Source organism: Mus musculus, chromosome 15 (genome assembly GCF_000001635.26).
Source record: "Mus musculus strain C57BL/6J chromosome 15, GRCm38.p6 C57BL/6J".
Taxonomy (NCBI): Eukaryota; Metazoa; Chordata; class Mammalia; order Rodentia; family Muridae; genus Mus; species Mus musculus.
Window position 1 is genome coordinate 56,646,239 of NC_000081.6, and position 72,089 is coordinate 56,718,327.

At 40.0% G+C, this 72,089-nt stretch overlaps 1 protein-coding gene and 1 long non-coding RNA gene across 2 annotated transcripts; one reads left to right on the top strand and one right to left on the bottom strand.

The window, feature by feature from the left end:
* Positions 1-19,388: 19,388 nt before the first annotated feature.
* Positions 19,389-48,308, bottom strand: Has2 (hyaluronan synthase 2). Its single transcript, NM_008216.3, has 4 exons — positions 47,756-48,308; positions 35,340-35,966; positions 23,651-23,752; positions 19,389-22,350 (listed from the first exon to the last, which is right to left on the bottom strand). Exons 2-4 carry the CDS (start codon positions 35,964-35,966, stop codon positions 21,421-21,423), a joined length of 1,659 nt encoding a protein of 552 aa, NP_032242.3. The 5' UTR covers positions 47,756-48,308; the 3' UTR covers positions 19,389-21,420.
* Has2os (hyaluronan synthase 2, opposite strand) lies at positions 43,706-48,222 on the top strand. Its single transcript, NR_002874.2, has 4 exons — positions 43,706-43,814; positions 47,376-47,530; positions 47,717-47,839; positions 48,125-48,222. It is a non-coding gene; the product is annotated as a hyaluronan synthase 2, opposite strand (long non-coding RNA).
* Positions 48,309-72,089: the final 23,781 nt, after the last annotated feature.

Here is a 72,089-nt window from a genome sequence, read left to right on the forward strand (position 1 = left end):
AATTCACAACAGAGGAATCTTGAATGGCTGAGAAGCATGTAAAGTCCTTAGTGATCAGAGAAATGCAAATCAAAACGACTCTGAGATTCCACCTTATACCAATCAGAATGGCTAAGATCAAAACCTCAGGTGACAACACATGCTGGCTAGGATGTGGAGAAAGATGGACACTATTCCATCGCTGCTGGGATTGCAAACTGGTACAACCACTCTGGAAATCTATATGGAGGTTCCTCAGAAAATTGGAAATAGATCTACCTGAAGACCTAGCAATATCATTCTTGGGAATATGCCCAAAAGATACTCCACCATGTCACAGGGGCATGTGTTTCACTATGTTCATAGTGGCCCCATTTGTGATAGCTAGAAGCTGGAAACAACCCAGATGTCCCATGACAGAAGAATGGATACAGAAAATGTGTATCATTTACACAATGGAATACTACACAGCTATTAAGAATGAGGACATCCTTAGTTTTGCAAGCAAATGGGTGGAACTAGAAAAAGACATGCATGACATGGTATGTACTCACTAATAAGTGGATATTAGCCAAAGAAAAAGAGAGAGAGAGAGAGAGAGAGAGAGAGAGAGAGAGAGAGATGCAGAATACCCAAGATACAGCCCACAGTCAAAAAGATCAACAAGGTGACAGGCCCAAGTGAGGATTCCTCAGTCCCACTTGGGAGGGAAAAGAAAGCAATCACAAGTGCAGAGGGAAGGGGGATCTAGGAGGGAAAGTGTACAGGGGTTGGGGCAGGGGTGGCTGCTGAGAGGGGAACCTCCTCTGTTATTGGGTGAGAGGAAAAGACTGAAGCCCTGAGGGTCAGAAGAAAGAATACACAACCTCAGGAGGTAGTGAATAGTTCAGCTCAGGGCATTTGGAAAATTCCACCGAACCAGAGATCATAAAGACCCCTCCCTTCCTGAAAGAGAGAGGAGGTTAATGGAACATGTAGGCACCCCTCCCTCCCTGGATTATATTCCTCAGGAAAACCTCAAGGCTGACCATCCATTGACCACCTGCAGACAAGGGAAGTCCTTGCCACCTCATCCCCTAAGTACTAATCAATTTAAAAGTCACACTGTTCTGCCAATAACATTGTGCCTAGTGGCTGTTGCTCTATTTTACCCCTAAAAACTGTATAAAAGCAGGCCGAATGGGCTGCCTGAGGTCACCACCTCTCCATTGGGTACAGTATGACCCCAGCACGCTGGAATAATAAACTCCTCTTGCTTTTGTCCTCCAAGTTGTTCACTTGGGAGAGGGTTCCTGGTAGCTAAGGCTCATCAGTCTTACATAAGAGGTTAGTGGAACCCTCTAGAATGTACCAGAGACCCGGGAGGACTCAAAGGGAGGGACCTTAGATGAAGTGCCCTACCTTGGGGTATTTCTCCAGCAGAAAGATAGGGCATCAAGTGAGGGATTCGGTTGCCATCCCACAGTCATAACTTTGACCCATGATTGTTTCTATCTGAAAGAACTACAGGGATGGAAATGGAGAGGAGTCTGAGGGAAAAGAAGGTCCAGTGGCAGGGTCAAAGTGGGATCCAGCTCAAGGGGAGGTCCCAAGGCCTCTTACTATTGCTGAGGGTATGGAATGCTCACAAAAAGGGACCCAGCATGCTGCACTCTGGAAGACCCAACAAGCAGCTGAGAGACTCAGATGCAGATATTTGCACCCAACCAATGGACAGAAGCTGCTGAGGCCTGTGGTTGAATTAAAGAAAAGCTGGAAGAAGCTGAGGAAGAGGGTGACTCTATAGAAGGACCAGCAGTCTCAATTAACCTGGATCACTGAGATCTCTCAAACACTGGACCACCAACCAGGGAGCATATACCAGTTGATATGAATCCCCCAACACATATACAGCTGAGGTCTGCTGGGTCTAGGTTTAGTTCGAGAAGATGCACCTAACATTCAAAAGACTGGAAGTCCCAGGGAGTTTGGAGGTTTGGTTGGGTGGGGGTTGAGGGGTGAGGACATCCTCTTGGAGACAAGAGGTTGGGGAGGAGGTATGGGATATGGAACATTTGGAGGGTGGACAGGGAGAGGGAATAAAATCTGGAGTTAAAATAAAATAAATAAATAAATGGCAAAAATAAATGTTTATAGATTTATTGTTTGTATTTAGACATAGAATCCATTTTCTTCTGTTTTAAATTATATTTATTAAATTATCTATTTCTCTCTGTGTGGGGTTCGGGGATGTGTGTATTCATGTTATATGTACTTAAAAAGGCCAGAAGAAGGTGTTGGATCCACTTAAGCTGAAGTTATAAGAAATTGTGACTCTCCTATTGTGGGTAATAGAAATTCAACCTGGGTCTTCTATAGGAGAAGTGAGCACTCTTAATGCCAGACCAATGACTCAAACTATTCCAATGACTCAATCTATTTGCTGGAATGAATATATATATATATATATATATATATATATATATATATATATTTGTTGTGAGTATATCTTGAGGAAAAGGAAAACAGCTATGTTTTCCCCAACATATCTGAATTTATCAATAGATAGGTTATATTTTACCATTTCCTTTAATCTTTTGTGAATTAGAAAAGTGACTATATATCTCTAAACAGTTTATTCACAAACGACAAGATACTCAATAACTAATGAATCACACTCAATAAAATGAATGAAATTCGGCCTTGATGTTCCAATTCTTTACAAGTTCCTTTTCAGTTTGTCTCAAACTAGAATCAGTCATGTCCCACTCGCTGGTCTTCAGAGACCTTTAAAGCAGACTCAGGCCTCCATTCTCTTTCATTTGCTTTTCATTACATGAAGGGGTAAAGAGAGGTAGTCAGTTACCCTGGACATCTCGTCTTTCACAGTGTGATATAAACACAGTGTTCAGAAAAATTAGGAGGGATCACTTGGGGCACCACTGAGAAGCAGAAGCAAACATTCAAAAGGTTCTATTCAATCTCTTGGAACTATGTCTAAGCAGCTCAACGTGTTTTTCATACAAGTCATATACTTTGGAGAAGTTAAAAGACAGTAAAGCACTCTCTTTTCTCAAGGAAGCAAAATTATGTTTGAAAAAGTTACAAAATATGGCCAGAGATTCCTAAGAGGTCACCTGCAGAAGGGAAACAAGGATTGAAACACAGTTTGATATAGATGGTGGTAAACAGGTATGGGGGCACCCAGGTGAAGATACTGTCTTCGGGTAGTATGCTCATTCATTCATTAATTTATTCATTGACGTGAATGAGCACCATGGGCACTAAATGAATAACTAAAATTAACAAGATAAGTAAAGTAATAGATAACATATAAGTTGGAGAAGATTTTTTTTAATCTATCACAAATTGAGTCAAGATAAATTATCACAGTGACCTCAGGAGATGATATTACAAATGAGGCAAATGTAGATGAATTACAACAACTGAAATGTCTTTGTCTTATGGTTCTAGAAGCCTGAAGTCTAAAGCCAAGGTATTGGTGGAACCATGTGCTCTCTGGTAGATTTGTGGAAGATAAGTTCTTAATTGCAAAATCCAACTTCACACAACCACCTATGCTCCTTGTTTGTTTGTTTGTTTGTTTGTTTGTTTTTCTCAAGGAGATCAGCTGAGACTGATTAAGGTCCAATCTACTTTGGAATGGCTTCCTCTTAAGTTCATCTTTTTCCCATTTTCAAATGAGGTAAATACTATGAAGCACAGGAAGCCAGGTGTGGTGGCGCACGCCTTTAATCCCATCACTGGGAGGCAGAGGCAGGTGGATTTCTGAGTTTGAGGCCAGCCTGGTCTACAAAGTGAGTCCCAGGACAGCCAGGGCTATACACAGAAACCCTGTCTCAAAGAAAGAAAACACACACACACACACAAAACTATGAAGCACAGGGTTAGAACTTTAACACTTACATTTATGCTTCAGAGTGAAATGAGTCAACGTACAACAGACGCAACTGTAAAATTCCGTATGTATGTCTTGCCTACATCTTACTTAGAAGCATGGAGTTTCCTGTAGAACAATGCTCTGAACTGACATTGAAGTATACCATCCCAGGAAATAACGTGTATGCCAAGACTCTGACACAAGATATGATAAAAACAACATATGATCCAAGAAATTTTGTAGTAAGTGTGTTCCGTATTTTTATTACTGAAATATAAAGGTACATTTCATATTACTGTGTAGGACCACATATTCTATAAGAGTAAGTTGCAGCTTTGAAGGGCCAGATTTGGAACAGCATCTACAGTTGGATTTAATAACAAATTTATGTGTCTAGTTAATGAGGGCATGTTTCCCCACTCAAAAGTATCTTGGCAACTGATCTATTTTTACCTAGAGAGGAAAAGAGGAGCTAAGGGGTATTTAAAAGGACAGAGTCCCAACTGTTAGGAATTATGAGTCTGTGTCCTTGTTTAATGGCTTCCTGGACAGCTGCCTCTCCCACTAGAGCAGCTAGCTCTGAAGTGCCACAGCACACTCACAGCCTCTCCAGATGCCTGCTCTGCATTGCCTTGGCCAGTGTGTATGTTGCATGTGTGGTAGGGATTGCCAGGCAGCCAAGCCTATCATCTCTGATCTTGTCAATAAATGTCTGTTAAAGGAGAGAATGCTGTGGGGACACAATGTGGATACCGACATCAGGGACTTTATACAATGTATTTCAGTTATTTTGCATAAACAGTCCCTGAATAAGACTGCAGTAGCACATCAGTGTGTACTGGAGTCTAATCTTGGCTCAGAACAAAAGGATCTTCACTTGTGGTTCACTAGCCATTCCTTTATCCTCTGTACAGATCAAATTCTTCTTTATTTTTTTAAATTTATTCCTCTCTTATATAATACATTCTTCCCTCTTTGTCTCCCAGTACCCCCAACACACACACACACACACACACACACACACACACACACACACACACACACACATATGCACACACATACAACTTCTGCATACCATTCACTCTTCTTCCTTTCTCTTCAGAAAAGAGCAGGCCTCCCAGGGGTATCAACCAAACATGGCATATCAAATTGTGACAAGGCTGGACTAAACATCCCAGAAGGAGGAAAAGAGTCCCCAAAGCAGGAAAAAGGGTCAGAACAGCCCCCATTCCCACTGTTAGGAGTTCCATAAGAAGACCAAGCTACACAACTGTAACATATAAACAGAAGTCAGATCCATGTAGGCTCCTTGGTTGTCAGCTCAGTATTGGTGAACTATTATGAGCCCCGGGTTAGTCGACTCTGTGAGTTTTCTTGTGGTGTCACTGGCTTTTCTAACTCCTTTCTCCCCCTCTCTGCAGGATTCCCCACCTCTGCTGATGTTTGGCTGTGGGTCTCAGCTACTGTTTCCAACATTTGCTGGAAGAAACCTCAATTATGCTAGCCACCTGTCTATGAGAACAGCAGAAAGTCACTAGGAATCATTTCACTGGCTTGTTTGATTTTGCGTTTGTCAATCATGTTTGGTTCTATCCTCTGGAATATCCAGCCTCTGGTTAACTGGCTCTCCACACAGTGTCAGGGGTGGGCTTCTTCTTGTGGCATGGGTCTCAAGCTAGACTAGTCATTGGTTGGCCACTCCCACAATTTTTTGCACCATCTCTACCCCAGCACATCTTGTATGCAGCATGAGTTGTAGGCTGAAAACTTTGTGGGTGTGTTGGTATCCCAATGCCTCCACTGGAAGAATTGCTTTGTTATAGGAGATGACCCATTTAGGCTTCATATCACCTATTACTAGGAGTGTTCACTAGGATCGTGCTCATAGATGCCTGGGAGTTTCCATTGTCCTAGGTTTTTAGCCAGCTCTCTCTTGTGTCCCACAATTCCAGTTGTCTCTCCAAGTACTCTCTCCCTCCCTCCTCCCCTTACCCGATCCCTCCTGATCCTATCTCACCAGTCCCCAGTTAATTCCTGATGTCTATTCTATCTCCCCTTCTCAGGAAGACTCATTCATCCCCCTCTGAGCCCTCCTTGTTACTTGGCCTCTCTTCATCTGTAGATTGTATCATGACTATAATTTACAGTTAGTATCCACTTATGAGTGAGTACCATGTTTTTCTTTCTGGATCTGGGTTACCTCACTCTGCATGATTATTTTCTAGTTCCATCCATTCACCTGCAAATTTCATGAAGTCATCTTTCTGAGACCTGAGTAATGAATACTCCATTGTGTAAATGTACCACATTTTCTTTATCCATTCTTCAGATGAGGGACATCTAGGCTGTGTATAGTTTCTGGCTACTATAAATAAAGCTGCTATGAAATAGATATAATAAATAAAGCTGCTAGGATAGAGAGCATCCTTTGGGTGTATGCCCAGGTATGGTACAATTGGTTCTTGAGTTAGGTCAATTCCAAGTTTTCTAAGAAATCATAATATTGATTTCCAAGTTGGCTGTACGTTTCCACTCCCATCGGCATTGGAGGAGTATTCCTCTTACTCTATTCACATCTTGGCCAGCATACAGTTCAGATACATAGCTGATAAAATTCTAAAAGAATTAGGAAAGGATTGAAGAGCCTGAAGGAGATGAGAACACCACAGGAAGACCAACAGAGCTCACCAACCTGGACCCCAGGTTGCTCTCAGAGACTGAACCATCAACCAGTTAACATTCCTGGGCTGGAAGGAGTCTCCCAGCATATATGTAGCAATATACAGCTCATTCTCCATGACTGCCTTGTCTGGCCTCAGTGAGAGAGGATGGGCTTAATCTGGCAGACTTGATGTACTAAGGTGAGTAATACCCAGCCCCCCCCCCCAGCCCCTGTTATCAGAGGAGAAGGGGAGGGCATACAGGGGAAGGGACTCTGTAAGTGGGGGTTTTGGAGGGGGAACACTATTTGGCATATAAACAAATGAATGAATTAATTAATTTTTAAAGTTTCTAAAATACCAGCATGTAAATTACATAGTTCCTGTCTTGAAGTTTAGGTCAAATTTGAGAAATGAAGATAGAGAAACTGTTTGTTGTTGTTGTTGTTGCTGTTGCTGTTTGACAAGACTTTACATATTCCTCGTTGGCCATAAACTCACTGTACAATGAGGATAACCTTGAATTTCCCTCTGCTCCCACCTTCCAAGCGCTTCAAATAAAGGCATGTGCCACCTATCTGGATTATGTGGTACTGTGGATGGATAGCAAAGCATTTTGGCATGTTAGATAAGCATTCTTCCAAATGAGGTTTATACCTCCGGCCCCTTGCCTTGACGGTTCTTTCTCCTGCAGAACAGTGTCTCACGTTGGTGTACATTTTGCTCTGCTTTATCGGGTTCTTTATCTACCACTCTTCCAACCCTTATTCCACCCCAGTCCCTCCAACACCCCAATACTAGGTAGGAGAGAAAAAAGGTTAGAGGGGGAAAGGGAGTGCAGACCTCTTTAGAATACTTCCTGCTGATTAGGGGCATCAGGTTCTTTGGGGCAAACTCAATCTCTGTGTTCAGAATATCTCCAACCAGCAATCAGGCAAAGGCGGGGGGGGGGGGGGGGCAGCAGCAGCCCCAGGCTCTCTCAGGACTCTCGAATTTATACCCTCTTAAGAACTCGCCGAACGCCCAACATAAACTATCTGCAGCTGGCAAAACTCAGGGCCCTGCTAGAGGATGAGACAATCAAAGTTAGTGTCTGTGGACCATCTGAAGCAGCCCCATATCCCACACCTGGGATTAAGACAAAAGTATATTCACATTAACATAACTTGAAGTGGCCAAAACTCTCACTACAATTTCAGTGTGTGTGTGTGTGTGTGTGTGTGTGTGTGTGTGTGTGTGTGTGTGTGTGTGTGTGTGTGAGAGAGAGAGAGAGAGAGAGAGAGAGACAGAGAGAGAGACAGAGAGAGAGACAGAGAGACAGAGACAGAGACAGAGAGACAGAGAGAGAGAGAGACAGAGACAGAGAGAGAGAGAGACAGAGAGAGAGAGAGGTGGTGGCTTTGTCTTTTGACATTATAATATAGTCATATCATTCCCTCCTCTTCCCTTTCTCCCCTAATGCTCTCCCATGCACCATCCCTTTGTTGCTTCTTCACTCTATCAACCGCTTCCCATCCTGAGCTGCCTGCAACTGAGGGCTTGTGTTCAGGGGGATAAACTGTTTAGAGATTCCTTTCTGGAGATGGTGAAGTTGACTTGAGAACAATGGACAACATTTTCTCCCACGCCTTTATTCATACCATCATCAGATCCTCATGCCTGTCATATTGGTATCACTCTGAGCCACAATGACAGGCAAAAGTCTATCACGTACTGTGATCTAGTCATCGGCTTCATTTTGTACTCAGGTAAGCATTGCCATAAAGCTCTGAGGTGGTAGGTAGTATTCTTTTCCAACCAGTGCAAGTCCCAGTGCAAGGCCAATGTGACAGGATGGGCAGACTCAGACCTTAAACACAGAGCTGAACTCTCTAGGTGGAAATCCCTGCTCAATACACTCCTTATTTCACCAAAGTATTGTCATATAATACAATGTGTCCTATTGTTATAATAAGACGAGGGGTGATGGTTATAATAAGATTACCTATCTCGTAGGAATATTGTGAAGATTAGATTTGAAAGCATACAAGGCTTTGAGTCCATTTCAGAGAATAGAAATTCAACAAGTATTTGTTCTTTTATCCCCACTGGTTAGACGAGGAGACAGATTCTGGGGAGTTGAATGACTACACCGAAGTTGCACAACTTTTAAATAGACAAGCTGAAACTTAAGCCAGGCAAACTGATTCTCCCAGCTTGTGCTCAAAACCTCCATACTGACCATCTAAATAGGACTTAATTGTGAAACCCGTAAGCCACGGAAGAGTTGGCCTCAAGCCATCTAAATCCACAGGCCAGAGTGTGACAGAGATGACAGGGCCCCACAGAACATCCCAATAGACTGGTGTGAAAGTGAGATGCAATTCTGCTGGGAGATTGCCCTCACACTCTCCAAACCTGGTGGAGGCATTCTGATTTAAACCCCTTCCAGTCATGGATATTGAGTTGCAGCTAAGGTCAAGAGCTGGGAGATGGGAATCCCTCATTCGCTGTTTGAAGCCTGGGCTAACTGGAGTTTTTAAAGGAAGCAGTAATTGCATTTTGCCTTTTTTTTATTTTCCCCTCTTGGGTTTGGTAGACTGAGCTGGAGGACAGGCTGTGCTGAGACTGGATAGAGAAGAGAAGTTGGACACTCAGGTTGGTACAAGTTGCTGAACTGAGAGTGGAACACAATCTCTGCATCCTGAGACTGAGAGTGGTCAGGCTGCCCTGCTGAAGTATTTAGATATCTTAGGTGTTGAAATGAAAAACCAAGGCAAGCACAAGCCCCACAATGCACCCCAGGTACTCACCTAATGGTTATCTCATGGATTGATTTAGCCACAGCTGTGCCTGAGTTTTGAAAATCGAGTGTTGATGATAAATAAAAGCTGTGACTCTATTTTATAAGAGCACACACTTTTCCCCCCTTCCTTGTTATTTTTTATGATGTGCATAGACCTGAGCCAAGCTTTTCTGGGCTCCAGGACTTTCTTGTTTTGCTCTCTCTCTCTCTTTAAAAAAAAAAACAAAACAAAACTCCCTTAAAACTGGCATGGTGAATATTGCATGACAGAAGTGATTCAGAAGCAATCTGTAAAGCTGCTACATGGGGGGCCTAGCCAGGCTTAAATAAAAAACAGAATCACAAACCCTGGGGGAGCCTTAAGTTTGAGAACAAGCTCTGCAATGGGGAAGATTGCCAGGAACACCCCTCATTGTTAGAAGAAGTTCAGGATGCTTAATTAGGCATTCCAGGTTGCTGTGTTCTCTGCTATGCTCCTAGGAAGCAGAGCTTACTGGCAAGTGGCTTCTTGATTTGATTTTTTTATTGTGATTTTATTTTGAGTCCAAAAGCAGACTTTGATAGGTGCCTTTATGGAAGCCCCTTTACCTAAAGTGGAGTTCATTGTTCTTCCCTTCGGTCACATATGTGTCCTTCACCATCACCATCGCCCTTTTAATAACTCCTAGGCTTGAGCAAGTTCATTCGGATCCTCAGGGTTGAAAAAAAATTATTTATTTTTTTTAACAGTTTCTGGAATTCTTGCCCCAACATAGAGCTCATGTCTCAGATACACACTTCTTGCCACAGGGCCACAAAACAGCCTTGAATGGCAAAGAGCTTTGCTTCTCTTCAAGTAGGAGCAAAGGATTTTATAGCTTACTGCATTCACTCATCTAAAAGGATCTTATCACTCCTCCTGATTACCAAATCGTGATCAATATCTTGGGGATGCTTAGCTTCTAAAGTATCTGGACAACTCCTTAGGGAAGAGCAAGGGTCAGTCCTTTCTTTCTCTTGCTCCTGGTTCCCTCTCTATTTGGTCACCCCACTTTTCCTTTTCCCTCACTTCCTTTGCTGTCTCTCCTGCTCTGCAATGACAATTATACATACCATGAACACTTGTCATTGACATGCATAACATTGCCTGAACACGATCAAACCAGGTACAGATTTATTGCTTATCAGCTCCCAAACCATCTATTTTCCCACCCTTCCCGTAGGCATTTTTACTCTGCTTGCTGGATGAGTACGGTGTGCTGGTAGAGGGTTTCTTTTTTTTTTTTTTTTTGGTTTTTCGAGACAGGGTTTCTCTGTATAGCCTTGGCTGTCCTGGAACTCACTTTGTAGACCATGATGGCCTTGAACTCAGAAATCCACCAGCCTCTGCCTCCTGAGTGCTGGGATTTAAAGGCATGTGCCACTACACCCGGGTAGAGGGTTTCTTTGGCTTCTTAGGAAGAACTGCTTCTTGATCATGCTTCTTTCTTTCTTTCTTTCTTTCTTTCTTTCTTTCTTTATTCCCAGCAACAATCCACACCATATTTTCCAAAGCTAAATATCTTCAGTGAGCACTTTCTGCAGTGCCCAACCCTAGTAACTCTAATCAACACTGCTCTGCTACAAAGCATGTGGTTCCCCAGGATCAGGTCCCAGCATCCTGAACTTGACCTCCAGCAATACTCATGGTTGAATTGAGCAGCTCCCCTGCAATGCACGTCAGATGACTTCATACTCAAGAGAGCTCCTTTGGGAGACTGTTTCCCTGGAAGTGGCTTTGAGAAGCACTTTGGACAAAGAGGACTATTTGGGGATGACTTAGAATGGTGATTGTTTTCCATCACTGTGGCAAACTCTAGAGGATAATAAAGATTAGTTTACATTTTCTAAGGCTTTCATCCATAGCTCCTTCATCATTTCTTTGCATCTATACCATGATAGTACATTATTATTGTAGTGTGCAATAGAGTAAACTGCCCCCCTTATAGAGACCAGGAAGCAAAACCAAGAAAAAAGGCTAGAGATCCAAGTTCGTAAATTCCCATGCTTGTCACAAGCCCTGAAGTTTTCACGACTCTCCAGTAGCAGCAGGATCTTCAACACCTCTAACCTCTTTCTCTTAGCAGCTTCATCTAATATCCCACAGCATATTGCTTATTCTGCCTTTGTAGTCTGAATGGAAATGAGACTTCTGGAGTTAAGATGTAGTTATAAACAGACAACATAAAGGATTCATATGATGGGATTAAAAATGGATTGAGAAGGTAAACAAACTGATGATACATGGAATAAAATAGAGAACTAAACACACACACACACATACACACAAACACACACACACACACACACCAAGTATAGCAGGGGATACTTAAGCAGGATTGAAGGATTGTGTCAAACTTGCCTTGCTGTTCCTAGTATTGTTAAGACAGTTTTACAACATGTAACTAGTAAGAGAATGGATTTAAAGAGTTCAACAGCATGGGCTCTGTTAGAATGATTATCCCACCATGTAAATCTCCAATTAACTTACATGAAAAAATGAATGTAAAAAGTTTTGATTCCAGAAAAGAAATATTTTGTGGATAGCAGGTGGGGCTTATTCTAATCATGATACCATTAACTCTGGATATATTATCATTATTATCTAATATTAATATATTATGATTCAACTTGTCCATAGTAAAATGGTTTATTTTGCTTGGGGAAAATTATCTTATTTGCTTTTTGTCTGAGAAAGAGAGAGAGAGATAAAGAGAGAGAGAGATAAAGAGAGAGAGAGAGAGAGACTGATTGATTGATTGATTGCTCTTGTTTTAAAAAGGTTTTTTTTTTTTTTGGCCTGAGTATGAAAATGTATGTTCAAGTTTAATGTGTTGCAATTACAAGCTATCCTCACTTGTACTTACCTAATGTGGTAATATTACTAACTTTTCCTTAAGAAACATGAATTCAAGTCCAAGTCATGGCCCTATTTGCTATCATCATCACCATCAGTATTAGTATTACTATTCATTTATTACTACTATTGTTGTTCAGATTTAGTGTTTTAATGATCCTCAGTACAGTCTCCTGAAATTCAACAAAATTTAGCGACAAAAAGAGACAATAAATAGCAGGCAGTATCTCAGTCCCCTCTGGCATCTAAACTACTGATTGTAGCGTTTATTGAAAACACAAAATTCTATCTACAGGTCACAAAGTCCTCTACTCTGGTTTTGAAGAAAAATGGAGGGCACCACACAAATTTCTACCAAACTTTATTGCACATATACTCTGCCCCAGATTTCCCATGAAAGTATAACTAAGCATTGTAGTGAAGCACCCCTGAGGACTTTCAGTTTATCAAAGACTTGCATATAAGTGGTCAGATGTTATGGAAAGTTAGGAAATACCAGGCATGTTGCCTTTGGGAGGCACCAAAGCTTGGTATCGTGATAGAATCTCCTGAGAAAAAAAAAAGTAGAGAAAATAAGGGCTGTGAAGCAATTCAGGAAGCAATGAAATGGGCCTTGGAGTTATGAATTTTCCAGTGTTTGGGGGAAGTCTACTCTTGCCAGGGACAGCATGAGAAATCTTGTAAAAGGGTAATTTGCTAATGAAGGAGAGGGAATTCTGCCTGAGAATAGAAGGAAAAATCTGAAGAAAAAGTATTTCCTGTGGGTGGGTTGGAGATCAGGGCAGGGGGGTGTGTATAGGGGACTTTGGGGATAGCATTTGTAATATAAATGAAGAAAATAGCTAATAAAAAAATCTTTTGCAACCGTTCTTATCAAAATGGCCACTAGGTTGTAGGAAAGACCGGTTCCTGAGCCCTGAGCAAGGTATGTTGACTAACTTTCCCAATAGAAAACCTAAAATTTAAATGAGCACGGTGAAGATGCCTTGCCTGTTTCTTTGCCTTAGGATACAGTTACTCATTTGTCCTGCTGCCAAATGTTGACTACTGTTTTGAATGACAGTTGACTTTCTCCCCAGGAATTCCCCTGGTCTGTAGGGAAATACCTACTGCTGAGTCTTTCCCTCTGCCCTTATAATAGTCCTATCAGAACTTTCATGTAATAACTAGTTGATACAGCCTGTGGGATGACAAGCTCTTAGTCCTTTGTCTGAACTGGGGTCAATCAGGAGGGCTTTTTCATCTCTAGAAACCTTGGAAAATAGACTATAGCCTCCATTCCGAATTAGTCTTCCAGTAGCTTTTCTCCTCTACCTATATTTGCCCCCCTTTAATTTATAGGTGTTTTCATGGGTACACTTTGCTTTATACTATCTGGAAAAACAAAAGTAAATTATATCTCAAGGTATTTGTGGGGAACATATGTAAAATATATGCTATATGATAAATATTCAGAATTGACTTGAGGAGTTTGTTTGTGGACTTTAGGAATAACCAACAATGGTAGAGCCCTTAGTCCTGGATTGTGTAGTATAAGCCTCCTGAGTTCTTGCTCATATCAGTATTGTTGGGATAGTAAAGGAGAGGAAATAATGCCCAAGTAGAAAAGACATTACAACGAGACAAGCTTACAGTAGATGTGACAGCACAGTGACAGTTACAAAACAAAAACAAACCACAGAGCAAGCAAACAGCCTAACAAAAGAGAGAGCATAATATCAAAGGACTTTAGGGCATGCCTGTCAAAAATAGGCATTCTAAGGGTGTGTCCTGCAAATAAAGGTGGACTACAGGGCACGATGGGCAAAAGGAATGGTAAAGAGCACCCCTACACCCATCTGTGTAGGACAGAGTTGGGGCAGAAACTTTCAGAACGTGGAGTGCTCTAAAGTATTCCATAGAATATGTGGATGGTTTCAGTAGCCACAATGACACTCCTTCACCAGACTTGTGTTATATGAGAGGACAACTCACTGATTAGGGTCTGTGATTGACACTCTGTTCATCTTCTCTTATCTTCTACATTCTGAACTTCATGGGCATCATGTGAAAGAGGGAAACCGTACTTTGTAGCTATGCTTTCTCATAAGGGGTATGTAGCTCACATGTACTACATCAAACTGTCTTCTTCAGTGTGCCGTACTTAAATTATTCTCTTCATATCAGGTAATTCTTCTTTGTTTCCTCTTGCATGAACGCCAATGAAATTCAATAATGTATTGAGTTCTAGAAACAGAATGAAAGTGATGCTTATGGGCCATGGTACTGTGCCAGGCATTCAAAGAGGCAAACTTAATTGCAGACAAAAATGATAACAAGACATCTGCTCCACAAAATAATCTTTTTTCATAAAATAATCATATTTAGAAATCATGATAAATAGCTAATAAAAAACACCCCCTCTGTTCAGACCAACTCAGTGTTGGAACAAACTTCTAGCCTTCTTGTTCTCATTTATTAGGGACTATTTTCAAACCTTAGAGTGGTTTCTAACTGAAGCTTTCCATTAGCCAAGTGAGCAGTTTTAAACACCTCCAAATAGCTTTTTTGTTCTTTGCAAATCAAAATATCATGGCACTAATTGGTCCTTCAAGTATTTGAAGAGACCTAAAGGCACTAAAGCTAGTAGATAGTCGGATAAGATGTTTGAAGCCTTATAAATAAAGATAATTAACCAAAAATCTCATGACTGAATCAGTGTCTAGTAACTAATGTACACTCTAAAGTTAAGTCTCCCTTCAGTCTACCAACTTATTTGAAGTAGAAACACATGAACTACTTTATTTTATCAGTGGCTTTAGAGTGAAAGACTTGGTCTGTTATCTGTTCCCATTCACAAGGGTAGAAGGGAAGAAAGAAGAATTATTGCAGAGAGGGCCCATGTTTATCTGACTCCGGAAACTTAGCAGTTACATCAACTCTAGAGAAATAATTCAACTTTTATACATGAATTCTTACCCAGTAGTAATTCTTCGGGCTACTCCTTATCTTGTCTATGAAGGAAATGACTCAAGCATGAGGAGGGGAGATGGGAAGTAGCTACAGCATCATTGGATTTGCCCCATTGCCAGATAAAGTCATCCCCGTGGAGACACTTGCTTAAACAAGCCTCATCCAGACTGGGCTTCTGTCCATATGGTAAGATATCATCTCTATATGCCCAGAAGGAATTCTGAACAATTTGGAAAGTGGCCACGTGCTGGGATCACAGCAACTTCAGCAGCCTCAGTCAGTCATCTTTCGGGAAGGTCACTGGAAGTTCTCAGTTTCCTTTGTGCTTCTTGATTTCTGCGTATCTTTTGCCAAAACTCTACTTAGGGAAAGTTACAGATCACAACCCAATACCTAGATCCCTGGTTATATGGAGCAAGACTTCTTTCAACTGGGGCCAGATGTTTGAAAAGTAGTAACTTCAGTATATACAAAAGTAGTTTTTCCCTCCCTAAGACTATAAGACCCATATTTAGGCAGGATATTGTCTAGATAACAAAGACCGATTGGGAGCTTAGATCCACATTCCCCTGGGATTGATAAAACCATTCTAAAGGGACAAAGCTCTAGTTTCAGAGTCTGTTCAAAATCAAACCACATATTTTTAAAGAATTTGTTTGGGTTTGCTATGGAATGGTTTTTAGTTCATGACAATAAATAGCATGAAGAAGAAACAACCTTCTCTTCGGTCATTAAAAGAATAAATTAGTTTAAACTTAGTTTCTTATTTGGTCTGTTTTGGGCTTCAGTGTTGGTCACTCACGTCTAAAGTTAACTATCTTCAAAATTACTTCTGACTATATATAGACAGTATCACATTGTGTGGACAGAAGGGCAGGCTGGATAGCATCTGGTCAAGAAAGGGCCTCCACCTTTACAAGAAGTCAAAAACTGGTCAATATGAAGAGAACAATTGTTTGTGAGGCTCCCAGCCCCCATGGATATAGCTTCAATAGGAGACAAGGCAAAAGTAAGCATGAAAAGATTTATAATAGCTAGAGTTCTGTGATATCTGCTATGGGATTGTGTCTCCTAAAAGTTTCTACCATGAAGTCTCAATAATATGAATACCTAAACAAGACGTGATCATGGACAAAACCAACATACATGCTAACATGAAAAGGGGGAAAACTCATGGATCCTCAGTCCTAGATAAAAAAACTACAAGTCACTAAGGAAGGCTGAGAACGGGAGAAGTAGTAGAGGGAGTAGAGTCCCTCTATTTAAGTATAGAATACCAAATGATCAGCTGTGAAATCAAGCACATGCAATTCTGAAGAGACTCTGTAAGTTGTGCTCTTGTGTGTGTGTGTGTGTGTGTGTGTGTGTGTGTGTGTGTGTGTGTGTAATAACAACAAAAACAAGGAGATCAGGAACTTGAAAGAAAATGAGGCAACAGGAAGAGTTAGCATAGAAAATGGAGGGGAGGAGGGGAGGGGTAAGAGGAAGAAAAGAGAATAGAGGAAAATGATGTAACCATATTATTTAAAAAATAATTTTAAAATTTTCAAAGGGTTTATGGGAATGTTATTATCTGGCAAAGGGGAAATCCAATGATGCTATAGGTATTTTCCTACTAGATTTATGCAAAGTTGATGATATTTGGCATTATACCATATTATGTGAATTCAGCCATATTTGTTAGCACTTTCTGTGTGCCTAGTGATTTCCTTGGCTCTGAGATATAGAGTATGCCTCTGCTTTCTGATTTGTATGACCCTTGTACTAAGGGGGTCACCAATCAAGTAAATAGATACATATTCTACTCTCTGATCATGATAAATACGTTTTAATAATGTAATTGAATGTGATAGTACTTAATGGAGGAGATTAGAGGATCCCATTCCACAGCACAGCCATGAAAGGACTCTTGAGGAGGTGATCTGTATGACAAGAAGAAATCAGCCATGGTATCTTATTGGAGAAGAGTGCTTTGGGCAGAGTAAATAGTAACTGTTTATAGTCCTGAGAAAGAACAAGTTTGTTTTGGCCAAGGAACAGAAAAATATAGTCAAAGTGTGTAGTAAATACAGAAGAGGTATGTTTAACAAGCAGTCATGAAAAGAGAGAGTGGCAAATGTATTGGGCCTCATGGTCCATGGTATCCTGAGCAGAATAGTGCATAAATGCATCTAAGCAGGTGGGTGACAAGTCCTCCAATTTACTGTTTCATAAAAAATTTAAAGACCAGCAAGAGAGAATAAGAGGCAGAAGACTCTGACAATGAGCACACTGTGCTGAGCTTGGCCCAGGACAGTCACAATAAGGGTAAGAAGAGGAGTGCAGGAAGATGGAAGGCCACACATTTCTCTATCATGGGGAAAATTTGAGGGTCACCCAATGTTCATAAATAATAAGAGCAAAACAATTCTGCAGAGCTTCTCTGAATTTGAAATGGTTTTCTTTTCAGTTTTCATTTTTAAAGATCTATTAACACCCCTACACAGGTGGCTGCAGGGGCATCATTATACTCTTCTAACTGAAACAACTGGAGTGTTGAATAAGAAGTGGATCCGTGGAGTGGAATGAGAACTCCAATCCACTGGGCATCAACATCACATCCTTCTTCCCAACATTCCAGTGTTTTTGGCTATCCTGATACACTTATTTTGTCAGATACAAGCTTGTGAGCACTGAGTTTTATTCTGGAATTCAGCACACTGAATTGTTACACACTTAATAAGAGACTATTAGACTTTTATTGAAGACCTAAAAAAGAATTCAAAACCTCCCAGGAAGAAATGTCCAGGACATGGTGTGATACAGATTTTTATGTCAATTTGGTGACACCTGGACTTTCCATGGTAATATATTTCTGAATGCCTTTACAAGTGTATTTCGAGAAAAGTTTAACTGAAAATGAAGACTGACCTGGAATGTGGGTGGTGCCATCCTTAGGACCAGGTTCTGAATGGAATAGAAAGGGTAAATTAAGCTAATCACAAGAATTCTTATCTTTCTGCTTCATAACTGTCAATACAATGCCAGTTACTTCATACACCTGCAATATGGATTGTTCCTTCAAACTGATGCAAGCCATTCATTTCTACTTTCTCAAGTTATATATTCATATATATGCCATATACAACATATACGCATATATGCACACACACATACACATATATATCTCACATAGGGTCATTTACATATCATCTGTTTGTGTTTTCTTTTGTTCTAAGATGGCTGAGGTGAGAATTTTCATGCCATATCACCAGACCATTGACACCAGAAACGTGGACAGTCTTTCGACTTCACAAGATTGCAAACTCTTACTATAGCATGAAGAGACTTTAGCAGTGAACTCCTGGGACTAGAATCAATAATATCTCTCCTGCCTCCTGAGGCTGTAATACCTGGTGAAGCTAGTTTTATGATAATTACCAAAGAAATGAAGGATTCCTAGAATCTCTTAAAAACTGAAAAATTTAAAAAAAAAAAACCTTTAAAAATGGATGAATTTAAATGAAACCTGGGAAAACAGAACAATTAACCATCAAAAGTCCTCAAGTCAGGAAATGCTATTAGATGCCTCAACCTACTTTTTAAAAAATGATATTTATTATCATTTTTCTTTGTGTAAAGACAATACATGCTTATCATCCTAAAAGAATACAAAAAGTATATACAGAATATAAATTAGCCATATTGCTATCACTAGATAGAACCACATTTAAACACTGGTCTTTACAAAGTCAGATGCTAATGTACAAATGGTCATGTATATTTCAAGTGTAAGTTCCGCAACATTCTCCTACAGTCTCTGACTACATCGTGTTTAGTGGCTGGCAGTGTTCCATTTAGCTGTTGTATAATGTTAACAAACCATTTAACTGTTGCCCATGTTAGTCAGTTTTAGTTACTTTAGAATTTTGTTATTTTTATGAATACTGCAATAATAAACAAACCTGCTTATTGCTTTTCTTCACTGTGATTTTATTGATATAGTAAAAAAATTTCTCTAATTTGGGCAACTTTGGAGGGTGCATAAAGAAAGAACTCAGAGACAAAGATTAATTTAGTTGATACGGTTTCCCTATCGCTATGACGGTTCCCAGATTTCCCAATAACACCAATTTGGGAGATTTCTGCGCAGCATAAGAATCATTAGCTGACATTATTTTACACCAGGCATGATACTTTTTACACACCCATTTTAAACTACATACCATTACAGTGAGGAAAACAAAACCCTTCCCTTAGAAAAGAGAGACCATCATCTTATCAAAAATATTTTATTTACAAAAACAATCAATTATACTATACATCCTATAATGGAAATACATTGAATAATTGCTAAAATAAATACAAGGCAATTAATTCAACTTTTTATAAGAATGAGAAAAAATTTGACATTTGAACGTTATCAAAGCTTAACTTAGAACATAAATAGTTAAAAAGGCAAACTCAAGTTTTAGTTTCATTTATTGTCAGGGTGTGTTTGTTTCCCACTAGCTCTCCATACGGCGAGAGTCGGAGTTTTTCAGAACTTGAACGAACCTCTTTGTACTCACAAGGTAGAGTGTGCAGCTTTCCCTTAGACAGTATCTCGCTACAGTTGTGTGTGGTGTGGTAGTCTGCGCAGTGAGGAAGCAGAACCTTGGTGCTCTTTTTGCTTCGCCACAAGGCTTCTGTGCAGCTATTCCTGTGTTCTGAGTGTCTGTCTCACAGCCCTACACAGCACCAGCCAAGATAAATCATGTGAAAAGTCAAATTAACAACTGAGGCCCTGTTACAACTGAATTAGACACGTTTGGAGGAACTGGTGCGTCACTTTTTTTAATTTACCAGTTCTTAGTAATAGTAATTACAGGTTGACATCATTTCTACTTGTGGAGATTTTTAGGAAGGCCAAGTATGGAAGAGATGGAGAGATTACCTGTATAATTGAGAAAAAAAATACCCTTCCTGAGAAGTAAAGAAGCCACTAGGAACATAAATGTGCCAGGTCTGAATTGTGTTGTGTATCAGTTACAGTTCGCCCATGTAAACATCACTAACAGGCAGGGTGACTTGGCGAACCCAGACACTAACTGGAGGAAACACACTCATTGTGCATGTGAGAAGGTCTGCCACATTTAGGCCACAGAGTAAAACTTTTAATGAATTGCATTCTATTTGTCCCAATCACACAGATAAAGTCTCACCAGCTTTCCATTTTGTCTAGGCCTAGGCAAAGACTGCCACCATCTCTCCAGATGATCTGGCTTGGATGTTCACATTTATCCAGTACAAGGAGCCCAGCATTTTGTTTTGCTTTTTCCAAAGACTAGGATTCCCTTTTGAAAAAAATATATATTTTCAAAAATTGCACTTTTCTACCCTTTCGGCCTCAACTTTAATGATTGGCTCTTGTACACATGTGAGTATGTATTTTTACCTAAAAGTTGACAGGTATCTCGACCCTTTCTAAAAGAAATAAAATGTTAGAGTATTCAAACTTTACATTTCTTTTCACAGAAATAACTATTCAATTATAAAATGTAGAGAAAGAGAGAAACATTTTATTCTTTCATGAACATCAGTCAACCACGTTTCACATTTTGGGCAGGTTAATTTTTTTTTATAGTATGGATTTTTTTAGAACCTATTTTATTATATATATATATATATATATATAAAAGAACAAAAGTGTATTTTGCCAGAGAAGTAAAATATAGACTATGGTGTGAAATTTTGTTTTTAAAAATCCGGATACAAAATTTAAAACACAGTACAATTATTATATCAAAATACAGCATAGCCAGTGGCTTTCCAACTTTCCTTTGGCATTTCATTTGGTAAAGATGAACAATTTTCCTTAAAAACAAAAAATAGAAAGAAAATCATCAGCTATCAAAAGAGTCCATAAGTTAGGATGTGTAGGTTGAAAGAACGTTCCCTTGAGTTTTCAGAATCCTTTTCTTCCATGATCACCCACACAAAGCATGGCAAGTGAGGTATTTAGAACAAACACTGTCAGGCAGATGCACAGTAAGGGAAAAGTGCATAAGCCAAGACATCATCCCACCGTCCTAAAACTGTCAGATTTAATCGGACTTTCTTCTCACTGATGTATCAATTTGCTTTGGCAGAATAAAAAAGAAACCAACCCCCATTGAATGTCTTTGTTCAAGTCCCAGCAGCAGTGATATGTCTCCTGTGGTGGCAGGGTGCGGTGCCACAATACTGTATAGCCCCTTGAGGAGCTAAGGTGTGTGTGTGTGTGTATGTGTGTGTGTGTGTGTGTCTCCAGGTGTGACTACAAACATCATCATACATCAAGCACCATGTCATACTGTTGTCCCTTCTTCCGCCTGCCACACTTATTGATGAGAACCACATAGAGAGTCAAAAGCATGACCCAGTAGCATGCATAGATCAAAGTTCCCACGATGAGAACAGTCTGTTTGGATTCGGAAAATGGCTTTTTAGATTCCTTATAAATGGTGAAAATTACACCACCTAGAAGGATTGTAAACCACACGGACACTGGAATAAGTCCTATGAAATTAACAACAATGGTCTTCCTTCCAGATGTGCCCCACCCAGCTTTGTTTATGGTTGCAATTGCAAACATCTTGGCAGGAAGTAGACTTGACATGTATAACACTGAATACAGAGACATGAATACCATGACGATATTTCCTCTAAGGCAGCTGGCAAAAGATGACTTGATGAGACCCACTAGCTGGACAGTTAACAGGAAGAGGAGGATGTTCCAGATTTTACCCCTGTAGAAGAGCTGGATGACTGTGGCAATGAGAAAGAAAGGAAAGAATCCAGTGATAACAGCTTCATAGGTCATCCACAAGTGATGCTTGTGAAACCACATGGCATTGTACAGCCACTCTCGGAAGTAGGACTTGCTCCAACGGGTCTGCTGGTTCAGCCATCTCAGATATTCTATGGGAGTTTCAGTAAGGCACTTGGACCGAGCCGTGTATTTAGTTGCATAGCCCAGACTCAACACCCTGTTGGTAAGGTGCCTGTCGTCACCAAAACTGCATTGGTTACCCATGAATTCCTGATTGTACCAGTCTTCCACAAATTCATGCAGCAAGGAGTTTCTGTACATTCCCAGAGGACCGCTTATGCACTGGACACAGCCAAAATAAGACTGGCAGGCCCTTTCTATATTAAAAGCCATCCAGTATCTCACGCTGCTGAGGAAGGAGATCCAGGAATCATACTTGTTTAAAATCTGCAAGTAGAAAAAGTAGATAAATAAAAGTTAGCCTTAGCCTAATAATACCAAGAGGTCCCGAAGTACCCTGAGACTACTTTCCAGCATGAAATCTGCTCTTTTCTGACCCCATCTTGTCTTCCCTCCTTTCTGTCATTCCTTTATCTTGTCTTCTAGGGTTTTGTATTAGGAAATAAGCTTGGTTGGTTGGGTCTCTTTTTTAATAATTTTTTTACTTCTTTATTTTCATCTTCTTGTGATATTATCTGGGCTCGTCCATGCTGTTGGGCTGTAATGTCTAGTTATGATTTTAAGCGTCAATAATCAATCCTAAATTTTCCCACATGCGCTTTCAGAAATTACTGCCTAAGATTTGAAAGATGAAAGAACCTAGAGAATTCTCTAAATTCTCTCAGTTTTCTTCATTCTCTATCTAAATCTTGTAAGTTCCTATTTAGTTGCCAATCTAATTCTTTGTTTATCTCATTATTGTCTTCATCAACAGCATGTACACATGGTTCACACAACAGCACAGAGGATCATTTCTTTGTGCTTCTCATCTATTATTAAAATCAAATGAAATCAGATCCCATACGTTGGAGGTATTAACCTTTGCACATTTTCACATAATCACCTTTCTGTCTGACAAGCTTCAGCATCCTGTCATTAGTAAGTGTTTCTCCATTACTAAAAAATCATGGGTCACGTATTAATTTTGTCCTTGTCTTTTCTTCCTGTTGTAAATTCAAATTGCTATTTCTTTCTCTCTTTTGTGGTTCATTTTATATAAATTTTTAAATTTTATGTGTATGAGTGCTTCTGTTGCCTGTATGGCTGTACATGACATCCATGCAGTGTGCACAGGGAGCAGAAAATGGCAACAGAGTTCTTGGCATTGGAGTTATGCATGGTTGTGAGCCATTGTATGAATGCTGGACTCCAGAATTCTCTCCAAAAATAGCAAATGCATCTACACTTCAACCATCTCTCGGGGCCTTCTTACTGTGGTTTTAACCAACCCCCTGGTGGCTAACCTGTGGCCTATCAGTGCCTGGTAGAAATCATTACTCCTCTATACATTTATGTTATATGAAACTTTTCAGACACTATAAATACATGTTATATGCCAGGGCTAAGCATATATATTTCAAATTGTTTCAAGTTAGATAAGAAAAACAGGATTACAATGTATCTGATTCAAATTCTCAAATGTGACTAGCACCAAGACCACAGAACATTAGACCAATATACACCGAATGAATCAATACAAGAGTGTTCTGAAAACCATATCATACAAAAATAATGAAGCCATATGTACCTGGACATCTCCTCCAACACCTCCAACCATAGGGTCTTCCTCTAAGACCTTCACCATCTCCACAGATGAGGCAGGGTCAAGCATAGTATCTGAGTCACACACCTGCAAGAAAGAAAGCATCTCTTAAAGAGAATCATACTGTGCCTCTGCCACAACTGAGATTATACCCTATACCCTTCACCTTAGCCTCACAAGACTCTCAGAAAATGCCACAGATATGACAGAAGATACTGTATACCATTGCCCACGGAGAGTGCTTTTCCATTAAACTCAATTCACTACTCAGCAGGCTAGTTCAAATGATGGTTGAGTGTGGATCATCAGCCTGTTGCAATTTGCCAGGAATGTTTCACATTTTGGCAACAGAAGCCGCCTGCCCTGGGTAATATCTCAGTTGTCCTTTCACACACTCTGGAATTGGCGTTCTGCTTCTTCATTATGCTGTGTGTGAAAGACTCTAGCAGGGTACCTTAGCTTCTCAGTCTCCAGAATTCTGACTCAAATAAATGTCATTGTAAATTATCCAGTCCTGAGTATTGTGTTACAGCAACAGAAACTGCCCCCAGTAAGAGCATCGCAACATGTATTAATGGGACATAATACTCTTTTCCTATTAAATTCACTGAAGCCCAAACAAATGTAATTTGACCAGAGTTGATCTGTGATAAGCTGTTGAACATCCCGCTACAGTTTGAATGTGAAATGACCTCCATGACTTACTGTGAGAACTTCATCTCTAGCTAGTAGAGAGAGTAGTTTGGAACTTTGTGGAATCTTTAGGAGGTAGCTCCTCACTAAAATCTCGAGAGGTGGGTTTTGTAAATTTCACCTTGGTCTCTGTCCTCTCTGCTTACTGTCCTTAAAGAGGTGAGCCAGTAGCTGCAGCAAGCTTCCTTGATCATAGAGCTGTCCTCAGTCATGCCTTTGCAGTCATTGATGGCCTTATATTCCTTCAAATACTCACGGGAAATAAATCTTCCCTCCCTTAAGGTGCCCCTTATCAAGTATTTGATTGCATCAATGAGATTCTGGCCATCCTCATAGCCTTATCCTCCTAGTCAACATATATCCTATCTATAGTCATATTCAACATGATGATATTTTGGTTCAAGATGGGCTATGTGTTTGCTAGTGGCCCCAGAAGATTATACCATCTAGTGGCTCTGTAGCTTTTTAAATGTATGTATGCATGATTCATGATGTTTGCTTCAAGTACAAGAGTATATTTTCAAAGAATATTACCAAACCAACATAACCACATTAATAATCAAAAGGAGCAATTTTGACAAGTCTCCAAACTTCTTTTAAAAATATTAACTTGAAAAAGTAAATATATTTTAGAAGCATATTCTCTCAGGAGATAAAGACATTTATTACATGTAGTATTCATCACTCACTGTATTAACTAAGGGATTGGAACATTTTAAAAACATAAATCTTTCAACTTTACTAATGGCTATTTGTCTGAAAAGATATCTTGCTAAAGAAGATTGCCGGAAGCAGTTACTTAAATGTGCTACTGGCATTTGTGGGTTTCAATAATGTATGGACATACAAATTTAAATTTTATCATTTTAGATTTAAATAAATAGTTATAGTGAATTTGTGCTTAAATTATTAAATCATTGTGGATTTTACTTTTTTTATTTGCTAAGTAGAAATACTCCTTATAAATAAAAGATTATATTGTTCTTATTGTGGCTGTTTGTCTCGTTGATTTTTAAAATTTACGTATAGGATCAGTGGAGTCATTTATTTATTTTGAGGAGGACTAAATAGGCAGAAGGTAATCTTAAGTTTCTCATTATAGAACACAGGCATTCACTAACACTTAGTTTGAGGTTGAAGCATTCTAAGCATGAGTAAGCTATATAAAGTCACCAAATCCTGCCCTTGCCTTGCCTCCCTTATGACTTGTTTACCACAGCTTGCATAAACCTGCATGCTGGGCAGGAGGCCTGGGCTAAGGAGAGAGAGAGGTGAAGGCACATAGTTCAGACACACCTTTAACCAGCATACAAAGTTAAGGCCACATACACCTCTATTGACTTAAGTCAGGAATGGTAAAACCAGAAAGCTAAAATAAGCTTAAAGCAACAGGAAAGGAGCAATCCAGAATTAATGTTCAAATAGCCCCGCCTGCTTCTGAGTGTAAGCAAGCAAGAGGAACTGCCACTTTGAAATGGCTAAACTTGACCCTCCCACTTTGCAAAAGAAACCCAGAAGTTCTCTGAGAAAGGCTGTACAGTGAGCTTAGATCTATTGGGAAAATAAGTTCTCAGAAATCTCCCGGGAAGGGGTTTGTTATCATAGGATTTAAGAGCTTTAAAGAATTTCAGTTTCTGGATGCTGTTTAAAGACTCGGTGCCAACTACAAACTCTGTCTTTGCCAGTTGGAAAAAGCATGTGCGCTCAGGGCACAAGAACATTTACTTAATAAGATGTGAAATATACAACTTTACTCTTTAAAATTCATTTAGTAGGATATTGTTTCTCGTTTTCTCCTCACCAGTTAATAAGGAGAAATGAATGTTGACTGCCTAGCTTAGTGTTAGAACCCAGGACAAACATATATCAGTTGGTGAGTAGCTGAACTCTCACATCAAGAAAAGCTATAGGATGTGATTTGCACACAGGAAATGGGGCACAGATCAAAAGTCTTGTCCACACAGGGTATAGTTGTGAATTGCTGAAGTATATAATGATTAGTTATAAGATTTCTCAGTAGCAGATAATTGAAATGGGTAATAATAATAACCTCTAAATAAACGAAATAAATATAAATAAATAAAGCCAGTTCAATCTACTATTGGGAAGAATCAGCCACCTTGGTTCAACCTCAGAAAGACCAGCACTCTGTTTACTACTTCCAGAGGTTTAGCCTACAGTTAACAGTACCTTCTCTATTGGACTAGGTATTAATTAGGGATTGGCAAACTAAGGGGTTTAGGTAAAGACCAGCCTGCCACCTATTTGGTTATAATTGTCTAGGGTTTAAGAATGGCTTAATGTGTTTGAATCTGAAATGAAATAAAAGACAGATATTTTATGATGCATGAACATTATGTGAAATTCAAATTTCACTGCCCACGGTATCTGGTCATGTGTGTTCTTGCACCTGTTATCTTCAGCCATGTTCACACTGCAACAAACCCAAATGGTGACAAACAGAATATTTACTCTCCAATGCTCTACAAGCAAAGTTTGCCAACTTTGGGATCAAAGGAATTGGTTTCAGAAAAAGGCCCTGCTTTCACAAAGAAGTAGCAACAGTACTGAGATTAAGCGTTTTAAATCCCAGTTTTTTTTTTTAAGATTTATTTATTTATTATATGTAAGTACACTGTAGCTGTCTTCAGACACACCAGAAGAGGGAGTCAGATCTTGTTACGGATGGTTGTGAGCCACCATGTGGTTGCTGGGATTTGAACTCTGGACCTTCGGAAGAGCAGTCGGGTGCTCTTACCCACTGAGCCATCTCACCAGCCCTTAAATCCCAGTTTTAATCATGCAGGCTTTTCAAAGTTTCCCTTCATCCCTTAAGGTACAAAAGTGGGACTTCACACAGCAGAGAATGTCAGCCAGTGTATAGATTTTCTATAGTGAAGACTGCTTTCTTTAAGAATAAGTGTTTACAGAATCAAGAAACCTAAATTCATTTTTAATTAATTAATTAATATCCTAACTGCTACTCCCTCATGGTCCTTCTCATTGAGACCTTCCCCCATATGCCCTTCCCTTCCTCTCTGAGTGGGCGTTCCCATGAGTATCCTCCAACATTGATGCATCAAGTCCCTGCCAGATTAGGTGCATCCTCTCTACTGAGGCCAGACAGGGCAGCCCTATCTAGGAACAGATACCACACTCAGGCTTTAGGAAAAACCATTACTCCAGTTTTGGGGGACTCACATCGGATACACTAGATTTCATAGAAGAGAAACTGGGAAATACCTTTGAATGTCTTGGTTCAGGAGACAATTTCCTGAACAGAAGAACATCGATGACTCAGGCTCTAAGATCAATAATTAATAAATGGGACCTCATGAAACTGAAAAGCTCCTGTAAGGCAAACAACACTCTCAAGAGGACAAAACAGCAGCCTAGGTATTGGGAAAAGATCTTCCCTAATCCTACCATCTGATAGAGGCCTAATATCAAAACATACAAAGGACTCAAAAATTTAGACTCCAATGACCAAATAATTCACTTTAAAATGGGGTCCAGAGCTAAACAGAGAATTCTCAACAGAGGAATCTCAAATGGCTAAGAAGCACTTAAAGAAATCCAAATTCTTGCATCTCTTATCTTACTAGTGCATGCCTTTGAACTTACAGTCATCAAGGCATCCCAGCAAAACCCTGCATATATAAGTACTGCATGTGTTACAAGGCACTGTATGCCATTAGTATAAAGTAGGAACCCTTAAGTTACTTATTTGTTAAGGAAACCCAAACCTGAAAGATTTTTGCTACATCAACAGTGCTCAATAGAGAACTGCACTAAAAGAGCCGCCAACTGGATTACTTGATTATGTGCAGAGCATCTCTTAAGATGTAAACAGATTACAGCTCACCCAGAACCATCTACACCAGCCCAGAAACTCACAACAATCTAGCTAGAGCTCCTCTCAAGATTACTTTTCCACCAAATGCCTCTCATAGTTTAAGACCCAGGCCCAAAGGCAGTCTGTATGTTTCACTGGCTCTTTTGAAAACAGTCTTTCCTTTCAGCTTCACTAGTGAATCCCTCCATATTTCATATCCGTCTCAAAAACCAGTGTAAAGTCAACATGGCAAGAGGAAATCAGTACTGCTACGGTTGAATTCCACCAGGAAACAAATTGAAAAGAAATCAAGACCTCTTATGGCAGCACTGGAGTGATCATTTTCCTGCTTAGCTCTTTATTAATCATGACCCTCCTTCTTAATTTTGGCCCTTCATCTTAACCTCGAAACAGTGAAACTATTTCTAGAGTGTGTGGGCTTTGGTTTTGGTTACAGCTAATACTTTCTAACTTAATTATAAAAGTAAACGGAAGTTCTGCTCCCCTATCTCAATCCATGTCTCTAAATGAAAGGGGAAGGGTTAGAACTGAAAGAATGAACAAATAAACAGAAACAACAACAAAACCCCTCACCAGTAGTTACCAATGAGGAAACAGAAGGTGGTGACACTCTCCCTAAACTCCACTAATGATACTCCAGAGTGAACTTACCATGGAAAGGGAAGAAAGAAAAGGGGGTGAATTTAGTGGTAGAGCACTGAAAGCACAAAGCCCCAGGTTAAGTCTCTAGACAGAAAGCAAAAAGAGGATAGATAAGTAGATTGATAGATAGATAAATAGATAGATAGATAGATGATAGATAGATAGATAGATAGATAGATAGATAGATAGATAGATAGATAGATGGATGGATGGATGGATAGATAGATATAGATAGAAGATTGATAGACAGACAGACAGGCAGATAGACAAGAGAGAGAGAGAGAGAGAGAGAGAGAGAGAGAGAGAGAGAGAGAGAGAAAAGAAAAGAAAAGCACTACACAACATGCAAGAGTTAAAAATAAAAAACAAAACAGTTTCCAGTCCACAATCAGCCAGTCACATAAACTTGGACTAGATTCTTAACTTGAGCCCCTAAGCTCACGTCTCTAAGCTTCTGTTCCTCAAGACAAACATAGATTATTATTATTCTCATCAGAAGTTTGTCATGATGGTTTCTTGATAATATTTATAAATCATTTAGTAATTAGTAAGTTCATATCAAATACTTAACAAATAGAAATAATACACATGATTATTATTATCCTCATCAGAAGTTTGTCATGATGGTTTCTTGATAATATTTATAAATCATTTAGTAATTAGTAAGTTCATATCAAATACTTAACAAATAGAAATAATACACATGATTATTATTATCCTCATCAGAAGTTTGTCATGATGGTTTCTTGATAATATTTATAAATCATTTAGTAATTAGTAAGTTCATATCAAATACTTAACAAATAGAAATAATACACATGAAGAAGTATAACAAACAAAAACCAAAGACATAAATTCATGTCTCTAGTTCAAAGAAAGAGTTCTTGTTAAAGTTAGCATAGCTTAACTATGACCCACCACTGAAACAGAGGGAACCCAGAGCCTCATTAATACATGAACAATTTAGATCACACGAGAGACCTGCAATCATCAGTGGAAAAAATTTTAGATTGAGTTGTTATTTAGTGGGAAGAAGTACAAAAGGTAAGCATGCCTTGCTTTTTGTTTGATTTTTTTTATCATAATTAACTCATGACTTGGTTGGGGTACAAATTAATCCTTCTAGTTTTAGATCATCTCTTTTTCCCCAAAGTTGAGTCTGTGAATACAATACTGAGCTTAGGGGCCCTATACTGAGCTTTCCCCCATTCTCTTCATGCTTTCATTTGTTTCAAGACAAGAGCTCAGTCCAGGCTCACCTCAAATTCAGGATCCTTCTGTTTAGCCTTCCCAGTGCTGTGATTACACATGTGTGCCACCAGGCCCAGCTCTTGGTGCCTTCCTTTTGATTTTTATTGGTGTATTGAGGTGTGAGCGTGTGTGTGTGTGTGTGTGTGTGTGTGTGTGTGTGTGTTGTATGTACTTGTTAATGCAGTTGTATACATGGGTGGGGGGCAGGGGGTACATGTGTTTGTTCTTGGGCATGGAGGCCTGAGGTCAATAACTATGTCTTTCTTCATAGACCTCCACCTTTATTTTCTGAGACAGGATCTTTCACAGACCCTAAGCTCATGGATTAGGTAGACTAGGTGTCTAATGAGCTTCAGGGATTCATTTATCTTGCCCCCAACTTGCATGGATCCTGAAGTGCATCCATTTCCATTACATGCACTCGCTGTGTGCAGGCTTTTTGCTTGATGAGGAGCAATGGGGGCAGGGCAAAGAGTAAATTAAAAATAATCTGAAAAAAAAACCAAACAAACAAAAATGTGCATTTCTATGGGTACTATGAGATGCTTTAACAGGCATGTATCTGATAATACTTAAACCTAATTAATCATCTTTTGCCTCAAGAAAGAAAGTGAAAATGGGAACTGAGATACATGAGGAGACCAGTCTAATAGGAATTGTGCATTGTTTACTTCATTCATTCAAGCAGAAAGTCAGTATTTTGCTAGAAAGTATCAAAAGATGTGAGGAAATGGAATCATACTAAGTTTAGGCATAATCTAAAAAGGATTTTGAGTCCAAAAAAAAAAAACCCCAATAAACAAACAAACAAATAAAATGGATTCAGCAGGGACCAGGTTCACAGAAACTAACAATAGAGCGGTATCTCTTCCCTATGTTCTCAACCCTTTATCTTCAAATATAGTATTTTCAACAATGGCATGGGGGGATACTTCCGTTTCTTAGGCTGGCTACACAGAATTGAAACTAGGCAAAGGTCATACACAACAGTATTATTTATGATGCCTATGCTCTATAATTTTACATGAAGACAGAAGTAGTTATTAAAGATATTTCTAGCATACATCTACGGTTAAGCTCTTCTGAGCCTTTGATTATATTTCCAAACACTGTTGTTTACATTTATTAGTGGTTTTTTTGAGAAGTTTATAGATGAGCATGCCTAATCAATATATAATCTCTTTGTACTTGTGCTTCTATTCAAATGTCTCTTAATTTAATGAATATTTTGAATATTAGCTCTGAATCATGGCCAGTAACACATGCCTGTAAAAAACTAATCTCCATGAGGCATATAATAGCTTTCTTGTATTTTAAATTATAAGAACAGGAGGTCAATTTGAAAACTAAACTACAGGGGTCCCTGGCTTCCGTCCATTGGTTGGGAGTAAGTATCTGTCTCAGTCAGCTGCTTGTTGGGCCTCTCTGAAGGCAGCTATGCTAGGCTCCTACCTGTAAGTATACCACAGCATCAGCAATAGTGTGAGGCCTTGGGGCCTCCCCTTGAGCTGGATCCCAATTTGGACCTGTTACTGAACCTCCTTTCCCTCAGACCCTTCTCCTTTTTGTCCCTGCAGTTCTTTTAGACAGGAGCGGGTTCAGAGCTTTTGGCTGTGGGATGGCAACCTCATCCCTCCACTTGATGCCTTGTCCTTCCACTGGAGGTGGACTGTACAAGTTCCCCTGCCTTTGCGTCCTGAGAGGCTCTCACCTCCCAGGTCTCCAGTACATTCTAGAGGGTTCCCTCACTTCTTACCTCCCAAGGTTGCCTGTTTCCATTCTTTCTGCTGGCCTGAGCCACCAACCAGGCAGCACATACCAACGGATATGAGGCCACCTACACATATACAGCCGAGGATAGCCTGATCTTGCCTCAGTGAGAGAAGATGCACCTAACCCTCCACAGATTTGAGGCCCCAGGAAGTGGGGTCTGGTGGGGTAAGGCTGGGGGGTGGGGACATTCTCTTGGAGACAGGGGAGGGGGAGGGAGAGGAGGTATAGGATGGGGAGTGGTTGGGTGGGGGCAGACTAGGGTTGAAGACTGGACTGTAAAAAAGGATTAAACAATAACAAAAAAAAAGAAAAAAGAAAAGCAAACTATCAACAAAAAGCACACAAAAATGTAGATATTGTAGCATAAATGACTGTAAAGATAATTATTAAAACAGCAAAGCAAACAAATACCTTGTTTGACCTCAGTTAAAACATGTATATTGGCTCACTCATACAAAATGCACACATCCAAAAAAAAAGTCAAAAATCTTCCCTTTCTTCTTTCTCCTTTTTCTACCATTAAAGTTTATGTTCCTTTCACTGAGTTTCCTCACTTTATTTTTATTTTCTATTTTTCTATCCTCTTTCTCCCCCCTGAGAGCAACGATCATCACCACAGGGACGCAGCTACTACACAGACTTTCCCTGTCTGAGAACTTCCTCAGTATTCTGGAACAATGCTAGATGTTTGAAAATCTACGAGTTGGGAACAGTAGTCAGCCGAGAAGACAGACAAGGTAGAGTTCACAATTACTAAAGATCTATTCCTGAGCAGACCAGAAGAAGCCAGGGGACCTGTGAGGATTAGCTTGACAGGACAGCCCTGATGTCCAAAGTCAGTCAGGTTAAGTGCTATTTGAGATAGGATACACAGCAGAGGGTGAGGATGGCTTTAAGAACATTCAGAAACAGTATTGTCTGGGTTTCTCGTTTGTAGGAGGTGAGATCATCTGTTAGGAGTTAGCCAGGGAGGGGTTTAGACAGGGAACTGGGAGCATGGTGAAGATATGAAATAATAGGTCATGAGAACAATAAGCCAGAAATCCAAACTCAAGTGCACAGAGTTCTGAACAGCACCGAAGACCAGCTGTAACTAGCAACCAAACGTCCTGGCCACACCTCTCCGTGGTGAGTCAGTATCCTTGCAAGTACACAGATGGTCACAGCCTTCCTTAGCTCTCTGTCCCCGGTGTCTTTTCCCATGGGGCCTGATTCTTCCTCTCTTTAGGACACTTATCCCCAAGTCCATTCACCAGCAGTGCCTAGTTACCACTGTCTTCACACCTCTCTGCTTTTTGTGGCAATTGGCCCTCTACTTTACATTTTCCAAACGTTGGATCAGCCCAAAGAGAAAATGAGAGTGTTCTCTGGCTAGCTTGAACCTTGAGTGTGCCATTTTGTAGTCAAGCATGTTAATCTTACCGGAGATTTGATGAGGGATAGGAAGGAATGTCTAGCTTCAGGATACAAAATGATTTCTAATCTTGTTTGAGTGCTTGCAACTGGATGCTAGTCTCAGAAGGTCTCAGAACCTAGATACCAGTAGCTACTGGAGTCAGTCTTCTAGAAGGTTTAGCCTGGAGGAAGACTGCAGCAAAGAGCCAACTGTATCCTTTCATATTTTGTATTACTTTTTCCTAGCCAGGCACACTGCAAAGTAGTCAAGGAAACAAACTTCAAAACAAGAATGATGGGGAAAGGGAGGTTTCGAGGAATAGGTTAAGAAAAAGGAAGAACAGAGCGAGTGCACACAATGCTGTCTTCATTGAAATTGATGAATGTAACTAGAATTAAACCGATGTGTTCTCACTTAAGGCACAAAAGTTTATTCCTTGTGTTCTAAGTTATCTGCCATATCTTCCTTGGAAAATGTCCTAACATCTTCCTATCTAGCTTCCAAAGCTAGAACGTGCATAAAAACATCAAACGTGCAGAAATAACTGAAACTTAATACTGAAAGATCTACTACTGAGAAATTAGGAGACAAAAAGAGAAGACTTATGCAGGCTCCACGGATGTGGAGCAAACAGATGTGGAGCAAACAGAATGTGGAACAAAAATGTGGAGCAACAGACATGGAGCAAACAGAATGTGGAACAAAAACAGGATATGGAGCAAAGAGAAACCAGTGAAATACCTTCCACTCTTAAAACACTAACTGAAATTAGCCCCACGATAAGAGATGGTAAGCCCTATATATTTTAGTATAAATTGGAATGTACTATAATAATCGTTAGTTATGCATGAAATAACATTGTAACTTTGGCTAAGCCCTAGGGATGTGTTGTTTTGATGTAATTATTATAAAGCACTTTTAAGGTTGGTTTATTCTATCTGGTAAACTGAGGCTCAAGGCAATTGACTTTCTCAGTCAACAGCTAATTATCACCATAAATAGATAGATCCTCAGGCAATGACTCTAAAATCATTACTCAATCCCTGCTCATTCTCATTATTGATCCTGGGAGCATGATATGTGTCAATAAAGACCCCTGAACAATAGCATCCCGCTTCTGAAACTAGAGTTTCACTTCTACTAGGATGGACAAAGGGCCACAGTGGCTTGCTTATGCCAGACAGATTTCTCTTTTCTAGATCTCTTCATGGTCAAAATCTAACTTAAGAAGCAAATTAAGAAATTTGCAAGCAAATTAAGAAGAGAAAATTGCCCCATACTTGGGGAGAACTGAGGGAAGAGAAGCCTTACAGAAAGCTATCAGGGAGTTAAGAAGAGACAGAGCCTGCCTAATTTTCCAGCAAGCACACATCATCTCAAACTCTTTCAAAGGTCAAGTTGCAGTGAGGTAATGCTGTTTGGGGAGTGAAATAAACATTACTTTGGGTTTGCTCCCTCTATGATGGTTTCACCCCTCCTTTTCATTTTCCTCTTTCCCTCTCTCGCTCTTTTTACAATCACAGCCATTTTCAGTGATCTGCTTTTACCTCTACCCACCAATCACTATCTAGTCTTCCCTTCAGTCTGCAGCCTCTCTGAAGAACTTTCCACTCAGGCAAGACACTGTTTTCTTACAGAGCTGCTGCTACTGCTGCTGTTTTGTGTGTGTGTGTGTGTGTGTGTGTGTGTGTGTGTGTGTGTGTGTGTGTAAACAGTGTGGACAAGGATGTTGGGTTTTACTTGGCAGTACCTAGAGGGTTAGAAGAACTAAGGAAAAGGGAGAGAACGAAAGGAGGGTGTCCTGTCCAAATAATCCAGATTTCTAACCAATTGCATACACAAGGAAGCACTTTCATAGATGCTCTTAACAGTTTTACAAGGTTGGGGTTTTTTTTCTCCCTGTCTTTCAAAATGTGCTTTTAACAGTCATGCTGTTTTCCAATGGGCTGAAAGGAGCACTGTGTTCAGAAGGGACAAGGATGGGCTATAGCATAGGACTGGAGAGATACAAAAGCTGCTTTATTTCTACGTATGTTTGCCCTGGCAGGCATTTTCAGACCTACCTGTACATAATCCACGCTTCGCCCCAGTGCTCTGAAGGCTGTGTACATGACTTCTCTCTTTCCACCCCATTTTTGCATGATGCAAATACTTTTGTTAGACAAGACCAATTGGGTGACATGTTGTGAACTTTCTTTATGGGACTCTTCTGTCTCACCAGGTCCCTTTTCATGAAAGTTGTTCTTCCAGATGTACGTGGCCGATTTGTCCCTGCCCATAACTTCGCTGAATATGTCCATCATGTAAAGGTCGTCGTCTGAGTTCCCATCGATGACCATCACGACTTTAATCCCAGGGTAGGTCAGCCTTTTCACAGATTGCAAACATTTCCGTAAGTAGTCAGGGTCCTCTTGGTACGCAGCGATGCAGAGTGCTACCGTTTTGTTCAATTTAATCGGGGTTTCAAGGGACTTCTTCATTTTCCGGTGTTCCAAAAAGGCAAAGAGGCTTTGGATGATGAGATGCGAGGCTAAAAAGGCACCGTACAGTCCAAATGAGAAGTAGTAATTATCTGTTTGGATAAACTGGTAGCCAACAATATAAGCAGCTGTGATTCCGAGGAGGAGAGACACTCCAAAAAGTGTAGTTCCAATTATTCTCAGGACACATAGAAACCTCTCACAATGCATCTGAAATGTAATCAGAGATACTTGTGGTTAACCACTCTGGTTTCTTGCGTATCATATGCAGATATCATGGGTGGCAGGAAAAACTGTAGAAAGAGTAATCTGGGGGGTTACCCCCTTTAGTTTTATTCATTTTATATTCACTGTTTGATAATTTCACACACATAGTCAATGTGCTTGATCAATTCTAGCACCTACTTTCTCCTTTCCAACTTGTCTTATGCTGCCACCATGTCCTCCTCCCAACTTCATGTACCATTTGTTTGTTTGTTTGTTTGTTTGTTTGTTTTCTACTCCATGTCATCCACTTATTGCTGCCAATGTGTTCATGGCACCTACCAGGGGATATACCACTGATGAAGACAATTCCCCAGCAGCCATCCATGGCACTAGCTCCCCAGCTAGGAATAGGACTTGCTGTGCCCCTCCCCCACACAGCATTCAGGAATTGTAGCACTTAGTTTCTCACTTAACTCATTATGTTGACACCAAGGGCAGGTCTCTAAAATCAGGATGCCCTGATAACACAACTCACAGGACTATTTCAAGCCTCCAGTGATTGCCTAGTGCTTGTATGTGTCTCAAAGCATTGAACACATACCTTGACACATTGTTTTTAGAGTCCTATGTCTAAGGCAGCTCTCTCTGTACATAGCCACAGTTAGGCATCATGCTGACATTGTCTAAATGCAAAGTAATCTTTTTGCCTGCTCAATACTTTCTTCAGTCCCTAATTACTGATGAGTAACAAATCCACAGGAGACTCTGCTGAATTTCCCAACTATGACTTCATTTCATCTCTAATGCATGTCCCTAGGCTTACATCTTCTCTACGCATCTGGATGAGGTTAGAGATTAGCAAGACTGAGTTCTGGGGCTGGCTTATCAGTTAGTCCTTTGACCTTGCATGGATCATCTCACGTCTAAGGTTTTTGTTTGTGTGTGTGCTTGTTTTATATAGACCTGCTCAGTGGCAATATTCACATTTTACAAATTCCCCTTTGACCTTAAGATCTTTACCCCTAGATGTCCTAAAGATATTTCAAAGCGCCTATGTTCAGATGTGTTACTTCCACCCACAATTGTTTATTTGTTGCAGTCGTGAGGATCAGGAAAATAACAGCATCCTAGAACAAAATACATATTATTAGAATAATGGAATCACTGGATAAGAAATAACACCCCCCTGAATTCCAACAGCTGAAGTCCAACCTGAACGAAAAGATCTAGCAGGTAAAACCTTAAGCCTGTTTTAGCTCCCAATTCGCCCCTAAATTCTGCATGTATTATAAATAAAGTTGGTTTGTGTGTGTGTGTGTCTGTGTGCGCGCGCGCGTGCAAGTACATATGCACCTGATTGTGCATGCATGTGAAAACCGGATTACAACCTCCAAGGTCATGCCTCCAGTGCACACCTTCCATTTATTTATTTATTTATTTACTTATTTATTTATAGACAAGGTTTAACACTAATTTGGACTTTGCCAAGTCATCTGGACAGTTAACCCCAAGAATCTGTGCATATCTCTCTAAAAAAGGTGTTAAGTAATTTAAGAACTACAGAGGCTTTTTTCTTTCTTTCTTTTTGTATTTTCCATAGCATATCTGACTCTGAGTATTGGAATTTTGCTTCACAAACATTTTTTTTATTTTATTTTAACCCCCTCTTGTAGAAATGAACTATCATATGACACATAATTGTTTTTTTTAAATGGTTCTTTTTTTTTATTACGTATTTTCCTCAATTACATTTCCAATGCTATCCCAAAAGTCCCCCACTCCCTCCCCCCCCCACTCCCCTCCCCCCCCACTCCCGTTTTTTGGCCCTGGCGTGCCCCTGTACTGGGGCATATACAGTTTGCATGTCCAATAGGCTTCTCTTTCCAGTGATGGCCGACTAGGCCATCTTTTGATATATATGTAGCTAGAGTCAAGAGCTCCGGGGTACTGCTTAGTTCATAATGTTGTTCCACCGATAGGGTTGCAGATCCCTTTAGCTCCTTGGATACTTTCTCTAGCTCCTCCATTGGGGGCCCTGTGATCCATCCAATAGTTGACTGTGAGCATCCAATTCTGTGTTTGCTAGGCCCCTGCCTATTCTCACAAGGACAGCTATATCACAGTCCTTGCAATAAAGGCTTGCTAGTGTATGCCATGGATGACACATAATTGTTATAGTGTTCCTTTCTTCAGGTTTTCATTTCCACTTTGGGAATTGGTCAGCTTTACATATAATTAATACATAATAATAATGAAAGTGGATGATTTTATTTTAAATGAAAAATTTGACAAAAAATTATCTCTATAAGAATCTCTTCTCTTATATGTTACCTATAGTTTCCTAATTCTTATCAAACTGTAAATATGAATATTCCATAGGAATATTGTATCATCTTGGCCATTAATAACTGTGTGGCCATTTTCTGCATTCTACTGCATCTAATTATCTTTAAGTGGGTGTGTGCTACACCATTCAGAGATTTCTCTGGGTTGTTGCATGGTTAATGTTAACCCTCTTTGTCTACAGACAAAGTGTAGCTACGACATTAGGGGCTGTGGAAATTTAAGACGTGCCTCTTCTAGTAGAAGAGAAAAAGATTTAAAAGAGAAGACAGTATCCCTCCAATCTTCATCTTCCTCTGGTTTGAATATATTTCAGGAAAGTTCTGGGCAAATCTTTCACCCCAAGATGAAAAGAGAGGTTGGTTGTTCATTAAATGTGGAACATAATCATTCACTAATCAAGGTAGCTGCATGGAAACATGTAATCAATAACTGACTCACTTAATTTTTAATTGGCATATATATCCATATATACATATGGATATAATATACATATACATGTGCATATATACATACATACACACACAACACACATACACACACAACACACACACACACACACACACATATATATATATATATGTGGATCTCCTTAACCTTAGTACGACCAAGGAAATGCAGAGTAGGCCAGAGATCACTGCTGGTTATCTTTCTACCTTGTAGAAATCATTTTCTTCTTACATGGATATGATTATGCTCACCAGACTCTTCGAAACAACGCAGTGCTGAGGAGTGGAGTGAAGCAGTGGTGGATAGTGTTTCTAAAACCCAGAGAGTCACAACCCACTTTAAAGGGTCCACTGGCTGAGAAGCTGAGAAAGCACCCAGCACACACTACAGATGTGAGTGACACTGAGCAGATACGCAGGACAGCACAGTGTGAGGTGTGGGTGTCTGATAAGAGCAACCCCAGCACAAAGGCAGCGTTAAGTCTGCTGGAAAAAGGCAAATGGAGGAGTCTTCTGTGAGAGGTGAGCAGGGACGCCATCCCTTGTTAATTAACACAGCTGACAGGATGCTGACCACTCACTCCCAGAGGGCACATTAACCAATGCCTAAAGGTGCTGTAAGCACCAGACTTGGAGCTCGTCATTTCCAAGACATGAGTCATTCTCACAAGAGTGAAAAATTTCAAGGGGACCAGAGCGTTTGCCAGGGAGAGGCTTAAGTGTGTGCTTAGCTTGTGCTCAAAGTCACCATCACTAGCAAAAGAACAGCCTGCCAGTCTTCCATTATTCACATTTTCCCTGCCTTTTATCAGCACACATGGATGTAGAGAGTGTTCACATAGCATCTGCTGGCCTCAGCTGAGGTGGGAACACCCTCTTACATCATAGGCGTCTACAGAATGTCCCTTTGAAGCCTGGGAAAGTTGCTAACAAACTGCAGAAATGTGGTTAGAACTGAACCTTTCTATTCCTGCTACAGCTTGGTACTGCCTGGCGGGGCACGCAGAGCGTCTCCAGAGCAGGCCAAAGGGCAAAAAGCACTTTGTGAAGCCTGTTTTGCCAAGCAGATGCATTGATCTCAGGGAGCGACACACAGGACGTGTGTGTAGTGTGTGTGTATGTGTGTGTGTAGTGTGTATGTGTGTGTGTGTAGTGTGTACCTCTTTCTGTGTGTGTACTCTGTGTGTGTCTGTGTGTGTATCTGTCTGTGTGTGCAGTTTGTGTGTGTAGTGTGCGTGTATGTGTATGTGTGTGTAGTGTGTGTGTGTGTATCTGTCTTTCTGTGTGTGTACTCTGTGTGTGTGTGTGTGTGTGTGTGTAGTGTGCGTGTATGTGTATGTGTGTGTAGTGTGTGTGTGTGTGTATATCTGTCTTTCTGTGTGTGTACTCTGTGTGTGTGTGTAGTGTGTGTGTGTATCTGTCTGTGTGTGCAGTTTGTGTGTGTAGTGTGCGTGTATGTGTATGTGTGTGTAGTGTGTTTGTGTGTGTATATCTGTCTTTCTGTGTGTGTATATCTGTCTTTCTGTGTGTGTACTCTGTGTGTGTGTAGTGTGTGTGTGTATCTGTCTGTGTGTGCAGTTTGTGTGTGTAGTGTGCATGTATGTAGTGTGTGGATAGCTGTGTGTGTGTGTGTGTGTGTGTGTGTGTATCTGTCTGTGTGTGCAGTTTGTGTGTGTAGTGTGCATGTATGTAGTGTGTGGATAGCTGTGTGTGTGTGTGTGTGTGTGTGTGTGTATCTGTCTGTGTGTGCAGTTTGTGTGTGTAGTGTGCATGTATGTAGTGTGTGGATAGCGCTGTGTGTGTGTTTGTGTGTGTGTGTGTGTGTGTGTGGTTTAATAGCTCTAGGCAGTTTCATAGATGTGGGTACCATATGTGAAAAACTTCCTGAGACAGTCCTTAATTCAAACACTCTGTTACACGAAACTACTTTCCTACTAAAAGAAGAATATGTCTATGTGGCTTCTCCATTCAGTTAGAGATGCTGGGTTATTTCAGTCCTAGATCCGAAGATAATTTAGAAATTTACATTCTGCATATATTAAAAATGTGAAACTTGAATTTGGGGAGTGGAGGAATCCGATATTTAGCGCATTGACTTATAAATAGCAACTGGACTTGGACTTGATAGCAATTACTTAGTAAATTCCATTCTCCCCAAACATCTAGGTTAAAATGATATTTAAGAGAAGTTATTCAAGTACAATATAATCTTACAATCTATCTATCTACCTACATCTATCTATCTATCTATCTATCTATCTATCTATCTATCTATCTATCTGTACTGGCTAATTTTGTGTCAACTTGACACAGCTGGCGTTATCACAGAGAAAGGAGCTTCAGTTGAGGAAATGCCTCCATGAGCTCCAACTGTAAGGCATTTTCTCAATTAGTGATCAAGGGGGAAAGGCCCCTTGTGGGTGGTGCCATCCCTGGACTGGTAGTCTTGAGTTCTATTAAGAGAGCAGGCTGAGCAAGGCAGGGGAAGCAAGCCAGTAAAGAACATCCCTCCATGGTCTCTGAATCAGCTCTTGCTTCCTGACCTGCTTGAGTTCCAGTCCTGACTTCCTTGGTGATGAACAGCAGTATGGAAGTGTAAGCCAAATAAACCCTTTCCTCCCCAACTTGCTTCTTGGTCATGATGTTTGTGCAGGAATAGAAACCCTGACTAAGACACTATCTATCTATCTATCTATCTATCTATCTATCTATCTATCTGTCTGTCTGTCTGTCTGTCTGTCTGTCTGTCTGTCTATCTATCATCTATCTACCTATCTATCCATCTATCTATCTATCTATCTACCATCTATCTATCTATCCATCTGTCCATTTATTTACCTGCTATTTTTACTACTGTATGCCATGACACTGCTGATTTACAGTTAATGTGCCATAAATCTCAATTGAGTGAATATTACATCAAAACTGTGATCAACATTATCATCATCCCATTTGTAGTGGCTGCTAACATTTATTATTTATTGGACTCGAGTGGTAGAGAAAGGCTTTCGCTTCATTTTAAGGCATGCTGTTTTCACTGCAATGTTTATAGGTGGCAAGCGTATTATTAATCACATACTGCAATACACGTTTATGGCAAAGAAACACACATGATGAGCACTGAAGTGGCCTGCCCAAAATCACAAACCACACAATGTCCTAAATTCAGATGGCATTAGCTGAGAAATTTTGAATCCTTATGAGAAATTAGACCAAAGTCTCGTTTCTAGCTAAAACAAACAAATCAAAACTGTGTAGCATGAAGAAAGAAGGGAAGAACTTTCAGACGTGTTCTTCTAATTATGGTTTATAGAGAATGAATGTGGAGCCAGATAGACAAACGGCAATATACCAAACCACCTGGGTTTCTGTACTGTCCCATTTGCTCACAGCCAGAAGAGATGGAAGAGAGTATTGTTTCCCAATAAGCTACTAACCCGTCTATGCAAGTGCAATTTTACTGGTAGCATCTCAAATCCCGCCTTGCCCTAAGAAAGACACTACTGTTCCTAGTGCTGCCACCTGTGGATAGGGACAAAGCTTTGCTGGTAGCCCATTTCCCACACATGAGACCCCAGGTCAGTAAGCATCAGACAGAGCCTTTTCCTCACCCTTGACCTTTCATGTCATAAAGACAGGAAGCTATTGAGTAACAAGAGGCTTTCCGATGCTGTCCTTGTCTTAGGTCCCTATTGAGAACAGAGTGCTCTTAGATTTCATATAGCACTCCTCTACGTTTGATCTGGGGAGCTGAAGTTCACTCAGATTTGTTGCATGAGCATCTGGAAAAAGCAACTGAGATTAGGTCAGAGGGTACCTTCCCAGTGTTTACAGCTTAATGACTGTGAGGAGTCCCAGACCAGCTCTAGAAGACTTCAGGGCAGTAAAGATAATAAAGACAGAAGATATGCATGATTCCTGAGAGCAATTATAAGTTGCAATCTGAGCAAGTTTATGAGTGCAGGGGTCATGTTTGGAGTATGCTGGATAAGAAGATCATCTTTTACACACTGAAAGGCTGTCCCCTGGGGCTCTATTCTGTTCACTAATCTTCACACAGCTTTATAATTTGGCTCTAATGACTTGTGGCTGTATGTGTACATGTATGTTGACTCTTCAACTGGGGAGATTATGAGGCCTTGGCCAGATTAGTAAAAGTTTTGACATCAGATGTACTTATGTTCAAACCTAGCCTTGTCATTCATTCCAGGGAATGTGGCCTAAGGAAAGAAAGTGAGTTGAGACTGAACCTCAGTTCCTCCTTTTAATCACTGTGTAACCTTGCATAAGGTGCATAAAATAAGCTACCTTCAGTTTCTTAAGCTATGGAATGGTGCTAGCATATGGAGTCACGAAAAATGATAGTGAAACTGACAAAAAGGACTTTGAAAGAAATAACTATTGTTAAGATCTTCATAATGTTAATTTCTTGAAATGCATATTTACTTGAAATATGGCATATGTTTTAAAATGTTTCTTGTTGTCATTATTGTTGATACAAGGCAATATTTAATTCAAATAAGGAATAATAATTTATAAAGTAAACTTTTGCTTCCTTTCCTCCTCATTACATTTTCAAATCCATTAAAGACTCTAAGTTGCCAGATGTGGTGGCGCACGCCTTTAATCCCGGCACTCGGGAGGCAGAGGCAAGCGGATTTCTGAGTTCGAGGCCAGCCTGGTCTACAAATTAAGTTCCAGGACATCCAGAGATACAGAGAAACCCTGTCTTGAAAAAAAAACAAACAAACAACAGCAAAGTCTCTAAGTTGTAACTAATATGTAATCATATCAAGGCACAGAGATGGCAGGAGTCACTTGAAGGAGATTTCTTTAACGAAAGCATTGCTCCAAACTCTATGGATATATAAAACCAGTACTGGAACATAAACTTTCTTTACCATAAGTTCATTGGAATATTTTGTAAGTGCTTCATTTTTAATCCCATAGGCCTTATATGCTATGCAAATCTTCAGAATTGGGAGTATTGATGCAGGCAAGAGACATCAGCAAAGATAATGGCCACTTTCATCTTCTTAATAAAAGGTATTCACATGGGGTAAGTTTCTGCCAGCCTCTCATGAACAAAGAACAGACAATGACTGAAAAGTGGAAATGTAGTGGTTCCCAATTATTGCTGAAGATTCAATTGACTTAAAATCATATGAAATCCACTGGCGTGTTGCTGATCACACCAGCATTCCCTGATACAAGCTACAACTAGCGTAGCACACGTTTTTGATGTGCAACAAAGCCTGGGCTAGCAGTCACTGAGTTACAGAGTTAAAGTCCTCCTTCCCCATGATGGGCATTATATGGTTTCCTTCTGTTAGTTTTTAGGACTAGAAATCTGAGCTAGAGGTTGAAGACCATAGGAAGGTATGTCTTCATATCAGAGCAGATCAATGCTATTCTCATACTGTGACCTGTGCTCTTCATTTTTCTTTGAAGTTGCATTGCTGTTTCTAGCCTCACCTAGGTTTCCCTACCAAAGACCCTGGAGCCAACTAGGCAGGATTAGAATACAAAGCCTTTTAACAGCCCTGTCACACTAATGGTTCTTGGGGTTTCAAATGTCTCTCAATTGTGCCATCAGTTTTAATCATGTGCTTCTATAACATCAGTCTTCCAGCCGCTAGTGGCTCCTGGGCTTCACCCTCCTGCAGTGCTCATAGTGGAAGAGGAAATTACAGTGAGTTGACATGGAATCTTCTTCTGACTTGGGTTTAGGAACTTACTCTTTAGGTTAAAATGTTACACGATAAACTGCACACAAATGTCCAGGCTCCATGAAATAATGCAAAGCTATATGTAGCAAGTTCATACTTACTCTATGCAAGTTTCTGTGACCAAGAACATGATTACAGACAAGTTATGGTAACTCATGGCAATGGGTTTTCTATTCAGGAAGCTCTAAGCCCTATTCAGCTAATACAGGAGCTCCCAGGAGCTCTGTCCCTATCCTCACAGCTTCTAGAAGAACACAGCCTAGGTGTGCATGGCTGAAAAGAACTCAGAAAAGACACAGAGCTCATGTGTTAGTCTCTCAATACATTAATTTGTGGACTGCATATCATGCAAGATGCAGATAGTTAATAATACACAACTTCCTAGTATTCATTCATTCTCAGATTCAAAAGTATTTGTAATAGAAATCCCCAAAGGGAATCTCCACGTTGAATCCAAGATACAGACTTAATCCACAGTGCCAAAAAATCTTGGTTGGTACAGATAACGCAAAAGGAAAGGTAATTATGAAACTCAGTGCTGTGAAGTTACATCCTACAGAGTCAACAACAGAGAGTACGGCAAGCTAACTTGCTGTCTAGTAACTATTATCTCTTAATCACCCATTGGGCAAGTCCTCTTTTCCTGGACAACAGCAGCTGACTGTATATCGTATTTATTCAAATTTGATGCTAATCACTAATCGGTTACATATTTGGACTTTATATGCTTATGACTTCATTTGATAAAGTTTGGATTAAGCCTTAGCTATAACAGAAGCAATCTAGGTACAATGAATCTAATCAATACATTTACAATGCATGCCTCAAGTCAGCTAACTCTGGTAATGTGTATGGGAACAAGAATGGGAAAGATGATATTCCAGATACAAGGCTTTAGTTCAGAATCTCCATACAGGACTTGGGTTTGTCTAGAATTGCAAACACGTGACACATAACATATATACCACATCTGTGCTTTATGTCTACAAATTTTCACTGAAAATTAAAATGAAATTAAAATTAAAAACCTTTCTATCTACTAGAACACCTTTGGGAAAATTATTAATATGCAAGAAAAACACGATCTCATTTGAATTACTAATCTTACCTAGGAAGATGTAAACATTAAGTTTATGAATGAATCATTTTGCATAAGCTGCACGACAAAAGACAAAGATTTAAATTTTGGGTTCTTTTCAACCCAATTATTTTTTTTTTTTTTTTTGCAAAATGTAAAATGTCATCCATAAATAGGTTCCTGGGCTTGGATATGTGTTTTAGCTCATTCCACGGAAATACACCCTTCAATTAAAAACAAACAAACAAAAACAAAAACCGTATATTCTCAGGTCAAATATGTATTGACCATTCACATATTTATTCTTAAAAGAATCTATTAAAAAAAGCATCACACCTAGATTTAAAACCTCCAAAGGTACACTGCCTTACGCCTCTCTTCAGAGGGAAATCCCAGGCTAAGCCTTGAAATCTCCAATGGCCTGGGAAGCTGGTCTCCCCCACTTCAAGGAAGCCCATCTACTGTTTGCTTTACACTAAGCAGACCATGAGTAAGTGTATAAACTCTGGACTCTGGCTGGGGAGGGGAGGGGGAGCTTCCTAGCCAATCAGAGCCTCCAAATCTATTGCATCACACACCCCTCCCAGGGTGTGACATCAAATGCAATCCCAGCCCAGCCACGTGGGTTGAAGGAGTGTGTAGCGTTTCTGTGCAGCTGCTACAGAGACTCATTTGGCAGTAAAGGGTCCCAGGAGGTAGTGAAGTGAGATGGGCGGGGCGGGGCCTCCTGGGCTTCTACAAGTCCCAAGCCAGGACGCGGTTGTTGCAGCTGGCTATCTAGTGGCAAGGGTATCCGAGTCAGAATACTGTGCCCGGGAGTTTGGGGGATATCCAGAGAGGTGCTGGTGGAAACGGCACCTACACCTACGACTATGTAATGAGACCTGGGTCTTAGAAGCCTTCGTTCTCAGACACCGCCTATGCTTCCAGCCCTGTCTTAATGGTCCTTTCAGAGCTGTTTCCCCTGGGCTGCCTTTCTTGGGCCAGAGGAAGCCGCCTCTGTCGCCACGAAGTTCTCACCCTTACACAGACCCTCCTTTCAGACCCGCCCTCTGGTTCACCGGGACCGATTTCTAAGCCCTGGCTCACTCTGGGCGGGAACCACCGTGACGAATTCAGTCCAAGGTGTTGATTATCCCGTGTCTGGCTCTCTTCCCACCTCTTCCCAGGCTCCCAGGGCCCCTCGACCCCACATCGGACAAGGGGCTAGAGACAGAGTCCCCTAATCCCCCACACAACAGCGTCTCCAGCTGCAACGGAGGAAAGAAGCGCCAGCGTGCTCCGTGCCACGTCGGATTTGGCTCGGGACTTGGTGCAGCTGCGGGAGCGCAGCGCTGTCCGCGCGCACGCCCTGCCCAAGGGGTGCGGGCCGGCCGGCCAGCGCAAGGAGGGATGCGCGCTCTCTTCTCTCCCCCAGCGGCGAATGCCTGCGTGAGGGACCCCTTGCCCCAGGAAAGGCTTTCTCGGGGTGGCTGTGCCCGGATGCTCGCTGCCTGACACTTTAATGGAGTTTGGAAACTGCAAAGGAGTGGAGGCCCGGGAAAAGGGGGGAGTGGCTGAACCAGGATGGTAGCGCGAGGAGGTGGCGCAGGACTTTCCTTGGGGTCTCTTCCAGCCTAACGTAGCTGGAAACCCGGATCGTTTAACCCTTTCAGTCTAAGCCAAAATTGAGCGGTTTTGTTTGTACCCCCACCTCCACCCCCGCACAGAACTGTGCCAGGGTGTCCAGCCCACATACTGGTGGGAGGTGAGGGAGAAAGAAGGGAAGGGTAGGAAGGTAAGGACAGTTGTGGGATGAATTTTCCGTACACAGTGGAAATCCTTGTTTTCTGACTCCGGAGCCCCTTTGACGCTCGGGAAGATGCCCAGTGGAAAAGTACACCCCGGGACAATCAGCTTTCCTTGGCCACGCAAGTTACCTGTGCGCCCAGAGAGGCAGCGGATTTCACCGGATGATTAAAACCCAGGGTATGCTGCGAGACTTGATAGTGATTGGCAATATTCCCTCATGGGCAGTTTGTTGCGGGGGGGAGGGGGGGGAGTTGGGGGACACTTCAGACCTCAAATGTTTCTATAGAAACTAGGGGGTTTTTGTTGTTGGTTTTTTTTTTAAAGCTCTGTTGATAATTTCTTCTCTGCCCCCAATCTATCTAGGGAATTCAAAGTTCACCCAAACGCGTCTGTATAACGTACCTTGTTCAGCTCCTGCTCATAGACTCGTCCTCCGCCTGTCTGTGTGGTCCCGGAGGGTCGTGGAAGGAAGTTTCCAAAATTGAGGTAATAAGAAATCAGATGAATTTGAGACGACCGGCCAAAAAAAATAAGAAATTTAAAAACAACATTTAAAAAAAAAGATGGGGGAGCCTTAAATGCTTGGTTCTCCCCTCTTTGAGAAGAAATTTCACTAATATTCTCTTTTATTATTTCCGCTGCACTTAAGTCTTCTAATTCTTTTTGTTAAATGTGCTTTAAAAATAAATTAACTTTTCCCCCTGTTTTGCTATTTGCTCCAATCCCCTTCCCTCCGACGACACAAAATCTCTTTTCACATCAACCTACAAGCCGGGTCAAGACTCAGCAGAGTCTAGCAAGAGCAGAATGAAGAAGTCTTTGGCTGGTTCAAGTCCCCCGTTCAATGGGCTGCTCGAAGCCAGGACTGGGTAATTCTTTCCAGACGCCTTGACTTCTCCTTCTTCTTCGCTGTGGTTGCCTTTCTGCCTCCTCCAACTTAAGGGGGTCTTAACAAGTGAGCCGGTGGGTGTTTTAATAGGACGGAGGAGGGAGTGGGGGTGAGGGGAGTGGAGGAGGGAGGTGTAGACTGGGGAACCCGGAGGGGAGGGACTGGGCGGGATGGGAGGCGGGGAGGAGTGGGGGGAAGAGAGAGAAATTGGCCATTCAAAGCCCTCTCTGAGCTAGAGGCCGCTTCTAAACTCCAATGAATTCAATTAACTTGATTGTTAACGTGTGCTGAGAAACGCGGAGCACAGATGCTGACCACCGCCTGATACCTCTCCTCAGGCAGTGACCGCGGAGCGGGCAGCCCTGCTCTGCAAATATTGCTGAAGTCTGTCTGCGTTACAAGGATTCCCTCGACTTGATAAACTCCCCGTTGCATATAAATGATTTTAAGGCCAAACGGTTCTCTTAGGCTAAATCACTGCTCTTGGCGGAATACTGACTCTGTGTGTGTGTGCGCGTTGTGTGTGTGTGTGTGTGTGTGTGTGTACGTCCGTGCTACCTAGTTTGCTCCACAAATGGCCTAGGACGCTAAAAAGAGCGACTAGTTTGCCATTTGTTAACCCTTTCTTCCTCCCAGCTCTAAACTTTCTAAGCAAAAGGCAAATGTCAACGTCTCCCCCCCCCCCCCCCCGCAGTTTTCGCTGTGGGTGGGCTGGACACTGAAATGAGGAAAATTTTTAAATTTCTTTTTTTCTCATGATTCTCAGACATGAAAACATACAAAAGATTCTCGATTGGAAGTTTATAATAATGATGATAGCAATAAACCTGAGAAAGTGTACGGAAGCAGTCATCTCGTAAAACATCTGAAATTACTTTTGCCTCTTGACAGCCTTTTACTTAATGTTTTCAAAATACCATTTTAAAATTTCAATGACGCCAAGACTGGAGAGTTTTCTTTCTCGGGTTTTTTTTTTTTTTTTTTTTTTTTTTTTTTTTTTTTTCAACCTTAGGGCATCCGCGCCCTTTTCCCTTGATCCTTGCGGTCCCCGCCCCTGCCCCCACCCAAAGGAAAAGGTAAAAGGAAAAAAAAACTCAGAGAGCTACAATGGACACTAGGTGGCGCTGTTTAGGAAAAAATGAAAGCGGATTTACGCAGTAAGGCTAAAACTGAAATCTGCTAAAACCTTACTTGCCTTTTACTTCCTTTTCTGTTCTTCCCCACCCATCCCCTCCTTTCTTTTATTTCCCTTCTTCGTGCTCTTGATGTGGGCTTCGTTTGAGTTCTACCGCATCTTGATGCTGTATGGTATATGTGTTTCGGATAAGATCGGAATATAAATTTGGGCAATAGTTAAAGGTCAGACAAAAAGAGAAAAGTGGAATAAACCGGGAGTGAGGCTCGCAACATATCAGGCAGGTGTGGAGTTGAGGATTGTGAATAGGGATGCAGAGTGTGACTGCAACTCGCAGTTGTCAGCCGACCCATCCCCCACAAAGCTGGATCTGCAAAGCCAGTCCCCCCACCCCCGACCCTCACCTCCCCCCACACACCCAAACACAAGGCCATTTCACCTCTGGGAGCCATCACTTTGGTGGCTGACTTCATGCCACTCTGGGGAGACTTCCTCATTTCCCCCCCACAACTCTCTTGACTCTAGCCTTTGAACTCCCGCTTGAGGTGATTCAACTGTTGCAAAGACTGCCTTAAATTTCAGAGCGCAATTTCATCACACTTAATCAGACCTGAGCTTCCTGGTTTTTCATGGTCTGGGAAGTGGTAAATTGCTATTTTAAAGTATTACTCAACTTCTGCGCCGTGACTTATAATGTAAATTAAACTGAGTTGGGAGAAATTGTGGGATGCCAAGTCTCTACCTGTAAACTCCCCAGTGGCCTCATAGCTCCCATTTCTCTATCTCTAAATGCCTAAATGCCCACAAGCAAAGTTACTCTAACAGTTGCTTAATAGTGTTAAATCGTCCTTATGCTAACAGTTCAAGCAGCAGAACACCTAGTAAAACTAAGTTTCTTTATTAAAGAAAAACACATTTGTTGTTTCTTCCTTGTAATTCATAAGCCATAAAACAAAGTTGCATGCCCTCCGCCCCCCCCTCCCCCCAGCTGTAGGCAAGTATAAACTTTGGTTCTACATCTGTGCACTTCCCTGTCCTCACAGAGGCAAGAGAGAAAATACTAGCATAATTTAAAGCTAACAGTTAAAGTTCCCTATAAGCGAAGAGGGATCCACAATTCAAGAGTCCTTACACTCAGATCACACCTTTAATATTTATTGTCTGTGGGATTGGAAAGGCACTTCAGTTTTCTGGAAGTAGATGCTAGTGGAGAAAAAAAAATCAAAGAAAAGGAACGTTTATCGTTGATGCATTCATATTCTCTCTCTGTCTGTCTATCTCTTGAAAATATTTATAGTATCACATGTTGATACTGAAATTTATTGGTGTACTGGGTTATTCTGATGTCCAAATTATCACTACTAAACTATTTACAAAAACAATTAATCATTAGCACTATGTCCAAGCTTGTCCACTAATATATTTCGATACTGGAGCCTTTCATACACATCTTGAGGAATGCAAATTTCTCACGTGAGAATTTTTCTCCTGGATGTTTCGTGTTTCCAGCAGCAGGAGCAGCAGCAGCAGAGGCTGTCAGTTGCTGAAACTGTGCAGGCAGGTTTGCTTCATAGAGGGAAAAAATCATGAAGCTGAGCATTATTCGTGCACAGCCATAATCCCAGCTCTTAGAAGAATAAAGACCAATCTTGCCTACAGCGTGATACAAGAGTCAGTGAAAACAATGAACTGTTAGGAGTTTCCTCATTCAAGTAAAAAAAAAAAAATGTCCCAGGAGCTACATATCCATTACAGAAAGCAAACATATGGAACCCTTTCCACCTAGCAACCATGTAAGTAAGTGCACTGCAGAAAGCTTTTCCCACCCTGCGACATTGGTGGCTCACGCCTTTAATCCCAGCACTTGGGAGGCAAAGGCAGGCGGATTTCTGAGTTCGAGGCCAGCCTGCTCTACAGAGTGAGTTCCAGGATAGCCAGGACTACACAGAGAAACCCTGTCTCAAAAAAACAAAGCAAAACAAAACAAAAACAAAGCAGAAGGCTTTTCCCTGTGCATCTCACATCTTCACATATATTCTTAAAAGCTGGTAAAGTCAAGGGTTATAATTTACTCAGCAATTCCCACTACGTGATCCAGGGCTTTCTCAAATGAGACGGTCCTTTGCTCATGAGTGTGTCTGGGGGTCACTTCAGTGCAATGATGTTTTTTCTTCCTGAAAGTCTGGCAGGTTACCCACTACTCTCTGTGTCAAGGCAATGAGGAAGATAAAAACAATGTGTTAGAATCATTATAAGTATAGTTGATAGTCTTGAAGAGTCTTGGGTTCCTGCAAGGATTGAAAAAATACTATTTTATGTTATATATAGTAAATGCTGTAGTATGTGACTCTGTGTTCTTCTTGTTGATTTTACTTGCCGATAGACATAAGATGGCAAACTAGGAACAGAGATGTCCAGAGGGAATACTTAATGCTCCTTATGACAAAAAGACCCAGAGACTAGGACAAATATTAGAAAACTTTTGGCTTATTGTATGTGATTTAACATGTTTTTAATGACATTAATGAAGCAGAGAGTAGAGTTCAGAGAGGACCCCAGAAGGCTTTGCCCAGCCTAAAAAATTAACATGTGTAAAACATATGTATAAAACAAATGACAGCTGGGCAGTGGTGGTACACGCCTTTAATCCCAGCGCTTGGGAGGCAGAGGCAGGCAGATTTCTGAGTTCGAGGTCAGCCTGGTCTACAGAGTGAGTTCCAGGACAGCCAGGGCAACACAGAGAAACCGTGTCTCAAAAGAAAAAATAATAAAACATGACAAAAAAGAAATCTCGTGTCCATCCATCCCACGTGCATCTCCTTAAGTACATCCCTTCACTCCCTCTACCCTTCCCACCACCCTCCATGCCAGACACAATAAAACGAGCTTGCATCTTTACGTCACTCTCTGAGCGGACATTTTAGATGCTTATAAGACAAAGGACATGGAGAGTTGAATGTAGAACTAATGGAACAGATATAGCATGTGCACAAAAAGCCAAAATGCTGGAGGTGTATGTCATAAAAGCTCTGGTTCTTCCTGCCCCTTCTCAACCTGCACCAGCCAGCTTCCTCCCTCAAAACCGAGTTCTTGCTTAATAAATCCCCTTGCTTTGCTTGGTAATGTCTACATGTTTGCCCTATTTGCTGTTCAGGGACAGAAGAATTAGAACCACTCTGGAAGAAGCCCTTCTCTCTGAACCTTGATATAAATCAGTATCACTTTGTATACTGAATAAGAACTAAAACACAGCACTTCCCTGGTCTACAAATGTTGACATTTTTAAACCAGCTGAAGCTCAGTGATAATGAGAAAGAATCAACTTAGAATTTATCGATTTCATTGTTGTTGTTATTTACTTTCCAATTTGGTTGATACCAAGGGGTTTCCACATAGAAACCAGACTATCAAACTCCCCTTCTTAATAGCTCTTAAATTAAATCAGAAAAATAACTGTAGAGGTTATTACTATATTAATGGTGGTCACTGGATTTGACTGTGTGGATTCTGAGAGATGCAAGCAGCCATCACACCCGAGAAAGTAGAGTGACCTTCTCAGAAGAGGCCAAGGTGCTTTACTGATACAGGCTGAGGGCCATTTTCTTTTTCTCATAGTTTTTGAAGAGGCACCTTATATACCAGAGTTACCGTTTGCCAGTCTTTGAGCATTTTAAATGAGACTCTCGAGATTATTTGAACTATTTTTCAAAAGATGTTCAAAGTGAAAGGGAAAGAGAAGAAAATCCAAATCCCACTACTCGCCCTTTATAGACATCTGCCATTGGCCTTATCCATAAATGAACCTATTCCAAACTATCATAAGACTCAGACTAAATCCCCCAAACTAGGTAATGTGAGCCAGTCTTGTTGACACACACTCGCAGTGTGAGAAATTGTACAGCAGAAGCTGGGAAAATCATAAGTTCAAGGCCAACCTGGGCTTCTAGTGAGATCATTTCAAAAGACCAAACCAGATACACCGTAGCCGCCCCCCTTTTCCCCTCCCCACAGAGTCAGGTAGGTATTCAGAAATAAGTAATGTGAACAATTATAATTTGACTAACAATTACTCTCCAGGTTAAAGGGTTTACCACATCACCACATGGATCATTTGTTTCATTTTATTTTATTTTTTATTATTTACATTATTGTGTGTGTTTTAGTGGGGTGTGTGTGTGTGTGTGTGTGTGTGTGTGTGTGTGTGTGTGTTGCCCATGGAAGCCAGAAGAGGTTATTATTGACGGTTGTAATCTGACACTTGGGCACTGGATATTGAACCCACGTCCTCTGTAAGAGCAAAAGGTGATCTCAACAACTCAGCAATCTCTCCAGCCTTTGGTCAATTATTTTAAATGGAAAACAAATCCTTGTGTCTGGCATAGGATCTTGGCATGCTACTTTAATTATCGAGTAATTATATGACGACTTAATTTTTATATTATTACTTAATTTTCAAGAATGATCTCCTGCTTCATTTATGTTTCTGACTAGAAGTTCCCTTATGTAGCACAGATGACATCTTGTTCACTTGGGCATTTCAGATGCTAGCTACAGAAAAGGATTAGAGTACCCTTAAGTGCCACCATGTTAATCAAGAAGGGCATGTTCTTAAATAAGTGAACAAAAGCAGAAAGTGCTCTTCATGGATCCTGTAAAATAAGTAATTGTCTTTTGATACTTTAATTGTCTTAATCATAATGACAGAGGGAATGATTTTGAGCTGTATATGTTTATTCATAAACAATATCTTGGCTATAGAGATGGGTTAATTTTCTACATCACAGTAACAATCTTCAATTTCACAGTAATTGAGTACAGTTCATGTCACTGGGAGGTGAGATTTCAAACTTTGTCTTCACAGAGGTCAAATGTGCAATGGGAGGGGGGGTTGCCTGGCTTGATTTGACCTGTATACCTTGCTTTAAATATTAAACAACAGCTTTTATAATACTTGATTTGACCTGTATACTTTCTTTTAAAATATTAAATGAAAGCTTTTATGACACACATATTTACAGTCATTTGTCAATCAGAACTATAAGTAAAAATAAATCAATGACTTTCCTTGGAAATTCTGTGGTTATGCCATCAATTCATATAAACCTTAGAAAATTTGCATCTCTAGAATGAGTGAATTGTTAAATATGAATTCATTTCTTACTTGAGATTATGTTTGCTTAACTTGTCTGGTTAAAAAAAACATTTTTACTATTCATTTTTTTAATAAACTGCTTTTCTTTACAAAAATAATGCCTATGCACTCAGAAGTTAGCATGCAATTTCAGAAGCCCCCACTGCCTTCCCAACCTGTTCACCGAAATCTTTAAAATCCCTTTCTGAGAGAAACATTGGGATCTCTTTGAAAAGAACATTAAATCCCAAATATTCCTAATTATTTAGAACCTATGGTATGTACTTAATAACTATTTCTAAGGGAGGGAGACTAACATACAGCTATTTTCTCTAATGGCACACACCCATTTTCTTTTGCTGTTTAGAAATCAATTTGGAATAAAAATACAGAGGGGGCTCTAGGTATGTTGGAAGAATTCTGGGGTGTTAGATGCTTTTGAGAATTTATTACAGTCTCTTTACTCGGATATTGACCTGATTTTACATCTTTAGAATCCAAAAGCCCAAATTCCACCATAAGTTTTCAGGCTGAATCAAATAAACGTCAAATTTCGAGTGGCAAAATTTTGGGGAGACATGTATGGACCTACACTGTAAAGTGAGATTTCCTCATTTAAGGAAGAAAAGTAGCAGCTCTGCACCCAGTTATGGGAATTTCCATTCCAACTGCACCTAAGGGCAACTATTACTGCTGTCTATCCAACAACCCTTAAGAGGTGCCACTCCAAGCCTTAGTCACTTCCTATCAGGGTAACTTGAAAATAAAAGCAAGAAATGGCGGTGCTTTCCAAAGCACCATTGCTTTGGAAATGAATTGTAGAAATGGTCTCCCCTGTAAAATGTTCTCCCTAGCACCTTGAAAGTACCTTAAATGTATCAGTTTGACATAGGTATAGGAGTCTAGGATGGATATACATGTGGGTGCTGAGTTTTGTTCTTGGTCCATCTCTACCAAAACAGAACCTGTTGTTTGTTCACCCAAAATGATCAGACTTTTTAATTAAGTACTCTAGGAAATGATGTTAACAATGAGTGTTTTTAAGAGTCAAAGGTGATAAGAAATATAAATCTGTATTTTTCAGAGTGGCCAGAGGATGGCTTCCAGTACATATTCTAGACTCCTTTACAAAATGCAGGTTGTGTTCTCAGGTCTGCAGAAATCATCAGAACCTTTAGCGTCTCCGGAAAACATGCTTAGAAAATTTGGGAAGCTTCCAGGTAGTCCTTATGCATGCTGAAGCTTGGGGTCTTAAGATTCAGTTACATTGGAGGGAACAATGAGATGCCCTTTGCCTTTTACACATGGCTATTTGTAGTAACAGCCTTTGTCTTTGACACTGTTTGACCATCAAAAGAGTAACAGTGTATTCTTTTTTTTTTTAATCAACTTTGAGTTTTGAAGCACTTCCCTTTGATGGCTTTATGCTAGATTCTATACCAAGAAGTCTGTGTAATCAGGATGTTACTTGAAAATATGTTAATCCAGGAAGACTTTCCAGAGAGTTGTGATCCAGTGAAAAGGAAGGGTTCTAAACTCAAGGGTCCCTTTTTGGCATCTCTACATTTGCTTTCTGCACAGTCTTGGGAAGTTGCTTAATTTGCCTAAGTCTCAGTTTCTTTATGTAAAATTGATGTGGAAGTGAAAGTTCATCTTCAAAATTCTTTGTGGGACATAAGCAATGATATTCTTTTAATGTTCTCATAGGTATGAAATAAGTGTTAGCTATAATTGCTAGAGCTATCGACAACACTGGTAAAAATGACATCCCTACGAATTCGCTCTTTGACTACAGCCGAGAGTGTTCAGTATTCTAAAGCTTAAACAGCCAGCCAGTGCTTCTTGAAGACTTAAAAGCTGCAAATCTGACTTCAGTGCCTACACATATTCCCTTTAAAAGTACTGACTAAGCATCAGCAGCGAGCACCACGTCCCTAAGGAGCTTGCTATAGCGAAAACCACCAAATCTCATTGAAAATGTGGGGAGCTCCGTGTTTAAGATGCTCGTTTGAGAGAGCTTTCTGTGGCTTGAAAATCTCCTCCAAATACACAGGGAAATTCATCAGCATTGAAAGTGCTGAGGAGGTGCTGGGGTCAGGGAGCACAGCTTGTAGGGCAGGATCCTTCCCTGCTGTACGAACCAGAATCAGTTTCTGATTCAGTCTGAGTTTTCTCTCTGTGGGTGCTTGATTGTTCTTCCACCATGAGATAAAATAACAAAGAAACATTTGCCCGGACACACGGAGGAGTTCAAAGTTCCTAGCTTCCAGTCTAATTTTTTCTCTGAGTGCCAGAGTACTCAGGAACAAGACAGAGTCAGGGCTGGTAGCTTTATGTTGTTACAGTACAGCTAGGGAGATAAAATACACACACACAAACACACACACATGCATGTACATTGTTTGAAGCACATATTTTTCCACAACCATAGCGTGGCTTTAGGTTAGTTATATGAAAGATATCAAGTGACCACTTATTAACTCATTACTTTCTTTAGCCAATATTTAATAAATACATGCACTTCTAAAGCGTTGACTCAGGTAACCTAAGAGATACAGAAGTGAATGGCATAAGTCCACACAGGGTTAAAGAAATCCTGCTGCTAAGAATTTAAGAGGATGCTTAAGGAAACAACACTTATAACTATGTGCAAGAGAAGTAGTTAGCTCTATTAACTTATGCCAAGTCCATCTAAATTATAGGAAGCCTTTTAGCTAAATAACGATTCTTCTATCACTGTATTATATAATACAGAATGCTGCTGGAAGGGGCCAGGTAAATGACTCCATGGGTGACAGTAGTTACAGGCAAGGCTGACTGCCTGAGTTCAATCCACAGAATCCACACAGTAGGAAAGAAACAAAGAAACAACTCTAGCAAATTGTCCCGAACGTCACAAAGATGATGTGGGCGTGCACACTCACACACACACACACACACACACACACACACACACACACACACACACACACGAGAGAGACAGACAGACAGGCACAGACAGACAGACAGAGAGGCAGAGAGACAAAGAAACACAGAAAGAATAAATAAACATTAAAAAATTCAATTTTAAGCATTTCTGCTGGAAAAAATTGACATTTTAGATTAGCTATATAAGTAGGAGGCCCTACTTTTACGAGAAGAATCTGGAGATTAAGTCGTCCACGGTTTCCTTTGTATTTTCGGTACTCAGACCCTGCTCTAGACTAGGCAAGTGTTCTACCGCTGAGAGCTACCTCCACGCTTTGGGTATTTCGAAGACAGGATCTCACTTTGTAGCGCAGGCTGGCTTCAAATCTATAACCCTCCACAAGAACCTTAAAGCTGTTAGGATTACCAGGATGTGACCCCCCTCACCCCAATCTATTCCTTCATTGACTTCTAACAAGTTAGAACCCCAATGCCCAAGTCTAATAATCAGCTTCTCTTTTTGTCTGCTTAGTGAGGTTGAAGTTTATCGAAAATCTTGTAAAACGTATTGAGCTAAGGAAGCAATGTCCTATCTACTAAGTTCAGGGAGTTTACTAGTGGCAGTTGTATTTGATTTATCTTTAACATATAAGGTGCTATCCGGTACCTAGACTAGACTAGAACAGAATAAACAGTGTTGGATTTTAAGTAGAAAAGGTACTCCGTAGGCTCTTATGTTTAAATACTGGCTTCTGAGTTTGAGTTTCTGACTGGGAAGGTTATGGAACCTTTAGGAGGGTAGAGGAATTGCATCTCTAGGGTCAGGCCTTGAGGTTCTATACCCTCAACCCATTTCCTGTTTGCTCTCTTTGCCACCTGACTGACAGAACAGCCACGTGCCGATGCAGCCGATTGATTACCACTCTAGAGGCAGTGTGACCTCAGAGAATGGAGCCCGCCAAGCAGCATGTAATAGAAGACTTTATTCAGAGCATCAAACAATTTATACTCCAAGGGTTAAGAGGAGTTGTGTGAATAAAATGTACAATCCCGATGGCAAGCCACATGCAGTGGGCAAGTCATGTTTTTCCATAGATGTCTATAAACAAATAATAATAACCAGTTTTAACGAATAGTCTGAAGGGAATTCACTCCTATCTGTCCCTAGGAAGGTCACAAAATCATGATCCAAGTACTATGTGTATTGAAGAAATTAAGGTGACAAGATTCTTGTCTTGATTTCTTTTTCTTTTTCTTTTTTCTTTTCTTTTCTTTTTTTTTTTTTTTTTTTTTTTGGGTTTTCAAGGCAGGGTTTCTCTGTCTATCCTGGAGCCCTGGCTATCCTGGAGCTCACTCTGTAGACCAGGCTGGCCTTGAACTCAGAAATCTGTCTGCCTCTGCCTCCCAAGTGCTGGGATTAAAGGTGTGAGGCACCACTGCCCGACTTTGTCTTGATTTCTTGGAGTTTTCTCGCAAGCACTCAGAATTCTCCTCACATGACTCCATTCCTGTATCATGTTTCAACAGGAAGCACCTGGAAATGAGAGGCAAAAGAAAAAAATTCTCCTTAAGTTTTTTAAGCATTAGAACCAATCCCCACCGATAGATAGATAGATAGATAGATAGATAGATAGATAGATAGATAGATAGATAGATAGATAGATAGATAATAGATGGGTAGATAGATAGATGATAGCTTATAGACAGACAGACAAGCAGATATAAGATGAAGAGAATACACAGATATTTTAATATGATACAAAACATACTTTGACAATCACTGTTCCATATTTTGATAGATGAAATTTGTGATTTATACATCCTACAATGACTGATCCTATTAAGTTTTGATTAGTCTTCCAGTTTTCAAAGGAAAAAAGCTAAGAAGCTAAATAAGAAAATATAAGTGTTAAGAATAGAATGGAAGTTTGATAATGATAAGAATGTGTATCAGGTGGAAATCAGGGCTGAAGTTTAAAATAGGTTGTCCTACTTTGACCCAATTCTGTATCTGCTCTATGGTAGGAACTTCTTTGTGGTGTGTGTGTGTGTGTGTGTGTGTGTGTGTGTGTGTGTGTGTGTGTGTTGCAATTTACAAGTGATCAGTAACCTTTTCCTTCTCATAGTCATATACATAGGCAAATCAGTAACAACTTATAGTGTTACCAGATTCACAGAGCATGGAACTGACCTTGTGGGAATGCTATCAGACCAATCTCTGACAATTGGAATCATGGAGTGATTATGAAGTAAGGAAAGATGTATTGCTCAGTGTTACCACCAGAAAATAAACAAGGGACTAGCAACTTAAGCCCTGCCTCTGGACACCAGGGTGACCTTTAGGAATATGTATGAAAGAATTAAAGATGAAGGCAAGGAAGGGGTTTGCATAGCTGCATTCTCCAGCAGTCCTAGTGGAGCTGTGGTTTTCTATCCTCATCTCAGATCTGTCTGTAGTAGGACAGCTGACTCCAGAGAAAGTTGGATTGCTTGAGGGGGCAATTTGCTGCTCATCATAAGATGATTACTGCCTTGTAGGAACTTGTCATAATGACTCCTGCCTGAGTGAGGACATCCTGAGTTCTCATAATGGCTTCATATGCCCCCAAGACTTGCTGTTTTGGAAAGCTGGAGGGGGGGGGAATCACTCTTATCTCCAATCTGTGGGATGAGACAGCATAGAAAGCTTCAGGATAATATGCCAGTATTACCAAATTTCAGACAGTTCTTAGACGAATGAACAAGATGTGTGCAATTGAGCAGATACTTGACTCAGAGTTTAAGATGGCAAAGGAGATAGCTATGGATCCACCTGAGTCTTGGCTTTGAGCAAAGAATCTTTTAGATTGCAATGGGATAGTAAGAATATTGGTGTGGCTCTGAATTCATACTTATGTATTAAACGAACTTATGGTTTTCTCCTTTACCTCTTTTCTCAGTTCCAATAGAATTATTCAGCACTTTGAAATCCCTTCAACAGTATTGTAGAAACAGTCTACACACTTTAGATCCTGTGTTTTTGTGTTCATTCAGTACACACTACTTTGAAACTTTCTCATTGTCCATGGCTTATTTAGAAATATGTTGTTCTTTTCTTTATCTTTCTGTTATCAGTTTTTAGGTTTATTGCACCATGGGCAGAGAATGCAGTGTTTGTCATTATAATTCATTAAGTTTGGAATGTTTTGCTCTATGGTTCATGATACTCTCTACTGTGTGTTCTGTGGGTCCTAGGATAAGAATAGTCATTTTCATTGTTAATGGTCTTGTCCTGTGATTTTACTGACAGTTTCTGTCACAACAGTTTGTAAAAAGAGAGAGAGAGAGAGAGAGAGAAAGAAAGAAAGAAAGAAGAAAAAAAGTCTTAAAGCTTCCAATTGTAGTTTTGAATTGACCTTTCTATTTTCTGCTCTAATAACCGTCTTCAAAGACTATAGTTCTGTGGATTGCTGCAAACTTTTGGGTTATGGTATTTTCTGGATAGATTATTATGTCATCACCACACAATTTATCTCTCAGTATTTAGTAAATGTTTTATCTACATAAGGTGATATTAACATAAGCACTCTTGTTTTCACAAATAGAATGTTTCTTCTTAAATCCATATTTTGGTTGTTGTTATGTATTCAAGTTAATTACACACACACACACACACACACACACACACACACACACGTGGAGCAGAGGTCTGATTTATCTTGTAGATTCCCTCCTTCCACCTCTACATAGATCTGAGAAATGAAACTCAGTTCTCCTTTTGATTGTGAGGGGAATTTTACCGTTTTTACATGGCTCACATAAATGGAGTTCTGTGGTGCATGTGTAGTAATACAGATACAATCCAGTATTTTGTATTTATCTGATGATGGGTGAACATTTTGTTCAAAGCTTGTTGAAACTGTGTGTTTTCATTGAAGAGACACCTATTCAAATCTTTAACTAATTTTTAAAATGAAGTTTTTATTCATAGCTAATGCGTTGTAGTTCTTTATATACTTTTCAGAAATTCATCACTTATGTGTATGGTTTGCAAACATGACTCTCACTCAGCTTGCTGTACTTCCCATGGGTGAAGTGCTTTCTTTGTTGTGTAGAAGCGTTTGAATTGGAGATAATCTCATCTGTTTGTTTTGGGTCATTATTGTTTACATCGGGAGTAGGATCCGATGAAGATACTTTATTGTGGTTTCTTTTTATTGTCATGTCCTACATTTAAAGCTTCAGTCAAATTTTCAATTGATTTTTATGTGTAATGTGAGTCTAATCCCAATTTTTTTGTGTGTGAACATCAAGGTTGCCCTAGAAAGTTTGTGGGAAGTATTCTCTCTCTTCTCACTGTGAATTGTAAATGGTATTTAAGTGCTATTTAATAATTTTATTAATTACTAATATAACAGGGCCAGTACTCCCACTCCAATAATCGAGGCAGAGTCCTATGGAATTTTTAATCAGTTCTACCACAATTACTGGGCAAATTACCCCTAATCTGTTTTTCCATACACTAGTCTGTTAATTCCCCAGCTGTGCTCCCCAGCTACCTGCTGTTGGAGTCTCTACTGGGTTATTTCTCCTCCAACAGTCTGTCCTCAGGATCCACCTCCCCTGGCCTTGTACGCATGATGCATCAGGCCTCATGGGGGCCTCCTCCTCTCCCCTTCTGCTTTCTCCTCCTCCATACCTTGCTGATCCATAAGAGAAACTTAGCCTAACTCTACTCTCTCCAGTAGTTGTCAGTGGCTACTTTTATCTAACCAAGAACTTTAAATTTAGGAGCAAGGTTTACACAACAAAGACTGTTTTATATAGGGATTTGCTTGTCTGGGAGAAAGGAAGCAACCGGATCTTGTGGTAAAGAACTTAGCATGTGAATACACAGCGGCACCACATCACTCCACATTAGTGAGTTCTTGGTGGTAGTCTTCTCAAAACAGCCAAGTACATATGTGCAGTTTTGTTTCTGGGCTTTATACTCTTCTTCTGCTGATCTGTCTTTACGGTAGGATCAGTGGAGCTTTCTAAAACTATTTTGAAATCAGATATTGACGCTTTCAGTTTTGTACTTTCATTCAAGACTGACTTGCTGGCTTTTGCCTATGTGATTCTTAAGATTCCTTGACAGGAGTTGGCAAGTAGATAAAGATGCGTTGTAGTGGTAGAGTATACTTGTAACTTTCCCAGAGCTCTGTATTCAGTCAGAGGCTTCCCCTAATCCTACCCCTGAAAAAACAAACAAACAAACAAACAAAAACAAAAAAACAAACAAACAAAAAAACCAACAACCAAGCAAAACAACAAGAACAACAAAACTTGTGAGAGAGATTTTTTTCCCCCTGAAAATGTCATTTTAATATGATAGAGGACACATATAATCTATAGATCATTTGAGGGAGTACAGACATCTTACATGGAGTAGTGCCTCAGGTCAAGAAGAAAGATAAAAGTTTTGTCACCCTTGAGTAAAATAATTGATTGGACTGTTCATCCCTATCAGTGTGTTAAGATAACTTCCCATGCTCTTCATTGATAAAGAATTTTATTGTGAATGACTGTTGAATGGTCACGCCCCATCTGTCCACATATAAAAATATGGTCATGTGATTTTTTTATCTATTAATTTGCTGAGATAGTGCACCATATTTATTGACTTTTATGTATTAAGCTACATTTAAACTCTAGGAATGAAATTTATTTGGTCATGAGATGTGATCCCTTTCACTTGTTGTTGCTTTTTGGTTATTAATTTTGAGGAGGAGTCTATGTTTATATTCACCAGGGTTCCTGTTCTGTAGTTTTCTTTCACGTAGGCTTTGGTATCAGAGAAATGCTTCATAAACTGCATTTAAAAGTGTTCCCCTCTTTTCAATCTATTGGAAGCATTTAAGAAGGACTTGCATTGAATAATTTTTTGCTGAAATTAATTTGTTTCAGATCTGACAAGTTTCCTTTCTTCTTAACTTTGGGTTTATTGATTCAAACTACATGCTAATCACAATTTTATTAAAATTTTTTATTTCTTCATTGTTTACTTGCTGGTTTATATATTTCTAATAATGTATCCATTTTTAGGTTGTTTATTGATTTATAACTTCATCAATCTTCTGTGATCTTTTTACTTCATTTGGGGCAGTAATAAATTCTCATATCTCACTTCTGATTCTGATTATTCAATCGACTTTGTTTTCTTAGTCTAGCTAAAGGTCAGTTCTCGTTATCTTTTCAAAACGCCATCTCTTAGATGTAGTAACTTAACAATTTGCATTTTCTATTATCTGCTTGGTCTTTGTAGCGCTTTTCTGCTAATTTTGGTATTCCCTAAATGTTATAGTTCCTTGAGGTATAGTTAGGTTATGTATAATTTTAAAGATAGAAGTTCTCATGTAAGTAGCCTGTTGTTTGAGCATGTATTACATGGTGCATATATGTGTGTGTGTGTGTGTGTGTGTGTGTGTGTGTGTGTGTGTGGTGTGTGTGTGTGTGTGTGTGTGTGTGTGTGTGTGGTGTGTGTGTGTGTGTGTGTGTGTGTGTGTGTGTGTGTGTGTGTGTGTGAAATTTTCAGGTATAATCCATTGCGATCATGCAAAAAATCTGGCATTATTTTAGTCTTAAATTTGGTGAGGTTCATTGTATGACTTAAACAAGACACAATATATCTTGGGAAAAGATTTCTGTGAACTGAAAGATGCTTTGTGTGGTACAGCTGGGCAGAATGGTCTCCAAATATCTCTGTTAGGTTTTGCTCTATAGTTTTATTCAGATCTTCTAGTCTTCCGTCCGCTCCTCCTTCTCTTCCTTCTCTCCTTTCCTCTTTTCCACTACAAGGCTAGCCTGGAGTACACCTTGTGGTCCTCGCCTCTATGCCTCCCTAGTTCTGGATTACAAATATATGTCACTACCTTCAGTGGTCTGATGTTTGGTTTTCAATGCAAATTAGTATTGAAGGTATAGTATTTGACTTTCTCAGTTGTGACTCAACTGTTCCATTTCTTTGACTAGGCTTTTTATTTTCTCCTTTGGGACTGTTGCTAATTTCTTATTTGTATACCTTTTTTTAAAATAATAGAAACAACATTATAGTAAAGTCATCTTGAGAGAATTCAACACATTTGCTCCCTCCCTTGGTTTTAATAGCCACAATTTCATTTTCATTTATTTGAAGGTCTTTCTAGTTCATGGTCTGGATGAGTAAACTTGGAGTAATATGTCAAGAGACTGGGTTTCATTTACATCACAATATAGTCTTCCTCTGACATCACTGTGAAGAGTGAAAAGTCTCATAGCTCATCTTAGACAGATAGGGTAGAACCAGGTTTTCCACTTAATACCTTAGGAAGGATCTACTAATTATTAATTGATAAAGCTGGGGTTCGGTGTAGGCCTCCAGCCACTGTGATCCTGTCTGGAAAGAGCAGTGTGGCTTGGCTCTTGGTATAGCCTCACTGGCAGGAGAAATGTACAGCCTCTGGCTCACTGAGACAATGGTAAAGCCCTGTGCTACACTAGTTCTCATAGGTATCATACCAACACAGAGCTGAGGTAGTGTCTTGTTACTGTCACATAGAGCTGAGGCTCCTGGGTCCCTAAATCACTTCCATTGCCACCTTAGACAATGTGGTGTCATTACTACCTGGGAGGTAGTACTGGATTCCTGCTAAGTCTTTGGCAGCAAACTAACAGGAGATGTTAGAGTTGCAATACCTTCTAGACTAGCCTTTAAAATCTAGAGCCTGATGAAGGGGTAAATCTAGCTACCCACTAGGCTTTCGCTAGTACAAATGGAGGGATGGCACAGTTATGTCTATGTGTCTGAAGCTTTACTGAATATTTTCTCTCTTGCTAGCTGCTCTTTTCTTGGTGTTCTGGCCAAAGAAAGGAGGCTTCAGTAGAGAATTTTGTTGTCTGAATTAATGGGTCTTTCTAAGTGGTGAACTTATTTTCTACAGTGTGATTTACAACGCATATATACTTATATTCCTTTTCAAGCTTTTCTTGTATCTGTCTTATGTAATTTCCAAGGACTTTAATTGAGCACAGGGAGAACTGTGGAAAAGCATACATATTTTATTTTCTCCAGAAGCAGATATTTGCTCTAAGTTTTAAACATTAATGAGATTTATTTACTATGTGAAGTGTATGGATATTTTACCTGGGTGTATGTCTGTGCACTATGTATAGACCTGGCACTCACAGAGGTCAGAAGTGCTCCTCAAATCTCCCAGAACCAGATTGATACATGGTTGTGAGCCACCAGGGGCTACTGGGACTTGAAACTGGGTCCTCTGGAAGTCGTCAGTGCGCTTAACTACAAGCCATCTCTCTAGCTTTATTCTTTTTCTCAGAACTATTAAAATTCACACCTTTAGGAAATTCTCATAAATCAACAAAATGAATGTGTAGGGGAATTAATACATCTATGCAAACAAAGTTATTTTTCATGCTACCAAATTAGAATGAGAAACTGAATTTTTTGAATACTTCTATACTAGGATATAATTTTAAAGAAACCCAAACAAGGTATGACATGAGTGGCTTTATAATGACATGGCTTTTAAAAGAAAAATGTCACTAGTCAGCACACTTCTGCCCATGTTCCCCTCCCTAACAATGCCATAGCTATTTAGCAAACTACTTAAAATTTACTGTGTACTCCTTGGTTGGTGGTTTAGTCCCTGGGAGCTCTGGGGGTGGGGGGTGGGGTCTAATTGGTTGATATTGTTGTTCTTTCTATGGGCATCAATGGGAGAAGAGGTCCTTGGTCCTGTGAAGACTGGATACCACAGTGTAAGGGAATGTGAGGGCTGGAAGGTGGGTAGTTCAGGGAACAGCCTCATAGAAACAGGGGAGGAGGGATGGGGTAGGAGGTTTCCAGAGGGGAAACCAGGAAAGAGGATAACATTTGAAATGTAAATGAAGAAAATATCCAATAAAAAATTAGGAAAAACATTTACTGTATGTGTGTGTGTGTGTGTGTGTGTGTGTGTGTGTGTGTGTACGTGTTTATATACACTGGTTACATGCTGCAAGAACTTTATTTCCCACTTACAATTAGTCCAGAAAGCTTCATCTGTCCTTCAAAAGTTTTGATTTTCCTACAGTAAGAACTAATATACTGAATGAACTGTAAACAGGTTTGATAGACAACTAAGAAAATTCTACTTGAATTGTAATTTTTACTTTAAGATTAGTTCTTTGGCAAGTTACTTTTGGAATATATGTTTTATGAGAGACGGTCTTTATTTTGCACGCAGGCACATGCACCTTCTCACACATATAGATGTGATTTGCAAAACTAAGCTAAGTATGTCCTTGTACCTGCACTTCTGAGTGGGAATAGCTTGACAAGAAAAGCCATGTAATACAGATGGTAATGTTATATCGTCTTTGGACAGCAGGACAGATACTGACTCAAACAGCAAAGACAAGACACCTGACTGATTTCCAAATTTCAAGAATGAATAACAACTTTTCTTAGGCTAGTGTCAAAACAAATTTAAACACACACACACACACACACACACACACACACAGTGGAATCCATCTATCTTTCTTTTGTAATGGTTTTAGGAATAAAAAGGAAGGAAAATTAGAATTCGATCTTTCCCAGGAAACTATATTGGACTGTATTTATTGATTTTTAAATCTCCGATATCCTCACAATATGGCAAAAGATGATGTGGTTTTGAAAACATAATTTGTTAAATAGTTGTGTAAAAATCAGAAAACTAATCGCTGGTAAACACTTCTGGGATGTGTTTTTTTTTCTTCTTTCTATTCTTCACTAGTTCAGCTAATTTGAAGTATTAAATCTAGTTACTATTAAATGACTGAAAGAGATAAGAACCTAATAGTTTTGAGTATTTCGGTTACATCAGGAAACAGACTTTAAGCATTTAAACAGAATTTAAACATTCAAAGAGAGTGAATGTTTCCAAATATGTTAGACTATATTTTCTTCATGTCGAGACGACTTACTTACCTACAATCATTTATTACTGTACCTACAATCACCATGTCTATGTGTGAAGCGGGTAGAGCTATGGATGCTACGTCTGACAAACTGGCTGGAACGCCTTCTTTACTAGTAACTCTTTCTTAGGGAACATCAGCTCTTGAACCTTTGGTTTGCATTTCTGCTACATGATGTAATAATAATGACCTCTAATCCCTTAGTCAAAAGTCTGGAGAACAGATGGATTAATTTGTAATATAAAAAAAGTGAAGTATTTTTATTTATAAAGTTTTATGGAGGAAGTTGCTTCATGTAATTTAGATACAAATCCAACCAGTTAGGCACTTTTCATGTACCCTGAACAGTGGAAAAATGGGTACCAACTGTCCTTGCTATCAGCAAGTTTACAGCTGTGTAGTAATACAGATAACTACTGTGAATTAAGCTTCATTGTAGAGTTATAAAATTCTGTGGATGCTGAAAGGTAAAAAAGAAAAAAAAACAAGTCACCTGTGAGATTGTGTAACTCAGAAACAGCTTATAAGGGGCTGGTGAGATGGCTCAGTGGGTAAGAGCACCCGACTGCTCTTCCAAAGGTCCGAAGTTCAAATCCCAGCAACCACATGGTGGCTCACAACCACCCGTAATGAGATCTGATGCCCTCTTCTGGTGCGTCTGAAGACAGCTACAGTGTACTTACATATAATAAATAAATAAATCTTAAAAAAAAAAAAAAAAAAAAAAAAAAAAAAAAAAAAGAAACAGCTTATAAGGAAAATGATATGAAGACTTTTTCTTCAATGTTGCAATTTTCACAAATCCTTTTTATTAATTTTGTTTCTTCTCAGTCTCTATTGTTATATTCTCCCACTTTAGTGAAAAAACCTTGACAGTGTTATCTCTGTATCGTCACAAAGTCAAACCTACCTAGATGATCTTCAGACTTGTCAGCAAAGAGCACAGTGATTGGAGATGTTAGTCTCAAAAGGTTACAAGTGAAGCTTATTAAACTTAATGTTCCTAATTAACTATGTTGATGTTTTTTTAGTCCTTTGAAGATATCTTCATTAAGGTGCTTTTTATTTTTTTTTACACCATAGCATTCACATAGGTAAAGTGTCTAGTTCACTGACAATATGTAAATTGGCAGACATGCATAATTGTCACAAAATTCAATTATAAATCATTTCTATTATTCTGAAAAATGATTTAGGAATTCCAAATGCACAGAAAGCAATACAGTACAAGCATTGCATGTTACACAGTTATCTCAAAATATATATTAATATTTCGAAGGGATTTGAGGCAACATTCCGATATTAAACGTGCTAATACCTCTATAGTGAGTCAGATAAGTGTATGTTTTAAATATATAAAGAATACATAGACTGTCTCAAATCAAGCTAATTTTAATTTCTGAAAGAATTTATATTAATGAACCCAGTAAATGAATAACTAGTTCCAGGATTCAGTTTTAGAATTGACAAGAAGTACTAATCTGAAATAGTCACCTTCAAGGATCATTGGGAGAGTTCAAAGGTGAAATACTTGGCATAGTACAGGTATCCAGCATATCTAGTCTCTCCATGAATGTGTATGGTGCTAGGTTTTAGTGCTGTGGTAGAATTTAGAAAGCTCTCTCTCTACAGTAAGAAGACTTGGCTCCAGAAACCCTGACTTGAGATACTGTTGTGGAATGGGACATCTTGGTTACCTTAATTGATGTGGGGATGTTATAGTCTAAAGGCAGGGGGTGCCATCCCATAAGTTGGTGTATACTGAGTCAAAAGTTTGCTTATGCAAACATGTATACATCCATTCTTTCTCTTCTCCTGATTATAAAAGCAACTAGCAGCTTCCAGCTCCTTTAGCCTTGACTTCTCCACAATGATGGACTAGAATCAGGAACTGTGCCTAACTAAATTATATTTTTTCCATTAAAGTTGCTTTTTTGTTTTGCGTTTGTTTATTTACTTTTGTTTTTCTTTCATAGCATGGCTGTGAAAATAAGACACAGAATGCATGTTAGTGCTAGGAACTAATTAATTCTTTGTTTTCCACAATTCCACAATTACATTTCTCTAAGATCAGAGAACTTGTATAAATGGTGAAAACATTGCAATTACCACCCCACAGTAACATAGAACAGAAATTAGAGTGTTCTAACAGCGTTCATTGAGAGTGCATACTGTAACAGAATGCACACTGACCGCAGCATTCTCATGTGTTCAGAACCAAGGCTGCACTGATGTCACACAAGAACACACAGGCAAGAATGAGGGAACTGGGGGTTTGCCTCGCTTGATATAATGCCTACCAAGCAAGCATAAAGAGCTGATTTCAGATTCCCAGCACCCGATAGAATAAAAGCCAAGTACATAAAGAGCAAGGGATAGAAAATTCAGGAATGGCAGTGTGGGCCTGTGATTCCACTCCTGGGGAGGGAGAGTGAGCATTTCTGGGGCTACCTGGCTAGCTAATTTGTGAGTTCCAAGATTCAGTGAGAGACTCAGTCTCAAAAAAAAATAAGGTGGGAGAGACTGAGGAAGACACTCAATCCAATGTCAGCCTCTGGCCTCCACAAGCATGTTCATACACGTGAAATACACACACACATACACACACACACACACACACACACACAGAGAAACAGAGAGACAGAGACAGAGACAGAGACAGAGGGGGGGAGGAGGGAGAGAGGGAGAGAGAGAGAGAGAGAGAGAGAGAGAGAGAGAGAAAGAGAGAGATCTAGACCTTAAATGACTTAGTTAGTACCACACAAAAAGTAACAGATCTAAACTCTTAACTGCTAGCTACTAAAAAACTTATTTAAACCTCAAAAACAGCTTCTAATGAGGATGCCCATGTCAATAAGTTAAAACACCATGTCCCACGTTTCATATCTAGAGAAGAAAATGGTCTATAATGATTTGATAGTTTGAACTACAAGAGACACAAGGGTAGGTAGAGATGTGAGTGGAGGCTGTTGTAGAGAAATCAGAGGGAATACAAATGGGCAGTGGTGGTAGACACCTTTAATCTCAGCACTTGGGAGGCAGAGGCAGGCAGATTTCTGAGTTCGAGGCCAGTCTGGTCTACAGAGTGAGTTCCAGGACAGCCAGGGCTATACAGAGAAACCCTGTCTCAAAATCCAAAAATAAAATAAAATAAAATAAAATAAAATAAAATAAAATAAAATAAAATAAAATAAAACAAAACAAAACAAAACAAAACAAAACAAAACAAAATAAAATAAAATAAAATAGAATAAAATAAAACAAAAACAAAAAAACAAGTGGGCAACAGAAGAAAAAAATGTAACAGACAACAATGAAAATATTGAGAACATGGTGTCTCCTCAGGATGTACAGGCCAGACAGAAAAGAAAATATGTAGCCAGTTGTTTGAACTGTTTCCTAAAGGATAGATGAAAGTTGCTTTCCAAGCAAAAAGGGAGCTGGGTCAGTGGCAATCAGTTTTCAAACACTAACACAGGACACAGACTTAGACATAAGTCTCAGTGACAGCTTGCAGACACTTGAAATCCAAGCTGGCAGTTCTGGAGATTAGGCTATAAATTGCATAGGAGGTCTTTAGCTGCCAAAATTGGTGTGTGTCTTAGCTGTACTGTCAGAAAATCTTTATTTTCTTTTTGTGACCAATATCCTATCAATACTTAAAATATTCTTTGAACCCTATAATCTTCTTTTAGTTCTTCTACATAAAGTAAATGGGAATGCATACACATATGTGTATTTTAGCCACAAATTAGAACAAGAGAGAAGAAAGATTTACATGTGCACACCCATACATGTGCAAGTGCACGTGTCCCTCCCCAACACAGCCTTGCCCAACTCTAGCCTATTTGCGAAGTTACTATATGTTTCAAGAAACAAAACTGAAAATACACTTCCAATGAGAGATAAGGAGAGTGAGTAGCTAAATCAGCAAGGATTGAGAAACTGTTAGCAAAGGCAAATGATTTCATAAACAGCCCTGTGTTCCACGTGAATCTACACAATGGGACCCAAAGAATGGGACAGACTCCTGCAGCGTTCCCTGCCCAGGAGATAATGTAAGGAAGTGGCCATGAGACAGGATGTGTCTAATCTAGCAGAGATAAGCCATGGAGGCCAATGCAGCAAGTAGGTGTGCTGCCAGGGAGGTGTGAACAGGCCACTGTGCAGCAGTGAAAGAGGAGACTCTTGACCTCTGGAGCTTAGAGCAAGGAAGGGGCATTGTTAGAGCCCCAGGGCTGGAACATCCAGGTAGATAGCAGCATACCCTCTGCTCACTTCATATCTGAAAGTAAGTTAGGATTGCTGAACCCTACAATGAAGTGTGAGCACAAAGAAAGCAACCACAGCATTCAGGACATGATGTGTTTGAGAGACCGAGAAGTGAAGTTAGGCTGGAGTGCCCTTAGATAGCTCATGTAACTATTCTACAGGAGAGATATTGTCTAATGTCCAATGTCCCTCCTGTCAATCATTTCCCCTGCACTTGATACTTTAGAGTTACACTTGTCAATGAATATGAAAGATCACTAACCCTTCATTATAGGCTAAGCACGTGACATTTTATTTTGGGAAGCAAAATTTCAATGAATGCAATTTCCACGTTTAATCACTTTGTTGTTGTTGTTGTTGTTGAGGAATTGGACAGAGTTTCATGCAAGGACTTACATGAGGTATTCTGATAGGCATGGTAGAACAGTCAGCTCTTCTG

Excerpts from the sequence above, each read along its gene's own strand:
- Has2 (NM_008216.3), bottom strand. The coding sequence starts at position 35,966 with ATGCATTGTGAGAGGTTTCTATGTGTCCTGAGAATAATTGGAACTACA. Across the intron at positions 23,753-35,339 it reads GAAGCGTGGATTATGTACAG|GTGTGTGACTCAGATACTAT; the intron begins GTAGGTCTGAAA and ends TCTTTCTTGCAG. Across the intron at positions 22,351-23,650 it reads GTGTTGGAGGAGATGTCCAG|ATTTTAAACAAGTATGATTC; the intron begins GTACATATGGCT and ends TTCTACTTGCAG.